General features: G+C 44.9%; 5 protein-coding genes across 5 annotated transcripts in view; 3 read left to right on the top strand and 2 right to left on the bottom strand.

Moving 5' to 3' along the window:
• Window positions 1–13,675: 13,675 nt before the first annotated feature.
• isca1 (iron-sulfur cluster assembly 1) lies at window positions 13,676–17,170 on the bottom strand. Its single transcript, XM_012841567.3, has 4 exons — window positions 16,998–17,170; window positions 15,517–15,570; window positions 15,216–15,321; window positions 13,676–15,028 (listed from the first exon to the last, which is right to left on the bottom strand). Exons 1-4 carry the CDS (start codon window positions 17,076–17,078, stop codon window positions 14,880–14,882), a joined length of 390 nt encoding a protein of 129 aa, XP_012697021.1. The 5' UTR covers window positions 17,079–17,170; the 3' UTR covers window positions 13,676–14,879.
• Window positions 17,171–17,344: 174 nt separating this feature from the next.
• tut7 (terminal uridylyl transferase 7) lies at window positions 17,345–36,632 on the bottom strand. Its single transcript, XM_031571063.2, has 30 exons — window positions 36,506–36,632; window positions 35,178–35,512; window positions 34,466–34,587; window positions 34,112–34,222; window positions 33,293–33,470; window positions 33,003–33,091; window positions 32,299–32,350; window positions 31,650–31,719; window positions 31,346–31,472; window positions 31,133–31,252; window positions 30,269–30,397; window positions 29,831–30,008; window positions 29,098–29,506; window positions 27,501–27,777; window positions 26,809–26,959; window positions 26,435–26,521; window positions 25,857–25,957; window positions 25,673–25,730; window positions 24,804–24,907; window positions 23,966–24,055; window positions 23,372–23,485; window positions 23,160–23,237; window positions 22,646–22,823; window positions 21,961–22,008; window positions 21,512–21,603; window positions 21,245–21,360; window positions 20,731–20,885; window positions 19,328–19,410; window positions 19,094–19,166; window positions 17,345–18,908 (listed from the first exon to the last, which is right to left on the bottom strand). Exons 3-30 carry the CDS (start codon window positions 34,553–34,555, stop codon window positions 18,844–18,846), a joined length of 3,423 nt encoding a protein of 1,140 aa, XP_031426923.1. The 5' UTR covers window positions 34,556–34,587; window positions 35,178–35,512; window positions 36,506–36,632; the 3' UTR covers window positions 17,345–18,843.
• Window positions 36,633–38,720: 2,088 nt separating this feature from the next.
• Window positions 38,721–42,032, top strand: kiss1rb (KISS1 receptor b). The gene is given in 5 exon segments (XM_031571062.1): window positions 38,721–38,852; window positions 39,326–39,461; window positions 39,785–40,023; window positions 40,495–40,597; window positions 40,600–42,032. Coding segments are annotated over 5 exon segments (762 nt in total). The 5' UTR covers window positions 38,721–38,822; the 3' UTR covers window positions 40,854–42,032.
• An 82-nt stretch (window positions 42,033–42,114) lies between these two features.
• psat1 (phosphoserine aminotransferase 1) lies at window positions 42,115–48,127 on the top strand. The gene is made up of 9 exons (XM_031571061.2): window positions 42,115–42,307; window positions 43,278–43,338; window positions 43,917–43,986; window positions 44,519–44,724; window positions 45,908–46,080; window positions 46,435–46,604; window positions 46,880–47,008; window positions 47,334–47,471; window positions 47,701–48,127. Exons 1-9 carry the CDS (start codon window positions 42,251–42,253, stop codon window positions 47,807–47,809), a joined length of 1,113 nt encoding a protein of 370 aa, XP_031426921.1. The 5' UTR covers window positions 42,115–42,250; the 3' UTR covers window positions 47,810–48,127.
• A 1,306-nt stretch (window positions 48,128–49,433) lies between these two features.
• Window positions 49,434–52,484, top strand: part of rasef (RAS and EF-hand domain containing) — a 21,094-nt gene continuing 18,043 nt past the window's right edge. Inside the window, exon 1 of the mRNA XM_031571060.2 lies at window positions 49,434–50,093. Coding sequence (XP_031426920.1) covers window positions 49,768–50,093 — 326 coding nt within the window. The 5' untranslated portion in view covers window positions 49,434–49,767. The remainder of the gene's footprint in view (window positions 50,094–52,484) is intronic.

Raw genomic sequence — 52,484 nt, 5'->3', positions numbered from 1 at the left:
CACACTGTAAAAGTGTGGCCCTTCAACCAGTGGCTGAATTTTTCACAAACACTCCATTTGAGCGCCAAGAATTCTAGGCAGTGGGCAGGATACCTCTTTTGTGAGCCAGTGAGGGTCTTGCTTGCGAAGGCGATCGGGCGTTGCGTTCATTTCCCCCTCTGGTATCTGGGACAGAACTGCCCCAAGGCCGTCAAGAGAAGCGTCAATGGACAGAACCAGGGGCTTAGAGAAGTCTGGATGAGTGAGGACCGCACAGTTCAGGAGCTTCTCCTTGAGGCTGGCGAAGGCGGAGTCGCAGTCAGGGGTCCAGTCTGCAGGTTTGAGCTTTCTGTAGACTCCTGGATTCTGACTGTACTTTCCGGCCTTTCCTCTCCGTTTCTGGCCAGCTGTGAGGGCGAACAGGGGTTTTGCGATGGAGGAGCAATTTGGTATGAAGTGCTGGTAATAAAATACCATCCCCAGGAACGACTTCACTCTGCGGACTGAAGGAGTGCAGCTATCATTTTCCATCAAATCCCTCTTCGACATTTTGGCGATGACCTCAACTTTTTCGGGGTCAACAGCAACACCGTCACCATCAACAATGTGTCCGAGGAACTTCACGGACCTCCGCAACAGATGGCACTTTTTCGGACTCAATTTCAGGTTGTGCTCCCGCAGCCTCTGAAAAACAACCTCCAACCTGCTGAGGGCCTGCTGTTCAGAGGGGGCAAAGATCAAGAGATCATCTAGGTAGCACAAAAGACTGCTGAAGTTTAGATCGCCAAAGATGCTTAACATCATCCTCATGAAGGACGCCGGACTGTTGCAAAGCCCCTGCGGCATTCTGTTATACTCATGCAGGCCTAGTGGTGATGTGAAGGCGGTGTATTTTTTGTCCTCCTCATGCATGGGCAGGTTATAAAAACCAGATGTGAGGTCCATGGTGCTGAAGACAGTGTTACCGCCAAGGGCAGCCAAGCAGTCAGATTGATGGGGCAAAGGATGAGCATCCTTGATGGTTCTCGCGTTCAGCCATCGAAAGTCTGTGCATATACGAAGATCGCCATTCTTCTTCCAAACCATCACGAGTGGGGAAGCATATTCACTCATTGATTTCCGTATGATTCCCTGCTCTTCCATCTCAGTGAGAGTTTGACGCAGCTTTTGATAGTGGGCTGGCGGCACTCTACGATACGGAAGACGGAAAGGACGGTCGTCAGTGAGGCGGACTCTATGCACAAAGCCATTGGCTTTCCCGCAGTCTAGATGGTGCTTTGAGAATACGTCCTGATACTTCTCCAGCAATGTCACGAGTTGAAGCTTGGTGGAAGGGCTTGCTTCACAATGGTCAATGTCAACGTCTCCCAGACCAGACTTCTGCAGCCTGTCTTTCAGATCAGTGTTGTCGTCCTGTTTCACATTGGTCCCTTTAACAGGGCCATCGTCACTCTGAGAGGAACCCTGGAACAGTGTGAAGTCTTCAGCCGCGACACAAGGAGAGACGTCTGCCAGCTTGCTGTTCTTTCTAAGGGTGAGTGGTTTGTCAGAGATGTTGGTGATTTTCATAGGGGTCCAGCCATCTCCCCACAGCGGTGTGACCACTCTCCCCACCATGATGCCCCGAGGCACACACCTGGAAGTGGTAGGCTCCACAATAACCGTGCTCCCAGGTGACTTGGGCACGTTACTTGGCAGTCTACCCCACAGTAGGTACTCTTGTTTGGGGAGGAGAGTCACCGCCTGAGTTAGTTTCACTGTCCCGACTTTTTCTGGCACATCTTCACCCCTCCATCTCGTGAGGCTTGCCATCATCTCCAAAAACTGTTCGCAGTCTGAAGACCCCTGTGTGTTGCGTGAAATAAGTGTCCAAGAATTCTTCTCATTTTTCAGCTGATGTAGAACATATTTCAGCATGTTGGTGCCTACTATGACGTCATCTTTCTGACCAGTGACCACAAGGACTGGCACCATGCACTTCACCCCATACAGACTCAGTTCCATGTCGTACATGCACTTGGGGCTCACCTGTACTCCTCCACAGCCGACAAGGATGATGCGCTGCGGGAGTTCTTGTTGTTGGGTCAGGACGCTATCTGATAGCAGCCGCTGCTCCGCCTCTTCACTTATTGTGCAAGCCATTGACCCTGTATCGAGGAGCCCTTGTAACTGAGTGCAGCCATTAACTGTCACTGGTGCGTGAAATAACTCACTGAACGCTTCTACTTTGTGAATATTCTGAACGATTACTGTACAATTATCTGACATTGTTTTACAAACATTGACGTACATCTCCTTTAACTCTTCACCTTCTCCAAGGGTTGATGCTTTAACGCTCACACATCCCCTCTCCGTATGTAAGCCATCTAGTTTAAACCTGCTCCACCTTGCTCATGTTTAGGCTGTGCTCGCGCTAACTGTGGCTGGGTGTTAATTCTTGGCCGGCGCTGTTGGCACTCTCTCTTCCAGTGGCCGGGCTTGTAACAGCCCATACAGAGGTTTGCCTGTCTACAGTGTGCAGTAGTTGAGTGTTCAGCAGACTGACAGACTCTACATCTACTCTGAACAATGGCTACTGGACTCCTATTCGGCGGCACGACTGCTGCTGTCTGGGCCTTCTGCTCCAGCACACGGTTCAGCAAGCCAATGAGAGACTGGATACATACGCTCTCGGTCTGAGAAGAGGATGGAGGCTCCATTGCCTTTGAGTAGCAGGTAAGATCTGTGGTGTTATAAGCAGTGACTGTCTCTATTGCTGATGTCTGAGCATGTGCACCAATGTTCTTTGGCCGGTAAGATTTGGCTTGAGACATTGTTCTAGCCTCTCTCTGATGTTCAATGAGGTGTTCCTGAATCTCATTCGCTGTCCACTTCTCTGCTGTTTTGCACTTTGAGACACTTGCAAGAGCGGGGTCAGGACAGTGTTTCACCAGCATCATTGTGACCTCGTGAGAGGGGTCCTCAATGTTTCGCCCCTGCCTTCTCAGACACTCATCCACGACATCGACAGCCTTATTCAAGCGTATCCAGTAGTCCATGGGACTTTCTCCGGCCAGTGGAAGAGTGTTATAAAAATCTGCTAGAGGCATCGAGGAGTAGGTTACCTCACTGAAATGTTGTTTCAGGATATCAAAGACAAGCTTGGAGTCTTCAGCTGGCCGCAGCGATGGCATGCTGCGCAGTGTGACTTTAACAATGTCTCTAGCCTTTCCCATTAATCTTGACATTATCTCCTGGGACTGTTCTCGTGAGGACACACCCCTCTTATTCAAGTAGACGCTCATAATTTCTTCCCACTCATGCACTGTGTGTTTGTCCGTTCCATCACCCCTGAAGTACGGTGGCTCTTTGACATCTGTCTTCATAACTAACTTTACTCCAGTCATGTTCAAGTCAGACTGTCCATGTCCTAAGTTCAGACTAGGTGTAGGACTGGTTTGGCTATCTGCGCTACTAACAGATCTCTTTAGCTGGCTAGCAATGTTCTCTCCTATTTCGTGAGCTAATTGTGTAATGAGGTTCCCTAGGTCTGAGGAGCTCACATCTGGATTAAACACTGGCTGACGTGGAGAATGCTCATCTGTGTGCGTGTGAGTGTATGAGAATACAGGGCGACCCACTGGACTAACACCGCTTCCCATGTCTGAGACATACCCTAACCTACGCGCGTGCGGTGCAGGGAAATGTGCATCAGTATGTACACCTGTGGACGAGAGCGCAGGTTTGCCCAGTGCACCAGCACCTCTAACCGGCGTGCTCTCATCCCTCATAAACTGGCCCCTACCTAGGCTTACCAAACCAACATCCCCCCAACTAATTGGTGTCTTAACATCCTCACCATCAGTCATTTTTGCAAAAGTTGTGATGTATAGGGCTATGGCAATAATATATGAATTACTAATAAATGCAAATATGAATAGAAAACATTAAATAAAAATCACAATGTAAAATTATACTAGCTGAGATAGAGTTACAATTTACACATTAACATTAGCCCGTGTACTTGTCAACGTCCTGAAGAGGTTCTTACTCGTCACAGCAACCAGCGGCAATCATCCTGGCGATGATCTGAAGATGTCATCCGGGTCACGGCACCAATGTAGCCGGCGTGGTCTGTACTACTGCGTTGTGTTCAGGTGCAATTATCACAGGACGCTGAAGTTCTTTTAATCCCTTTACTTTCTCTTCCAGTATGTAGAATGTAGCTCTCGTTGCCAAGCAAAACACAAGTTTGCAATCATGCGATTTAGGTTAATTATTTCATCCATTACATATATGAAACAAATGAAGATGTGCAAATCAAATTATTTTATTTCAAAGTGCCCAAGTTTTTTTTTCTAACACTGGACAGACACACACACAACCACACACTCACAATCCATGTAGAGAGTATAAAAAGTATACATACAAATTCAAAGCTTGGTTCAATCTTATTCCCAGAGTCAACATCTTAATGGCTTGGACGGAGCCTGAACTGGTGGGTTGCCACCAGCTGACCACAGACATGGATAGCGAGTGGACTTAATGGATGGAATCATCTGCAGCTGAGTTAGCTTGGTTGGAGGGACCCACAGATAGCTTAATGCGTGGATGGAGGGAGTGTTTTGGAAAGGAGATCTAAAAGTTAACAGACTGCAAATGGGGGACGAAATGAACAGCAGTGACTGTGGACACATGGACGAGTGGGTGAAGTGCGTGTGGGATGGCCTCTGGTCAGGATGGTACTGGCCGGGCCACGGCCGTTCAGTCCTGTCCCAGGATGTAGCTGTTGGCCATGGCCAGGATGGGTGCCCCAGTGGGGACCCCTGGGAAGGGTCCGGAGGAGCCGGCGATGTCTATGTGCGAGTAAGGCAGCGGCTTCTCCGAGTCCACACCATGCTGTGGGAGGCAAAGAGACGCGTTAAAAACATAAGCAGTAGAGTCCGAATTTGCATTCATGTTAGGATGGCGGTGTGTGTGTGTGTGTGTGAGAGAGAGAGAGAGAGAGAGTTGGACCTTGTCCAGTCCAGAGGCCATGATGAGGAAGGCGGACGGGGTCTGGTGGCCTCGGGGCGTGAGAGTGGACGGCAGGTTGTTGGCCTGCAGGATCTCCTCGTACTCAGACTTGCCATGGTGGAACTCGTAGTCCTCGCGGCGGATGCGGGACACCTCAAACACATCACCCGCTGTCAGGGGTCAAGGGTCGAGGGTCAAGGGTCAGAGAAGTTACAGAGCAGTCAGTCACCATCGGAACCATACCAGTTGGAATGATGCCTCAGCATGTTATTATGTATATTATAATGTGATTTTAAAATATATATGATTTTCCTACAGTACCCAATGGTAATGAGTCATCTTAATGCAAGTTTCATAAGAGGTCACCACCCTCTCACTCCTGTCAAACATCTCTGGAATGGGGCGTTCCAGATGCTGGAACATCTGACAGCTTGTGTCGTTCTGTAAGCTACAAGGCGTATTACACCCAAGCTTTGCATTCAGGTTTATAAATTAGTGCTGTCAAACGATTAAAATATTTAATCGCGATTAATCGCATTTATGTCATAGTTAACTCAAAATGAATCGCGATTAATCGCAAATTTGTATCTATTCTAAATGTCCCTTCGTTTATTTATTTTTTCCATCCTTTTATTTTTATTTTATTGCCCTTATCAACATGGAAAAGTGGATTGGCTTGGTTTAAGCAACTGTTTTATTTTATTGAAAACCAACATTGCCAAACAGGGCGGTACAAAATAAAATTATAAAGTGCACATTTCAGGTAAACAAGGACTCAGCCTATAGTGCAGTTAAACCATGGCTTAATATTTTCTTTTTTTCAAGTTTGCTGGGAACAAGGCAGTCAGGCCTCTTATTTCAGAAACAATGAACCGTAACAGTTAGTTTACCAGTAAAAAGTAAGCCTACTACTTATTTGCTTTCAGCCAGCTGCCTGTTGACATTTTCAGACAACAGTGAAGCTCGCTTCTTTTGCACAACACAACTTTTAAAAGTAAACTTTTAAAGCTTTGTATCATCCATTTCGCCGTATCGCGCTCACCATTCACTCAAACCATAACGTTAGCCTACTACACCGTTTGCAAGGCCAAAAAGAACGTTAATCTAAAAAAATAATAATAATGATAATAATTTTTAAAAAATCGCGTTAATCTCGCGATAAAAAAATTAACGGCGTTAAAATGAGTTTGCGTTAACGCCGTTAATAACGCGTTAAACTGACAGCACTATTATAAATACAAGCTTACTATTCACGGGTATTAATGATCAGGCGTCAGTCAGCCTTAAATACTAGCGGTGTCATGCAGACACAATCCTATTAGATTAGATATTGGCTTTGGAAGTCCAAGTAGGGTGAGGCTGCAGCTGGTGCTGTGACACATTGATGGAGTATACTAGACATCTTGCTACACCCAAACCCAAAGCTTGAGTGGTGGGGGTGTCAAGTGTGTGTGTGTGTGTGTGGAGAGTTCACCTTTCTGCATTTGCTGGGCGATTCCAGCACGATGGGCGGCGCCATTGTCCATGATGATCTGGGGAAGAGAGAAGATGAGAAAAAACAAGGCAGACAGAGTAGAGTTCAAACTGACCGGTTGCCCTCTGAACACCAGACAGACAGACAGACAGACACAGGAGGAGCTGCTGGGAGAAGCCAGCTATTTGTTCACAACAGCTACGAACAATGTTATGTATGCTTTTGGTGGGATTGTGTGTGTGTCAGCCTATTGGGACTAGGTGAATGGTTTAGTGTGTATCTAGCTTGCTGTGATTATTGTGTGCTGTGCCTTTTTGAGTGCTTATGAAATGTATCACCCTTTTTGTATTCACTGTGTGTATTGTGATCCTCCATTAATGTGCACCGTGTGAAATTGCATAGAACACTGTTCACCACACAGACTTCCCCTTGGGGCTCACTGATTGCTTCATTGCTTGAACCTGGACACATACCTGGACCATTAGTAACCTACCTATCGACGGGAGCGAGGGCAAGGAGGTGGGGTATATAAACAGGGAGCTGCTGGATTACTGAAGACCCGGCGGGGACAGCGACACGGAGACGAACGAACGGACGGACGGACGGACGGAAGGAAGGAAGGAAGGAAGGCAGGCAGGCAGGCAGGCAGGCAGGCAGGCAGGCAGGCAGGCATTGGGCAGCAACGGATGGAAGCAGCCCAAAACACGCTATCATCACGGAGAGCTGTATTGGAATAATCAATGCTCACAATTCCTGAGCAAAGGAACGTAAGCTTTGCCTCCTACTTTTATATGTCATTATTACTGTGTACGTGGCCTGCGGTACGTTGATCCTTTGCCTGACTATCCGAGGTCTGCTGGTGGCCATTTCCGGGTTGGGACGAAAGGATTCCAACGACAGAAGTCGGAACCAAGAGGAGCCAACGTGGCGAATATTCCAACGCTCACGATACCCAGCGTGAAGGGAAGTATTTGTTCCATCTAAACCCCATTTCGCTGTTTATTGCATTGGCTGAGTTTTAACTATTTATTTTACTGTGGTGCATGGACTGCTTGCGTCGAGAGGCTGTGACTGACGTCTTTGGGAATCCCCAGAGAAGCCCATCGTCTTGAGGGGGGCGTCGCCCATGACGACACACCAAGCCATCCACACTGGACAGATCCCAGCCTGTATTTGACTACAATTGGACCCCAGCTGTCTGTCAGCTCACTAGTGGATTTTCCTTGTGGACATTTAAATTATTGGAAGACTGCTTTTACAGATATAAATTATCTTCAAACTTTTATTCAAATAAAACTATTTTTATAATTAAATACTGTTGGTACTTCTGTGTCCTGGGCATTCGTAAATTTAAGGAGGCAGCCATACGGCTGACACCTTTATTCTGCGGTCGGTGAACCATTTTTGTGTTGATTTTGAGGTGTGCTTCGGATCATTGTCCTGCTGGAAGGTCCAACCATGGCCCATTTTAAGCTTACTGGAGGGGGCTGTTAGGTTTTCATTTAATATCTGCTGGTATGTGATGAGTCCATGATACCATGTATCCTAACAAGCCTTTGGAAGAAAAACAGCCTCACAACATCAAAGATCCGCCACCATACTTCACAGTGGGTATGAGGTGCTTTTCTGTATGGCTATCTGTCTGTCTACGCCAAACCCACCTTTGATGTATGTTGCCAAAAAGCTTTATTTTGGTCTCATCTGACCATATAACTCGGTCCCATTGAAAGTCTGACTTACATTTGGCAAACTGTAGGATTTTTAGTTTGTTGTTGATTGACAGCAGAGGCTTTTTTCTGGCAACCCTCCAAAACAACTTGTGGTGATGTAGGTGGCGTCTGATGGTAGTTTTGGAGACTTTCTGACCCCAAGACTCAACTAACCTCTGCAAGTCTCCAGCTGTGATCCTTGGAGATTTTTTTGGCCAGTCGAACTATCCTCCTCATGGTGCGTGGGGTCAATGTACATACACGTCCTCTTCCAGGCTGATTCTTAACATCTCCTGTCGCTTTAAACTTCTTAATTATTTCCATGATAGTGGAAATGGGTATTTTCAACTGTTTAGAGATTATCTTGTGTCCATTTCTTAATTTGTGCAGCTCAACAACTTTTCGTCACACATCGTCACTGTGTTCTTGGGTCTTTCCCATAGTGATGAATGACTAATGGAATTTGGCCTGTCACCTCATATTTGTACGCCAGTGGAACAGGAAGTCATGGTCACTTTAACACACAAGAACTTACTTTAACACACAAGAACAACGATAATCAAGTAACTCACAACTTTACAGCATATGTGATACAACAACGTTTTGCTCGTATTTTTCTTTGCCGATATAATCTCAGAGATATAGTTATAGTTTTTATAATCACACCCGCTCTTCATAGTGAAGAGAAATGATTGGGGTTTCTGAGTGTAATGCCAGTGCAACAGTGGTGCTGTTGGTTTATTGGATCCCTAGTTGCACGCATGAGAAGTATGTGATCTGTTCTGTCTCTGTGGTCAGAGTCTGGGACTTTATATGAATGTTTATTATTAAGGTCAGCTGTGTTTACAGCGTTGCTGTATGTTTACTGCTGTATCTGTGTTTATGATTGACAATTTATCATTTATGGAATTTATTTATTCAGCATCCAGGGTGTTGTGCTTCAGTTGCTGATGAAGCAGAATTTGTCACGGTCTCTCAAAACAGTGAGGGAAAGGACGAACTGATCAAAATTTGTGCAGAGGGGACATTGAAGAATCTCAGTAAAGTGGCACAGATAGCACTTCACACTTCACTCATGTGCCTCTCATTGCGTAACACCACTGCACTGCCTCTCATTGCGTAACACCACTGCATTGCCTCTCATTGCTGAACATCACTGCACTGCCTCTCATGTGCCTCTCATTGCGTAACACCACTGCACTGCCTCTCATTGCGTAACACCACTGCACTGCCTCTCATGTGTCATTGCGTAACACCACTGCATTGCCTCTCATGTGCTATTGCGTAACACCACTGCACTGCCTCTCATTGCGTAACACCACTGCACTGCCTCTCATGTGCCTCTCATTGCGTAACACCACTGCACTGCCTCTCGTGTTATTGCGTAACACCACTGCACTGCCTCTCATTGCGTAACACCACTACACTGCCTCTCGTGTTATTGCGTAACACCACTGCACTGCCTCTCATTGCGTAACACCACTGCACTGCCTCTCATTGCGTAACACCACTGCACTGCCTCTCATGTGCCTCTCATTGCGTAACACCACTGCACTGCCTCTCGTGTTATTGCGTAACACCACTGCACTGCCTCTCATGTGCCTCTCATTGCGTAACACCACTGCACTGCCTCTCATGTGTTATTGCGTAACACTGCACTGCCTCTCATTGCGTAACACCACTGCACTGCCTCTCATGTGCCTCTCATTGCGTAACCCTCTTATTTTCCTCCGGTCAAACTATTTTCAAACATTGATGAAACTGGTGTAATTTAAATAAGTTTGGGATTGTGTCATTAGTGTTCAAAATAGGATATTTTCTGTTCCAACCTGTTCTGTTTTGAACAGTGACATGTTATAATTGATTAATTAAGGTGGCGCTATAGATTGAATTCATGAGATGGTTTCCCTCCATGAATATCAGAATCTAAACAGTCAAAAAATAATAATAAATAAATAAGAATACATCATGTCTTCATGACTTTACACACATGTGGTTTTTTGGGACGCTGGAGGGAGACAAACTCAGCTGACATTGCAAACAGCTAACACATTGAATTCTACACAAGTCATTTTAACACTGTACCAATTTTAGCTGTACTCAAATATCTAAGTGGGTTACAAGATTAATTTAATCCCGGGTCTTAATGACCAAAGGGTCACAGGTGTTACTCTGTCTCCGGACAATAGGAGGGTAAATCAACTAATTCCCTACATTGTGTTAACCAGTCACAGTGGGGCTCAAACTCCACTCAATAATGGCAGAAATGATCTATGACCAGAGGGGCTATATTGACTCCACTCAATAATGGCAGAAATGATCTATGACCAGAGGGGCTATGTTGACTAGGCGTGAAGATGTATTATTTGACAAGGAACTATGTGAAGCACAGATACATTGAATGCAATAAATGAATGCACACACTAAGTCAATGGGAACAGAAGGAGTCATGGTGACGTATACTAACTCACAGGGAACACAGCAGGGGGGAATACCAAGTACATGGTTTAGTGACAAACCTGGGTAACTTAACTCGGTAAACCTTAAGCGGTAGAAGGAGGTGAGGTGCATTCATTAATTTGGAGAAGGAGGTGAGGTCATTCATTTGGAGAAGGAGGTGCATTCATTCATTTGGAGAAGGAGGTGAGGTCATTCATTTGGAGAAGGAGGTGAGGTCATTCATTTGGAGAAGGAGGTGAGGTCATTCATTTGGAGAAGGAGGTGAGGTCATTCATTTGGAGAAGGAGGTGTAGTAGATCTGGTTCCTGCAGACCAGTGGTGGCGAGCAGCTCATGGACGTGTCGCAGAGGCAGGTGTTGCGGAGGGCTCTGCGCTGGATGCCGTCCTCCTGTGGGGGCCTCAGGACGCTGTCGGAGCGCTGCTGGGCGCCTCGGTACAGCCTCCTCTCCAGGTCCCCCAGATCCTCAAAGTATTGCTCACACGTGCCACCTGAGGGACGTTACAATCACCAGTGTCACAGGCAATAGGCACACCCACTCGTGCCACTTGAGGGACGTTACAATCACCAGTGTCACAGACAATAGGCACACTCACTCGTGCCGTCTGAGGGACGTTACAATCACCAGTGTCACAGGCAATAGGCACACTCACTCGTGCCACTTGAGGGACGTTACAATCACCAGTGTCACAGGCAATAGGCACACTCACTCGTGCCACCTGAGGGACGTTACAATCACCAGTGTCACAGGCAATAGGCACACTCACTCGTGCCACCTGAGGGATGTTACAATCACCAGTGTCACAGGCAATAGGCGCACTTGTTGAATCTGACACTTGGCTCAGAGGCCAGTTTGATTATGGTAAACACATTGACATGACCAATCACTAACATTCACATTTTGAACGTGGACAAAGCAAATTCAAAAAACAGGTGTGCTTATTGGTCTTATGTGTGTACATCCTGCTGTGCCTTACTGTTTGCACGTGGCTCTTTCAGTGCTAGCCACAGGCTGGGCTTCCTGCCAGGGCTGCACGCCCGCAACCCTAATATCTGTGAGGACAGCACTCCCTGCTGGAACAGCGCCCTGATAGAGGATGGCGACTCTGAGCGCTGCAAGCCCCGTCGACCTGCTGCAATGTAGGACAGGAAGACAAATTCTGCGGGAGCCTTAGAAAAGGCCCCTGCTCTCTGCTTCAGGTCCGAGGTCTGGCCTCCTCTGGAGCCTCTGCTGGGGCTGGTCTGGTGGTAGTGCTGCTTAGACCGACGCTCTGCTAGTCTCTGGAGGCTGTCTGGCAGGGGGGCAAGAGGGGCACCCCTTCCCTTGGCTGGTGGTGGATCAGCTGCTTTGGAAACAGACGGTGGACAGGGGAGGACGGGGAGCTGCGAGAGGCCCCGCTGCCCTGAGGGGTCTCTCTTCTGCCCCAGGTGGGGCAACAGGTCAGCAATCTGGATTTCAGTTGGAGGTAAACACCGCAAGTTGGTGATATCAAAGAGTACATTTAGCAGAAGGTTCAACAATTCGCTCAACATATTTGAGCATCATAAACTGCAGAGACTATCTTTTCTTCTAGTCACATGGCTTTGTGTTCTCTTTGTAGTGTATTCTCTTCAACAGAAGAAAGACATTCGAACCAGAGGGGTAGCATACTGCAGCAGAAGTCAACCAGGTTCAGTCGTTTGATCTGGGTGCCTTAACATATTCAACTGATTTAGCTGGGTGTACAAGAACACAGACGTTCAAGCTCATTCACAAGCAAGACTTGATTAACATTATACCTTCAGCCCATAAAATTCTTTGCTCTTTGTGCATTTTGTCCCCTGCTCATTTTCCATGATGCTGCCCATCTTTCCCCGTCACACAGAGACATGAACCAGCAGCATATTGTCATGAGGTAGCAGTACTTCCAAATATCAACATCCGTGTTGATTTGTGTGATCACTGGTGATGAGCAGTGTTTATGACCTCTGCAGCTGTGGATGATGACTGAGCCATGTCATGAGTCAGAGCCTGAGATGCACTTCTGTGATGTCATAGTGGTGTCAGCTTTGGGGTTGTAGAGCTCAATGGGTTGTGCCAATGGAGTTGAGTAGAATACAGCTGAGCGGTCATCTCTCCATAAGAACATTAGAAAACTGCTGAATGTATTTCCTGAATCTCCAGGTACAGGACTAAGCGAAACACAGGCTCTACTTAACATGTTTTGTGTGTCTAGGAAGTCCTTACCAGTTTGGGGTTATCTTCCTCTCTTTAATCATTTTACCACAGGGTTCCTTTTTCTTTGAAATGGAGAATTAATCTACTGTCACAACGGTTGTTTTCTTACCAACCACTAGGGCTGAACGATTTGGGAAAATAATCTAATTGCGATTTTTTTACCAAAATATTGCGATTGCGATTTAATATGCGATTTTTTTTCCCCCCAACAAAACGTAATGAATTATTTAAATATGAACAACACAATATTAGATACATTTAGTGTAAAATATTCTTTCCCACATTTTACATTTTTATTTAACTGCTCATTACAGAAACAACAAATCGGTGGCTTTGCCACTGTGCATTTAAGTAATTTAAAAAAAGTAATTTTAAGTATAAACACTAGGCATGCACTTTTTAAACACTGTGTGCAAAATGTACCATCTTAAAAAAAAAAAAAATAGTAATTTTTTAATTTTTTTTTTTAAGACTATTTTTTAATCGCGAACGTTGCGGTTAGAAAATCGCGTTCTATCATATCGCGATTAAATCGCAAATGCAATTAATCGTTCAGCCCTACCAACCACCCATGTTCAGTTACTAGTCAATTCAACATAAATTTTCCAAAGAGATTAGAATCTTGATCGTACCAACATTGAGTATGGCAATTTGGCAGAAGTTACCATGCAGATTCATTGGGATGAGAAGGAGAGACTGAAGATGTCTGCCGGGCTAAGTCAAGGCAAGCCAAACAAGAACATCTTCTCATTTTCCCCACTTGATTAATTGAAAACAATTTAGGACTCTGAGCCAGACATGTAACAAACCCTGTGACAAATCTGGTGACATGAACAATCATCTTTGTTGTTGAAGGAAAGCTAAGCACTTTCCGAGTTTATTTTTGTGCGTTTCGAGTTTAAGGGCATTTTACATTCTTTCTATGTACATATATTCAGATTTTACAACCACATAACTTATGATGTGCAAACAATTTCAGACACTCAAAAAAAAAAAAATACAAGCACACGGCCTCCTGTGCTGCAGGACTTCAGATGCTGATCAGTATTAGTTTGACAACATGAAGGACCACTGATCAAAGGTCTTCATCAGATTTTGTTTGAAGTTTAGTAACGTCCCTATACAATGTTGCCACTAGCATATATACACAACATCATCTCCACCACTTTCTGGACTTTCTCTGATTCATTGGCACACTCAAACTAAACAACTTCAGTATCAACTTGCAGACCTGATCAGGAGTTGAAGAGCGTGCCCAAACGCACTGCACCAATGCTGACTAAGGAAGATGCCTACACTTCAAACAGGGATCAAGAATGTGCCTAAATCCACTGTACTTGGACCAAGTCATCCTAATCCTGAAAGGACAGGTGCTATTTTACCAGCATGCCAAAACTTTGACAAATGTAGGAGCAGTCTCCAACGCCACGGCACTGTTGCCGTGTCAGGAGCACACCCATACCAGGTACTTGTGCTGGATTAGGAACATGTTCCTCCAACCTGCACTGGGGGAATGGTGGGTTAACCAGTACCTCTAGACCAACAGCGAGTGATTGAGTTCATGCCCAAACCCATTAAACATGTGCCACACAGCACAGATAACCTGTGATGCTGAACCCATTAAACACGTGCCACACAGCACAGATAACCTGTGATGCTGAACTCTCACCTCCACCTTGGCATGTTGAACTCTAACCTCCTCGGTTCTTGGCTTTGATCCGTATGGTGGTGCCCCTCAACTCTGTACTTCTCTGGGTGGCTAACCATATGCAGATCAGATTTTGAAAATGTATGAAAGCATGATGCATGATGAGCATAGGGGTGTGTGTGTGTGTGTGTGTGTGTGTGTGTGTAGGATGCAGCACAGGGGTCACAGGTTCTTCAATCCCAGCAGTCAACTGAACACTCATCTGTTCCTCAGTCTCTCCATCTCCAGAGATCTTTAATTCCTCGCTCCAAAGCAGGGCAGTGTTTGTGTGTCTATACGCAAAAGGGGGAGAGGGGGGCTCGGGGTTGGAGGGGCGCGTGAGTGAGTGGACGCCCGTCTCAGATGTTGAAGCTCTCCCCACAGCCACACGTGCCCTTGATGTTGGGATTGTTGAACACAAACTCGCTGGTGAGCTTTGATTCTAAAAAGTCCATCTCTGTCCCCAGGAGTGTGAGTTGGGCTTTCTTCTCAATAAACACTCGAACACCTGCAGAGAGGCATAGATATCACTGAACAAACAGCCTACAAAATACACAAATAGGCTTGCTTTATATTCTCATCTTCTACCATCATGGAGGATAACTTGGGATACCTTAAGTTTTTTATTTGGTTGGCCTTATATTCCAGACAAACAGACACACACACACACAGTAATTGCTGAGGATTCCACTCACCATCCTGGATCACCTCCTCATCTGACTTGTCCTTCGCTGTTGTGTAGTCAAGTGTGTAGGTCAGGCCATTACAACCCCTTGTCCTCACACCAACCTTCATTCCAATCTACACACACAATTAAATGGTTATGATAAAGATCACTAAATTACTACATCAAAACATGAGAATCACATCCTGAATAATGGCTAATGTCTGGTTGAATACAGATACAAAATACAAATTTCATTTCACTGAAGCCCCAACTGGAGCCCTGATTGGCTGAGCTGGATGTGGGCGGGTCTTGCTGGAGTAGACACTTACATATTCTGGTTTATCATGCAGCAGTGTTCTGATCTTGTTCACAGCAGAGGGAGTCTGGGATGTGAGAGGAACACAAAGAGATAACATGTTATCATCATCATCATCATCATCATCATCATCAATTCTTTATGTTAGTATAGATTCAAGAGTTCAGTCATAATAGGACACCCTTTACAATATGCCTGCTCTCTCTGTGAATTTGTGTTCTAGGCACCGGCACTCAAAACGCTCAGGACAATTTAAGACGGAAGAAGACGAGTAAAGTCGGTAAAAGCCCTCCATGTTGATCCAATGGCCAGTAATAACACTCATTTCCTGTATTCATACACGAAACAGAGGGCGGATATGTGGGCACTGTTTATTTACACCGAGAAGAAAACATGGAAATTCCTGTTTATTCTCTCTCTCTCTCTCTCTCTCTCTCTCTCTCTCTGACTCTCTCACACACACCAATACAATATTCATGACCAAATAAAAACCTTTAAGGCCTTTAAAAGCCTAGCATCAAGACCAATATTACTGTAAATGTATGTGGATGTTAGTGTTATGATAACACTTTCCCCAGAACTCGCTCTGTGAAGTAAAATATAAAAATGTGTGTGCAATAACAGTAAGGTAAAGAAGATCAGTATGTACACAGTCATAGACAATATAGAAGTTCAATTTGGCATTAAGATGCAATTACACGGCTGGCACACGCACAGACACACAAACTAATCCTTTGTACTAATATGTTCACCAATCTGACCTGACGGGTAACACCTGGTTACATCACTTTTACCAGGACATGGCACCTACATTGTCGTAGTTAGCACTTATTGTGGCCCATACTTCCCAATAACTAATCATAGACACCGACAACCCGCTTCCTTATCAGTCACATTCAGTCACACTGCCGACAGGCAACCCTCGTGATTGTAACTTTGACGACCTTCTTTAACAGAACCTTAAAACAAGCGTTACGTCTAGGAACATAATGATAATTCAAACACCCGTGTGAAAGAAAATGTTTTACTTAGGAAAATAATAGCTAATCTAATTCTGACTTTCCACGCCTAATGCCACCTAATTCGCAGTGGCAATGATACATACAAGTTACCTCAACCTAACATTAGGTAACAAGTGTCATGTCAAAGGTGGCTAGCTTGCAAAGTGGCAAGCTAACTATCATACCTAGCTGTGCTACTAAAGGCAGATTAGACCGGATTAACACAAATGCAAGACAATAAAACTAAGACACCACTGAAGCGCATCACATTTCTGCAACAGTTGACGACTGTCGTTAACTTAAACACAATAGAGAATATTTGAAAATACAGTCAAAAACGGTATACTAGCTAGCTAGCCAACCATCAATGCATTAGCCAACGTTATATGGGCTCGCTAGCAGCTAGCTAGAGGGGTATGCTACGTCACTGACGTATCGTACAAGAAGGACCAACTCTTAAACAGATACGTTTTTGAAATTTCCACACACTCACCAAGGTTAATGCAGCTCTTGTGGGCAAAATTTTCCTTCTGCTGACCGCTCTGACCGTGGCTCGTACCATGGACGCCGACATCTTTGACTTTCTTACTTGGTTCCTCTAGAACTGTCTAAGCGTAAACAACCAAACAATCAAGCTGATAGCACAATGTAGAAGATTGCGCATGTGCAAGTACGGCACAGCCCACTGGCTGTGGACGTGAGACGCGATAGGCTGTCTACGCTACTTGACAGCTGTCTGGACCAATATCTAATGTTTAATTCTCCAGCAAAAACACCATGACGTAAGAAACAGTTGTGCAACAAAAACTTCGGAGGAAATCAGCATAAGGTCACCTTAGATCTTGGACGAAAATGTAGATGTTTTTAATATTCAATACCGACAGTTCAATAGCATCATCGAAGTTTATACAAAATAGCTGTACAAATCATAAGAGCTAATGGACAAACCTATAAACGAGCCCATTTAACAGCGCACATATTTCGTTCAGTACCATGCACCCACGTAAGGTTATGAAAGCTACGCTAGATGGTGCTGAGCGAACGGCTAATTTACTAATATAAATTCAGCATACGGACATGGACATGGATCTCGGTGCTCATGATGGCACTATAATAATACTTAGGTCATATTACCATACAATAGCATTATTTTTAAATCGCATTGCCATCGTCTCCAACAAACCGTCCATCGCGTTCATGTGGTAATGATGACTCCCCAAGACTCTAAAATTCACAGATTAAGATATTTGCTTCCCAAATACGATCCGAACAGGAAGTTCCTTAAAGAAAATGTATTTGAGTAGCAGCAAATTCAGCAGTACACGTAATAAAATCATAAACAAGAATTTAAGAAAAACTCACTTGGCAAATAAAGCTGCATGCCCAAACCCCTCTCTCAGACACATTCAGTTGTCTCTGTGCTCTGTACAATTTATCTCAAACAAGTGACACACACACACACACACACACACACACACACACAATAGCACACATTCAACATATTCTCACAACAGACCCACACTGGCCTGCTAACACACTCACAAATGCATTCTCATTCATACCTGCACAGAGCACAGGCTCCTCAGTGCAGAAGGGACACAGACAGCAGAGGTTTGACAGTGTTTATGACAAACAAAATGTCTAATTAAAAGATAAAAAACAATAAATTAAAAAAAGCTGTGGCGTTAAAGGAACATCATGCAACACCATGATTCTGTGCTTTTAAAAAACGGAAGGACATTAAAAGGTTCCTCACAGATGGTAGTAAAATGAAGGCGTCTTCGGCACAGGCCGCCTCTCTTTGACAAAGCCAAACTAAGCTAAAGTACTGGCCGTGCCTTTTTTAACACAAACATATCCGACAGCCACAGCCTGCCTTTCCTGGGGCATGAGCTCTCTGAGCCTCTAAATTCATCTGTACAGGCACACATCATCTGTAGGCTACTATTTTAGAGGGGCGTTGTGGCATTCGACTGCCATTACTGCTAGCGTGTAGCCATACATCCATAAACTTCAAGAGGACGCTTAACAACCTGTAACACTCAAATTCAGAGAAGGCCGCTGGCGTGCAGTCCACTTTGACTTTAAGAATACTTGAGTACACGTGTGTGTGTGTGTGTGTGTGTGGCACTGGTGCCTTGGCGACACGTCAGCGCCCAAGGACAAGAGCCTGTGTGCAGCTCAACACAGGACGAGAAACCAACACAAAATGGAGTGGAGAACAGAGATGGGACAGAGCAGAAAGGGCATGAAAATGGAGTGTGTGTGTGTGTGTGTGTGTGTGTGTGGGGGGGGGGGTTGAGTGGTGGGCATCAAATGAGGGAAGCTGCACTTCGCTTTCAGTCCACTGGATTCTTCTTCTGAGCTGCATGGGTCAAGGGCACGTGTCGGCTGGCCAGGTTCCCTGCGAAGAGACACACACACATACACACAACCTTAGGATGTCTATCTTTTGTGTCATTTCAGTGGTAAACTATGTTTTTAGCCTGAAACCACACCTCTGGTGTCCTTGCGTCTTTTATTAATTAGGATTATAATTATAATTATTATTATTATTATTATTATTATTATTAATAGACGGCACCGTACCTGCTTGAGGACCCGACATAACTTTCTTGGTTTTCTTTTTTTTCTTCTTCTTCCCTTCAAGCTGAGGCGAGCCCTGTGGATGAACACAGAGTTGTGTCACATAAGCTGTGTGTCTGGATCAGAACCGCTGGGCGATGGACTTCATATCAAGCAGGAACAGGACCCTCACACACTGATGTCAAGATGTTACATGTATTTCAGGCTCTGTCTTTAAACCTTCTGTTCATCCCCTACCTGCTGCTCTCGCTCTCGAATGATTCTCAGCTGATTGGTGGAGGACGGAAAGGAGTGAGAACCGCCTTCGGGTTTGACACCACCTGAAACAAACAACACCAACAGATAAACCTCTGCAAAAAGCTTAGAGGGAGTGTGTGTGCGAGTGTGTGCATGTGTGTGTGAGTGTGTGCATGTGTAACGTCATAGATACATAAAACATCTGTGTGTGTACTGTGTGTCACTTGGTGTTTTTCTTCTCACATTTAATGTGTATTCCTGGTCAGACAGACTCTCTCATACATCTATGTCATATGTAAATGCTTGTATCCAGTCTGTATGGACAGGCTTGCATGCCTGTGTGTGTGTGTGTGTGTGTGTGTGTGTGTGTGTACCTGATCTGTAGTATGGACAGGCTTTCTTTACGTGTGTGTGTGTGTGTGTGTGTGTGTGTGTGTGTGTGTGAGACAAAACAACAACAACAACACAACAAACACTCCACAACACAACAGCAAGAAAGTCCCTCCTGAACATTAAACAGGCAAGACAAAACAACACTGGACTGGACTGAGACTGCAGGGGAAGTTGGCGTGCCTTGACTTTGCTGACCACTCTGTCTCTCATACAATGTATAGGAATGCTGCTGTAGGAGAGGACATCCTCTGCTTTACTGTTAAAGCCAGACTACAGGTGTTGCCAACTAATTACAATCTAGCATTATGGTACCCTAACACTGTATAATGCACTCTAATCCCAACCAACATTTAGAATCCATTGCTCATATTGTTAATGGCTGCAATAAGTACAAAGGACTTTATACTGCACGCCATGGCCGCATTGTCGACCTCATTTCTAGTACTGTTAAGGGAGTATTCCCCCCCAATGTGTCAATGTACAAACACTCCCGTATAATGCCAGATTGGTTTAACAGCTCTGATGATGTGTTCTGCAACATCCCTAACACCCCTGATGTTGTTTTCTTGGACAAGGTTAAAAGGGAGGTAGTAGTCCTTGAGGTAGCCTGTGTCTATGACCTCTATATGGACATAGCCTTCCTTGACAAGTTGACCAAATACCAGCCCATTGTTGCTAAGATGAGAGACCTAGGCTATACATGTAAGATGGTAGTATTGATATTTGGAAGCCTGGGGCATGTCCATAAGCTTTCGGTCAGTGGGCTACGACTGGCAGGACTTAGTAAGAGACAATCAAAACAACTAGCAAAGTTCTGCTCTGTATCAGCTGCTATAGGTAGTCTTGCTGTTTGGCGTAGGAGATGTTTCTTGTACCCATGAGTCACTAAGCTGTATTCAACCTCTGAGAAATGTTTGAATCCTTTCTGTACAGAATATGATTGGTGGATTCAAATAAATTATTTAAATGTGTGTGTGGGTGTGTGTGTGTGTGTGTGTGTGTGTGTGTACCTGGTCTGTAGTATGGACAGGCTTTCTTCACATGCGTGGTGGCTCCACAGATGAAGCAGCGCTTCTGCTCTTGTTTGCGCAGACGGTCGTACTCCTTCATGTGTCTTTCTTGGTCTGTGTGCTCCCAGTCATCACCACCACGCCTGCTACGGGTCCTACACACACACACACACACACACACACACACACACACACACACACACACACACACACACACACACACACACACACACACACACACACACACACACACACACACACACACACACACACACACACACAGTTATACAGCACATCCTCATGTCATGTCAAAGTGCCTGCAACTAGCACACGTGTACGCACATGCACACAAACACTTATGCTATGCCGGTTGGGGATAGGCTACATGCTACTCCAGTCTAAAAAACATTTATCCATGTTAGGATTCATTGGTTAACAATGATAGTAAATCAAAAGTGAGATTATGTGGCTGAAGCCAGAAACATATAAATACAATAGTCCACAGGGGTAGTACTTCTTGCGGATGGGGCAGTCCTTCACGAAGTGTCCTATCTTCCCACAGATGCGGCAGCAGCGGTCGTTAGGGGCAACCTCCCCTTCGGTCAGCACCTCAGGGTCATAGAAGTACTCCTGCAGATGATAAACAAGCATACTCTGTGAAGATACTCCCCCGAGAGATCAGCTCTGGCTTCAAAATGCTAAATCAGCTCATCTTAGGAAGTAATAAGACCCTTGATTCAAGAGACGAATGTATAGAGCACAACAGGGCTGGATAACTCACCATCTTGTCTGGGTACTCAGGGGGGAAGGTGTTGACAGGCGTGCCAAAGACCCGTCGGCCATTGATGAAGGCTTTCATGATGAAGTTGATCACTGAGGAGGAGAAGGATATGAACATTCTTTCTTGCCACAAGAACCTAAATAACTGGAGCTGTAAAATCTACAATGACAACACTGCAGTTTTAGGTCCATGCGTGTGTGTGTGTGTGTGTGTGTGTGTGTGTGTGTGTATTCGTGTGTGTGTTTGTGTGTGTGTGTGTGTGTGTGTGTGTTTGTTCGTGTGTGTGTGTGTTTGTTCGTGTGTGTGTGTTTGTTCGTGTGTGTGTGTGTGTTCGTGTGTGTTTGTTCGTGTGTGTGTGTGTGTTCGTGTGTGTGTGTGTGATCGTGTGTGTGTGTGTGTTCGTGTGTGTGTGTGTGATCGTGTGTGTGTGTGTGTGTGTGTGGTCATACTTCTCCTTGACAGGCCTCCTCCCAGGTTATGGTGTAGGTCAAAAGGATCTGAGGAGAAACACAAATATACAGAGACATTACCTTCATTATTAAACACAAATATACAGAGACATTACCTTCATTATTAAACATTAAGATGAGCTCAGATTAAGAACATTACAGAGATGAGAAGAGAAACAAGGAGAGGAGGGAAAAAACAGAGGAGAAAAAAAACAAGCAAAGAAACCGGTAGACCAAGAAAAAGTTTATGTGTTCAAGTGAAGATGTTACCTTCGATGGCGATGTATTTGGAAAAGTCTACGTGTTCGAGTGAAGATGTTACCTTTGATGGTGATGTATTTAGAAAAGTCTACGAGTTTGAGTGAAGATGCTACCTTCGATGGTGATGTATTTGGAAAAGTCTACGAGTTCGAGTGAAGATGCTACCTTCGATTGAGATGTATTTGGAAAAGTCTACGAGTTCGAGTGAAGATGCTACCTTCGATTGGGATGTATTTGGAAAAGTCCACGTGTTCGAGTGAAGATTCTACCTTAGATGGTGATGTATTTGGAAAAGTCTACGAGTTCGAGTGAAGATGCTACCTTCGATGGTGATTTATTTGGAAAAGTCTACGTGTTCGAGTGAAGATGCTACCTTCGATGGTGATGTATTTGGAAAAGTCTACGAGTTCGAGTGAGTTGCTACCTTCAATGGTGATGTATTTGGAGGTCCACTGCTTCTGGAAGGGGGAGAGTGTGTCCTTCTGGCGCACGCAGATAACGTGCTCCTTGAAATCAAAATGTTCCGTGTAGAACCTCAGGAGCCCGAGCCACAGCTCACCCACACTCTCACGATTCTGCCCGTATGACGGCCAACGGCGTGGCTGCCACACACACACACACACACACACACAAACACAAAAACAAACATTAACACGGGCATTTTTCGACCCTTTTCAACTCCCGCGGTTTTCACGATATCGATTGCGACAATAACAGGTCCATCTTAATGCTTTGTAGCGTGCTTTTACTCAGTAAATTGATATGTCCGCTAGTTTTCTTTCATTTCGCATTTCGCGGTAAAATTATGTACCGAACATTTGTGCGTTCAAAGTAGCTGACCACTAGAGGAGGAATAGCTTGAGAATCACAGATCCAAGTAATATTATCAAACACTTCACCAGTGAATAAAGATGAGAATAATAATAACAATCACTCACCAGATCCTTCAGATCACTGAAGAAGTAAATATTCCATCCCTCCACAAGAACCTCAGGCTTTGTCTGGCCATCATAGATCTAGTCACATGGTCACATTCAGAATCAATTTCAATACTACAATCTGTGATCTATATATATGATATATATATCTATATGTGCATCGGTGTCCTCAGGTGTTGCTCACGAATGGCTGTGTTTGAATGAGCGCATACCTCCTGCAGCACAGGGATGACAGGCGGCTCTCTCTGCTGCAGGTAAAACAGCACCATCAGGGTGTACGCGTAGGACGAGAGACTGCCCCGCGACGCGTCCCCTATGTCACACACCTGCACGCGTACACACAACACAAAACACATAAACACACAAATAAACACACAAAAAAACACAATAGTCAGCACTTGATTAATACAGGGAGTGAGAGCTGAGGGAGTGCAAGGGGAAGAAACATGTGTGTGAGGAAGTCTGCAACTTGGTGAAGAGAGAGGGAGAGAGAGAGAGAGAGCGAGGGAGAGAGAGAGAGAGAGGGAGCGAGGGAGAGGGAAAGAGAGAGACATGTGTGTGAGGAAGTCTGCACCTTGGTGGAGAGAGAGAGAGAGAGAGAGAGAGAGAGAGAGAGAGAGAGAGAGAGAGAGAGACATGTGTGTGAGGAAGTCGGCACCTTAGTGAGAGAGAGAGAGGGATAGAGAGGGAGAGAGAGAGCGAGGGAGAGAGAGAGAGGAGAGAGCGAGGGAGAGAGAGAGAGAGAGCGAGGGAGAGAGAGAGAGAGAGAGAGAGAGAGAGAGAGACGTGTGTGAGGAAGTCTGTACCTTGGTGAAGACCTTCATGGTGTAGCAGAGCTGCCGCACGCGTGGGTCAATGGAGGCATAGGACGCCAGCAGCTCAGTGTTGTGCAGCCCCTACGAGAGAGAGATGCAGGGAGAGAGAGAGAGAGAGGGAGGGAGGAGAGAGAGGAGAGGAGAGGAGAGGGGGATGATGAAAAAGTGATGAGTAATAAAGCAGATACACAGATGATCTCCCGAAATTAATTATCATTGTCATTAATTGAAAAAGCTAAATATGTTCAAATGCAGACACAACACATATCCGTGTCAACATGGATCCTCAGGTTCAGGACCTGGCAGGACTAGAGCAGCATGTGGCACGAGTCAGAGTGACATCATGAGTCAGAGTGACATCATGAGTCAGAGTGACAGCAGTGTCATGAGTCAGAGTGACATCATGAGTCAGAGTGACATCATGAGTCAGAGTGACAGCAGTGGTATGAGTCAGAGTGACATCATGAGTCAGAGTGACATCATGAGTCAGAGCGACAGCATGAGTCAGAGTGACATCATGAGTCAGAGTGACATCATGAGTCAGAGTGACAGCAGTGGTATGAGTCAGAGTGACATCATGAGTCAGAGTGACAGCAGTGGCATGAGTCAGAGTGACATCATGAGTCAGAGTGACAGCATGAGTCAGAGTGACATCAGTGGCATGAGTCAGAGTGACATCATGAGTCAGAGTGACAGCAGTGGCATGAGTCAGAGTGACATCATGAGTCAGAGTGACAGCAGTGGCATGAGTCAGAGTGACATCATGAGTCAGAGTGACATCATGAGTCAGAGTGACATCATGAGTCAGAGAGACAGCAGTGGCACTCACCAGCCTGTTGTAGAGGCTGATGTCTCCCTCCAGGCCAGTTTTAACATGGCAGAACTTCACAATGGGCACTTTGGCTGTGATGATGGGGATAATGTTCTTCAGACCTAGCAGAGGCAAAGATTGAGAGAGAGAGAGAGAGAGAGAGAGAGAGAGAGAGAGAGAGAGAGAGAAGGAGAGAGAGAGAGATAAGGCGAGACACAGAATACAGGTAGAGAGAGACAAAAGGAGAAAGAGAGAGTAAAGGTTAATAATAATAATAATAATACTTTATTTATATAGCACCTTTCATGCAAAAGAATGCAGCTCAAAGTGCTTTAAGAGGGGGGGGGGGGGGGGGGGGGTCAACAAAAGAAGATTTCAACTGATTTTCACAAGGGAAAGTCACTGCACGGAGACCAGTTCAATACAAGGACATGTCTGATCCATGGGTCCAGTTCAACACAAGGACATGTCTGATCCATGGGTCCAGTTCAACACCAGGACCTGTCTGATCCATGGGTCCAGTTCAACACAAGGACCTGTCTGATCCATGGGTCCAGTTCAACACAAGGACCTGTCTGATCCATGGGTCCAGTTCAACACAAGGACCTGTCTGATCCATGGGTCCAGTTCAACACAAGGACCTGTCTGATCCATGGGTCCAGTTCAACACAAGGACCTGTCTGATCCATGGGTCCAGTTCAACACAAGGACCTGTCTGATCCATGGGTCCAGTTCAACACAAGGACATGTCTGATCCATAGGTCCAGTTCAACACAAGGACCTGTCTGATCCATGGGCCCAGTTCAACACAAGGACCTGTCTGATCCATGGGCCCACTGCAGCTGATTTAGAGGACAGCAAACTAGTCTAACCGACATCAGTCTTACCTGAGTGTTTGCCAAGAGCTCGAGCCAGGCTGAGGATAATGCTGATGCAGTCCAGCCCCTGAGAACAGACACACACACACACACACACACACACACCCATTGAAACGTGTGTATTGTTCTTAAGGATGGCACATAGCCGAAGGTTTGTTTATGTGTAAATGTGTGTAAATGTGTGTGTGTGTACCATAGCTGTGTCCTGGCCCTCAAGCACCATGCAGATGTCCAGGTCACTCTGCTTAAAGCCAAAGCCGTTCTTGGACGAACCGAAGAGCTTCAGACGCGCTCCTATCAAACAGACACAAACACACGACATGATACAGCTTGGATGAGCTGAAGCGCTGTGATACATTAGACACACATAACTTACAGATAGAAAAAGCAAAAGGATTGCAATGATACAAACAGCTTCATGTTAAGTATGTGAAACCTTTCGTCCCCTTTCTCCTGTTGCGTCACTCTATTCATCTTCTGTGTGAAGTGGTAAATGGACTGCATTTCTATAGCGCTGTTCTACTCATAGAGCACTCAAAGCGCTTAACAGATTAATGCCTCAGACATCTACCCATTCACACACAGACAGCAGTGGCTACTATCTAAGGTGCCAACCTGCACATCAGGAGTTCAGTGGGGTTCAGTGTCTTGCTCAAGGACGCTTCGACACTTGTTGAGGAGGAGTCGGGATCAAACTAGCAACCTTCCGATTGCTAAACAACTCCTCTACCTCTCCTGAACCACTGTGGCCCGGTGACCATCACCTCTTACCTTCTATGTGGCGTCTGATGAAGGTCTCCAGGTCCTGGAGGATGTGTTCCCTCACCTGCACCTCGAGCTCATCTGGCCCAAAATCCACTGAACGTACAACAAGAGCACACACAAGCACTCTTGAAAAGGGACTTTCAATTATGCAGCAAATGTAAACACCAATGTTTCAATGTGCCGCTAACAATGATCGATGTCCTCAATATTCGCCTCCATAAAAAACAGGACAGGCAGTACTACCTATGTGCTACTTTAACACGGTATAACCCTGAAAAACATTGTCCACAAACATTAAGAATCATACACATCGACATCTGGCTGTACCATAAGGGTCTGAAAGCCATGAAAGTGTGTGTGTGTGTGTGTGTGTTACTCACTCTGGCACTGCTCACACACTTGATCAATGACCTTGAGGAACTTTGGGGTCATGGCGGGAAGAGGCTTCATCTCCACCTTCTTAAAGTCCTCAGGACAGTCGGCCTTCAGGTGGCCATCTCGCTTACACAGGCTACACACCAGAGTGGGTTTCTACCGCACAAAAAAGCATGTGTGAGTGTGTGGTGAGCGTAAGTGTGTGTGTGTGTTGAGAGCAAGTGTGTGTGTGTGTGTGTGTGTGTGTGTGTGTTGAGAGCCAGTGTGTGTGTGTTGAGAGCAAGTGTGTGTGTGTGTGTTGAGAGCAAGTGTGTGTTGAGAGCAAGTGTGTGTGTGTGTGTTGAGCGCAAGTGTGTGTGTGTGTGTGTGTGTGTGTGTTGAGAGCAAGTGTGTGTGTGTGTGTGTGTGTGTTGAGAGCAAGTGCGTGTGTGTGTGTGTGTTGAGAGCAAGTGCGTGTGTGTGTGTGTGTGTTGAGAGCAAGTGCGTGTGTGTGTGTTGAGAGCAAGTGTGTGTGTGTGTGTGTGTGTGTGTGTTGAGAGCAAGTGTGTGTGTGTGTGTGTTGAGAGCAAGTGTGTGTGTGTGTGTGTTGAGAGCAAGTGCGTGTGTGTGTTGAGAGCAAGTGCGTGTGTGTGTGCGTGTGTGTGTGTTTGTTGAGAACAAGTGTGTGTGTGTGTTTCTGTTTGTGGCGCTCACACACCTTGCCCAAGGTAAACGCCTGCTTGGTGAAGTGGTAGCTGAGGCCATTCAACAGGGCGGATCTCTTCTCGGCGCTGCCATATTTGGACGGGGTGAGGGAGTGTGGGCGGGGCAGAGGGGTGGAGTCAGCAGGGGAGTCCTCCTCTGAGAGGGGCGTGTACTCCTCTTCCTCTTCTGGCTCCTCTTCCTCCCCCTCAGAATCGGACGGATGCTCCTCACTCAGCTCTTCAAGAACAAACTGCTCCTCTTCTTCAGCTGTCGAGTTAAATGGCTCCCACCTCCAAACACAAACACACACACACACACACACACACACACACACACACACACACACACACACACACACACACACACACACACACACACACACACACACACACACACACACACACACTACATTACAGCAATGTTATATGCTGTGCACTTGATATGGGCTACTAATCCGATGCTATTGGTATGGTATTTGTCTATGTACCACCATGTTAAATTGATGAGAACAACATTCAGATGAATTATCAAACAATTGTATATATTACCCTTTTATTGCTTTTATAAATCAATCATGGTCAACATGGTTGGCTTTTTTGACAATTTTTTTTTACAAAAAAAAAACAGATTTCTACAAAGTAGTGTCAATTAAATAAAAATATGTCATGTAAAATAAGTGATTGCATAAATATTCACCCCCTTTAAAGTGACTGACCTAATTCAACAGAGGTCCAGCCAATTGGTGCTAGTAGTGTCACAATTAGTGAAATATGGATCACCTGAGTGCAGTGAACGTGTCTCAAGTGATTGTAGAATAACGACACATGTCTGGAAGGTCCATTCTCTGGTTAATCAGTATTACTGGCTACCATTACACCATGAAGACAAAAGAACACTCCAAAGCAGCTCAGAGAAAAGGTTATTGAAAGGTATATGCTTCTCGGCAGCCGGCCCCGGAAGGCTTGTAAAGATGGAGGGTAAAATGAAAGCAGCAAAATATAGGGAAATCTGTCTGCAAAAGAACTACAGCTTGGGAGAAGATTTATTTTCCAGCAAGACAATGATTTAAAGATAAGAAGGTGAATGTTCTGGAGTGGCCGAGTCAAAGCCCAGACCTGAATCCAATAGATTGTCAAAAAAGCCAACTTATATTGACTATGATTGATTTATAAAGGCAATAAAAGGGTAGAACATCCAGTCAAAAAAATACTTTTTTTATTTCTCTATGTCTATGGTGTGTTTGCTCTAAGGGGGGTCAGGCCCTGGGCTCTGTAAAGCGCCTGGGGACAGTTTTATTGTTTTGGCACTATATAAATAAAATTGAATTGAAATTGAATTGCAGGCCATTGTAAGCGTGTGTGTGTGTGTGTGTGCGTGTGTGTGCGTGTGTGTGTGTGTGTGTGTGTGTGTGTGCGTGTGTGTGCGTGTGTGTGTGTGTGTGTGTGTGTTGGAGTGTGGATGTGTAGCCCAAGCCTGGCTCTATAGGGCACGATAAGGGTGTACTGCACCCCAAAATTAGGATTGCACCCCCTGGAGACATAAGTCTACCTCCTCACTAGTGCCGGGTGCTCTCCTAGTGACTGTTGTGGATCTGGCGCTGTTGGGCTCACCTCTTCTCCGCTCGCTGGATGGCCTCTTCCTCCTCAGAGTCCTCCTCCTCCTCACTCTCGTCTTCCTCCAAAAGGTCGGAGGATTCCTCATCATCCTCGTGCTCCTCCACCGCGCACTCTGAGTTCTTCCGTCTCCTCCTGGTGACCTCGGAGGTCACTCTGACGTTCCTGACCCCTGACTGGACGTGATTTAGACCGTGGCCGATCTTTGGTTTGGCCTCCCCGCTGGCTTTGCGAGGGGTTGAGCTCTGCTTAGGACTCGGCTGGCTCTGTGGCTTGTGATTGGCCGCCGGGCGGGTGGGACGGTTGCTGAAGTACTTGTAGGTGGTCTTGAGGCAGTGGACGAAGTAGTCGAACATGGGCTGGCTGATCATGGTACGTGCCACGTTCCTCCCCACCGCGAAGGGATCTGGAAAACCAAAAACAAAAGTTCGAGTTTAAACCCCAGCAATCCATCCCTCAGGGGGAGAACCACACCACTCCTCATGAAGGGTTCATACCACAAAACACACCTCAAATTCAAACCCTACCACACAAACTAGGCTTTGATCCAAACACAACGGAGGGTTGAAGCTAATACTCAGACTACTTGTGGGTCTAAAATAGACCACTTCCATTATGCCAGGACTTTGCCTTATTCATCTCCTGCTGTGTACACAGTTATGAACAGCTGGAGCGTTTTTCCAGGGCTCCGGCGGTGGAAGCGCTGTGGAGAGTGAGGGAGTGAACTGACCCTCGATGGCGATCCTCTTGCGGGGCCAGTCCTTGATGTCTCGCCACAGGGGGGAGCTGGTGCGCACGCTCAGCACGCGATCCTGCAGCTGGAAGTCCAGCGAGTAGAAGCGCAGGAGCTCAACCCACAGCAGGCCCACTCCTGCCTCACGGCTGCTCTCTGCAAACACCAGCGGAGCCTGCACACACACACACACACACACACACACACACGCACACACACACACACACACAAGCACACACACACACGCACACACACGCACACACACACACAGAGTCAGGAATAACAGAGAGATACTGGGGTCCTCACAATACCAAAATTATGAACTTAGCGAATACACTGCCTAAATAATCTTCAAAACTGATTAGTGTGAAACCAGACTGGGATTTAGCTGGTGTGTGTGTGTGTGTGAGAGTATGTGTGAGCTAATAGCCTTACCTTCCCGCGCTTCTGCGTGTTCTCAGATGGGACCTGTGTGTCTGTCTGGGGAGGACTGAAGACCCAGAGCACCTCCTGGTCCTCCACGGCTGTAAAAGAGAATCCTCCTAGTTGCCCAACTGAGTACTCCTACGATAGAAAGAGATGGGGGGGGGGGGGGGGGGATAAATGTAAATTATACATTTAGTGTAAAATATTATTTCCCACATTATATATTTTTATTTAACTGCTCATTACAGAATCAGAAACAACAAATCGGTGGCTTTGACACTGTGCATTTAAGTAATTGTAATTCTTACAATTACTTTGTTTAAATTACTTAAATGCACAGTGTCAAAGCCACCGATTTGTTGTTTCTGATTCTGTAATGAGCAGTTAAATAAAAATATATAATGTGGGAAATAATATTTTACACTAAATGTATAATTTACACTAAATGTAAATTATACATTTAGTGTAAAATATTATTTCCCACATTATATATTTTTATTTAACTGCTCATTACAGAATCAGAAACAACAAATCGGTGGCTTTGACACTGTGCATTTAAGTAATTTAAACAAAGTAATTGTAAGAATAAACACAAGGCATGCACTTTTTAAACACTGTGTGCAAAATTTTTAAGAAAAAGACCACGGTTAGAAAATCGCGTTCTATCATATCGCGATTAAATAGCAAATGCAATTAATCGTTCAGCCCTAATGGAAAGGTGCTGATGTGCTCGGGCAGGAGGCCAAAGTTCAGTCTGAGATAATGAGACACACACAGAGACACACACACACACACACACACACACACACACACACACACACACACACACACACAGAGACACACACACACACACACACAGCATCTAGGTCTTACTGTGCTCTCCAGGAACGCAGGCAGCAGGGTGTCTTTGCGTTGCTGCAGGAAGCAGATCACCATGAGAGCCAGGCTGTACGGGGGCAACCCCCCCTCGTCCACACAGTCCACGTGGCACACCTAACACAAACAAACACATACAAAGATTGCTCAAAAAAAGTCTCACCTCTTAGTCCCATTTGGGGTTAAAGGTCGTGGGGATCGGTGACTCACCGTAGCCCAGCGCCTGAGGCCCAGCACCAGTGGCAGCAGACGTGGCTCCCCATTGGCCAGTGCAGACAAGAACTGCGTCGTCAGACAGGCGCTGTCATTTCCTGCACTCACCCTGCACAGCAGAGCACTGAGAACACCAAAATGAGTCCGATTAGGCCAATCACAGCAAAGCAGAGCACACAGAAAACTACATCTCCCAACTTCCCATGTGTACAAAAAAAAAAAAAAAGATATTACATGAGCGCAGGTTAATGCACAGGGTGATAGACGTTTCCAGCATAACTTTCTCAGAGAGTTTACACACCTCTGCTTCTCTCGGCACACAACCACTGGCACCCGTGTGTAGAAGTCTGCCTGGACCTCCACAAACGTGGCTGCAGAATGGGCACACAAACAAACAAACAACACATTTAAACACAAACAAACAACACATTTAAACACAAACAAACGTGGCTGCAGAATGGGCACACACATGAGAAATAGGTCAAAGCACATGGAACAGAAACATGAGGGTCTTCCAAAACGCACATTTCAAAACTAATCCATAGTGTGACCTCATAATCTACAGGATCTAAATTATGACCCCCCCCCCCCCCCCCCCCCCACAGAAGTGGAGACCAGACAGACAGACAGACAGACAGACAGACAGACAGACAGACAGATAGATAGACCTGTATGTAAGATATCAGGCAAAAAGTCAGAGCTCAACTCAAATTACTCAGCTCAGTTCAGCTTTAGGAATCACCCTTGAGTGTAGGGCTACGGCTCAGGCCACGGGTAACCAAATATATATATACAAATATATATAAAAACAAATATATATATATAAATACAGATGTAAAGATTTCACTGGAAGGACTCAACCAGTAACATGGAGAACATGTATGCAGAATTCAACAAACTCACTCATGTCAGTCGTATGCAATCCCACAATCCCGTTTACAGATACTCACAGCATTTGGATAGGGTCTCCTGTACAAGCAGCAGAACATCGGGCTGGTGCATCTGTGAATACAGTCAATCACAACCTGAATCCAACAATAGCACGATGTTAACAAAACAATGAGCATCACCACAAACAACAACAAGCGCACAACCAACCTACTGCCTGTACGCAAACCAGACTAACGGAGTTCTCAAAGGCAGAATCGAAAACAGAATCGAGAGGTTCAGTATAAAACTAGTTCATGTGCTTTTTAAGAACCTAGAATAGTTCTGTTGCAGAGAATCCTTGACCTCCTCCCTGCTGGCCTGGGAGTTCTGACAGGAGGACTCGAGAACAGCTCAGTTGTGACAGAAGGACTCTAGAACAGCTCCGTTCTGACAGGAGGACTCTAGAACAGCTCCGTTCTGACAGAAGGACTCTAGAACAGCTCAGTTCTGGAGTTCTGACAGAAGGACTCTAGAACAGCTCAGTTCTGACAGAAGGACTCTAGACCAGCTCAGTTCTGACAGAAGGACTCTAGAACAGCTCAGTTCTGACAGAAGGACTCTAGACCAGCTCAGTTCTGACAGAAGGACTCTAGAACAGCTCAGTTCTGGAGATGACAGAAGGACTCTAGAACAGCTCAGTTCTGACAGAAGGACTCTAGAACAGCTCAGTTCTGGAGTTCTGACAGAAGGACTCTAGAACAGCTTGGTTCTGCCTGCTACTCACGCTGGACGAAGCCTGGATGTCAATGTTGACGTCGGAGTCTTTGAAGCCAAACCTAGAGCAGGAGGATCCATACAACCTGAGTTTACTCCCTGCAAACAGACACATAAAGTCCAAGTTACCCATCACAAAATAAAACACAACAAATATGTAGATTGATGATACTCTGTGAGTGTGTATGACCTATGCTTGTGTGTGTGTGTGTGTGTTTGTGTGACAAGCTTAATCGTGTGTGTGTGTGTGTGTGTGTGTGTGTGTGTGTGTGTGTGTGTGTGTGTGTGTGTCAAGCTTACCTGGCAGCACGTGAGCGATAACTGACTGCATCAGGGCTAACACACCATGCCGCACCTGCACGTCCTCTTCACTAAGCCCCTCCCCCACAGCCACCCCCTCCAGAGCTGAGCCAATGGCAGCAATCTGGTCTTTCCCCGGAGGCGGGATGCTCTTCAACAGGAGCTCGTCGCGCTTCTCCTACAAAAGCACATGGAGGTGAACAGGTTCATGTCAGTCTATTGAGTGGCTTATCCTGTGCAGAATTCTTGAAGTTGCGCAAGGAGTTCTTTCTTGAATGTGTTATTATGTTAAACATTCCCACCTAACAACTCTATCCAAAAGTTCTACTCCACACTGCATCACACACACATTCGGATTGCCAGCCTAACTACTAATTTCTCTGCTAATATGATCAATCTTCTGCCCATTCTATTGATAGGAACGCTATGAGTACATTTAGATCCTCAATATGTTGTCATTATATTTGTACGCTTGCATTCCTGTCTTACCCATCTTCCTTTCTACACCCTGCAAGCTGCATGTATGCCTGATGTACACCTGCCCCATGTAAGCCACTATGATGTAGGTCTGAAGTGTTTGATTGATTCTATGTAGGAATTATCTGACTGCCTCTTCCCTTGTAACTCACCCCATGCTATCCCTCTACCAGATGACACCCCCTTCCCCCCCTCTATAATTTACAGACACCCTATAAATGAATACAATTGAACTGAATGAGACCCACTGCTACTACAATGCAAAGGCAATTCTCAGGTGTGTTTGTGTGTGTATACATAACTTTGAGTCCTTTGAGTGTGTGTGTGCGCGTGTACACTCACCTTGGCCCTCCTCCTGTGCCCGCGGTCTCTCAGGTGTGTGTGTGCCCGAGACACAGAGTCTATCTTTGTGTCACACAAATGGCAGCTGAACCACACACCTTCCTCTGTTCTCTGGAAACACACACAAATCCAAGTTTAAAAAATATAGTTTTCCAAGACCTTGTGCAAAAGACTAGCACACGGTTTGGGCAGGAGACATACAAACATGAAACACAGACACATCTTAGCTGCTTAGAGCTTACTCGAAACAGAGAAATAAATACACTTCTGGAATCACACATGCAGGATACATGGACAGTGTGTGTGTGTGTGTGTGTGTGTGTGTGTGTGCGTGTGTGTCCACAGCTGTCTCACCCCCTGGGTGTCATCCTGCTGCTGGTTTCTGGTCTGTAGCAGCTCTGAGATGGAGGTGGTGGTGTGGTCAATGACCAGCACCATGTCCATGTCTCGTGCGGCTCTGTCTCTCCAGTGCTGTCCTAAAGACAGAAAACAAAAACACACAATCATCAACCCTGCACACAAAAACACACACTCATCAACCCTGCACACAAAAACACACAACATCCTGCAATACTTACTATGAACTGGCACAAGCCATTGCTTCCAACAGTACCCACAGTATTTTGATTATGGCCTTAAGTGCCCTTCTGTCATTTAGTGAAGGCACCAGTATTTAGGAAGCGGTGTTTGTGTGCAGATGCAGAGAGTAATGTTTAAGTAAATGCTGTGTGTCTATGAGACCTACGTGTGTGCATATCTATGTGTCTATGAGAGACCTGCGTGTGCGCATATCTATGTGCCTATGAGAGACCTGCGAGTGTGCATATCTATGTGTCTATGAGAGACCTGCGTGTGTGCATATCTATGTGCCTATGAGAGGCCTGCGTGTGTGCATATCTATGTGCCTATGAGAGACCTGCAAGTGTGCATATCTATGTGCCTATGAGAGACCTGCGTGTGTGCATATCTATGTGTCTGTGAGACCTGCGGGTGTGCATATCTATGTGCATGAGAGTGCTGGCATGATGTCCCTGCACACCTGAGCCACGAGCCCCATGCTTCTCACCTGAAGAGTGCCTCCTCTTACTCCTGCTATGGCCAGTGTCCTGGGGACGCTCTCGATCCCGCCAGTTATCCTCCTGCCGCCGCGGGGAACCCTGGGACAGCCCTTTCTGTTTTGGGCTTATGCCAGGGGCCCAGCCTCCTCCCCTACGGCCCCCAGGACTGAACCCCCCAGGGCTGAACCCCCCAGGGCTGAACCCCCGGGACTGAACCCCATCTCAAATCCCCCCTCCTTTCGTGGGCTCCTCCAGTTGTCCACCTCGTCTAGACCCCGTCCCTGCTGGGAACGCATGCCACGACCAAAGCCCTCCATGTGTGTCTTTTTGTTGTCTGGCGGCCCTGTAATGATAAAAAAAAAAAAACACCTAGTTAAACATGAAATATTAAGAGCTATAATAATATACCAGCTATTGCAACCACATTTAATCAGTAACATTCGACAATGTGGGATGAGAAGTGTATTGTTATTGTGTGCAATGTTATTGTATTTTTTATGGATGATATTTCGTTAGAGGGCCAACAACACAGGAAACGAGACCTCGCGTGCGTGCGTTTGTGTTTGTTTGTTTGTTTGTTTGTTTGTCCTGCAACTCTCTCAATGTATTTCGCAATCTGAAACCTGAACTATGAAAAGCATAAGCAATGTAGTACTGGCTAGCTACCAAGCTAAACATATTTCGCTGTGATGGATCCCAGCACGACTTTAAGTTGTATTCAGTAACTTCAATACTAGTTAGCTAGTTACTACAAAGAACATAGCATTTAAACCAGCTCCAACTCGGATTCATACCATTGTGTGGAGACTTGACAAAAGCGAGACACCACTTGCTAGCTAGCTAGGTTAGCATAACTGGCACACAGAGAACTAAAGCCAGTATTTGGGCTCACTGCCAGGTCTACTGTCAACCTGAGCTCTGAAAACTGACAATCTTTTGCTTTTATTTGTGAACCCCATAGCTAGTGTTTTAGTAATTGGTGGCGAATTCTTGTTGGAAGCAAACACAGGATAGCTTGCTACAATCCAGTTTCACTGGTAGCAACAAGCACAACTGTGACATAAATTGCTAACTGAAACGTGGTGTGCATTACACCAAGAGGTGTATTCTGGAGTATAAACACTCCAAATGATGGAAGTTAGTTCAGTTGGCAATTGACCCCGTAAAATATTGAACAAATTAACTGAGGGCATACACGAGGAATAGCTAGCTAGTTAGTTAGCTCCCAGCTAGCTTTTCGCAAGTAACAAGCCGTGTTGATTAGCCAGTAGCAAACTTTTAATTCATTTGACACGGCATTGAAGGCAATTTAACAATCAGAATCCGTTGATAGTACCTGAAGTCTTTACATCAGCATTATGTTGGTGGCACTCAGATGGTTTTGAGATCACTGGTCCGACCCAAAGCCCTCTACGCTTTGCCTACAACTCGATCAGAGCAGTGACGTGTAGGATTTCAACGGGATTGCGTTAGCCGACTTCCGTTTTCTATAAGAAGCAACAAAGATAAATTGACAAAGTCCGATGATCTTTGAATTGTTGATGTGTTTTAAAATACTGTTTCGTATTTTTTTTTTCACATTTCTCTGATGTGCACTATATATATGTGGGTTACTAAAAAAGTTGTACTAATAACTAATGCGCCTAAATTGTAGTAAGCTATTGATTTTATTGATTGACAGGCAACAGTCAGATTTCATCCAGGGGAAAAAATGCATGGTGTAAAGACGAATTTCTTCGAGTCATGCCGAAGGGTGTTTCCAGTTTGATACATGAAAGATGGCGTGTCGTCTTGCAGCCCATTTTAATATTTATTTAATTTTTTTTTTTTTTTAATTAAAAAGTACAGTTTAGAACATTACCAGGCAGAATGTCTTGGAGTTATCTGTTCAGTTTTTACTTATTGTCTAAAAACACTACATTAAAAAAAAAAAAAGTTTCCAGATCACTATGTCATGAAACACAGTGGCATCCAGTGGGAAATCTCATGGTGGCAATCTGCCTCAATTCTTCCAATCATCAAACCCTGTTTGGCATTTACCTTGTGCAGTAAAAAAAAAAGAAAAGGAAAACATGTATGAACACATAGATCAGCATTTGGTTTCCCACAACCCCCAGTAATTATTAGCCATACTTTGGCAAACACTTCTTGGCATAGTCATGTCTTTCTCTCTTTCTCACACGCGCACTCGCTCACTCTCTGTCACACATGTACACACACACAAGCACACATACACATACACTCACCCAGACATATACACACACTCACCCAGACCTATACACACACTCCTCCTCCATGTTCCTGTCACTAACCCTCTCCCCCAGTGCAGTCGGCTGGTGACTAGATAAGACAGAGCATCGATGGCACTTCATTGAGCAGTGAGAGACACCTGGATGAGTTTAACTGGACACACCAACTAGGTAAAACAATCCTATGCTTAACATGTGACTTTACAAAGATACTGAGAGGGTTTGTTGAACAGTCGTGTTGGGAAGAGTGATCAGTTGTTAGGGGATGAAGTGTAGACTGAAATGAGTGCATGTGCAATTGGTAACCCTTTTAAAAAATAATAGTAATAATAAATAATATCATAATAGTGGGTCAGTTGATGTGTGTAGATTAATATCATAATTACCTGGTTTGATTGTCTTGGGTAGAACCATCCAGGTAAATGTTATCATTTGTAATAACTTTATTAGTTACATTTTTGAGGTGCTGCAAAAAGGTGCTGTAATTTACTTTGAAAGTGTCCAAGCAGAGAATATGGTTGAAATTTCAGTAGCCTGCTCAATGTCAGTGACTGTTTATAATACTATGTCAATAACATTATAGACCACAGAAGATTTAATTGTGCTCAGTGCTGTGTGGATGTGTGTGTGTGTGTGTGTGTGTGTGTGTGTGTGTGTGTGTGTGTGTGTGTGTGTGTGTGTGTGTGTGTGTGGTGTGTGTGTGGTGTGTGTGTGTGTGGTGTAGCATTTATGGCTGAAAGCTTGAAGGTCATCAGTACGACTGCAGCACTGTGCGCCAGTGGAGATGAGGGCACAGGGTGTGACGACCCCCCCTTGCGCCCTCCTTTGTTGGTGGACGCCTGGTTGGTGCCCCTGCTCTTTGCTCTCATCATGCTCCTCGGACTTCTGGGTAACACCCTTGTCATCTATGTAGTCGCTAAGCAACAACAGATGAAGACGGTCACCAATATTTACATAGGTACAGCCCTCAGAGACACTAATGGATAATGTATTCCTCTCTACACTTTTGTTGCTGTGACATACAGGCTGACTTAATCATCGATACTAATTCTTGGTAGATTCTTAAAAAAATCTGATCAGTGCTCAGGAAAACAAACTCTGAACGTAGACATGATGATATCCATAGTGTTTGCAGTGTTTGGTGAAGCCCTCTCTTCTTTTAAGGCTGTTTTAGCAAGCAGAAACATATTGTTGTGGGTTGTGTAAGCCTTGTTTGATTTCACTGCAATATTTTTTACAATTGATTTCTATTTCATGCATATTTCTGGGTGCAGATTCTCATGTTTGCCCTGTTCTGTTTTGGTTGTAGTGAATCTGGCCACAACAGACATCCTCTTCCTAGTGTGTTGTGTGCCCTTCACAGCCACCCTCTACCCTCTGCCCAGCTGGGTGTTTGGAGACTTCATGTGTCGACTGGTCAGCTATCTGCAGCAGGTCAGCCCAACCTTTTCACTCCTCCACTCCAGTATGTCAAATTTACTCGCTCCTTTATCTCTTAACCAGTCCAAGCATCTGCAGTTTAGGGGATGGTTTATGGTATGGGTCATGTATGTTATGTAGACACATTATCACATGCAAACAACATGCATACATACGTGTGAGGATGGTTTATGGTATGCGTCATGCATGTTATGTAGACACATTATCACATACAAACAACATGCATACATACGTGTGAGGATGGTTTATGGTATGCGTCATGTATGTTATGTAGACACATTATCACATGCAAACAACATGCATACATACGTGTGAGGATGGTTTATGGTATGCTTCATGTCTGTTATGTAGACACATTATCACATGCAAACAACATGCATACATACGTGTGAGGATGGTTTATGGTATGTGTCATGTATGTTATGTTGACACATTATCACATACAAACATACATGCGTGTCTGACAGGTGACAGCTCAGGCGACCTGCATCACTCTGTCTGCGATGAGTGTGGATCGCTTTTATGTGACAGTGTACCCCCTGCAGTCCCTCCACCACAGGACACCACAGTTAGCTATGGCTGTCAGCATCTCTATTTGGATAGGTAAGCAAGTGTACATACACACTCCCTCTCTCTCTCTCTCTCTCTCTCACACATATGCAAATATAGAACTACTTCTAGACTTCCTACCATGATGAAATAAGAAGGGTTTATCCAGTGTTAAAGGGCTCTGTAAAGCTCTGGAGGCTCTGTAAAGCGCCTTGAGACAATACATTTTTTTGGCGCTATATAAATAAAATTGAATTGAATTGAATTGAATTGAACTGAACTGAATTGAATTGAATTGAATTGAATTGAATTTAATTAATTGAATAAAATTGAATTGAATTGTTATGTAGTGATGTAATCATCTGCTGCGGCGTCAGGTTCCCTGCTGCTGTCTGTGCCGGTGGCGGTGTACCAGCGGCTGGAGCCGGGCTACTGGTTCGGCCCGCAGACGTACTGCACCGAAGCCTTCCCATCGCCAGGCCTCCACAGGGCCTTCATCCTCTACGCCTTCCTGGCCGTCTACATGCTGCCGCTGCTAACCATCTGTTTGTGCTACGCCTGCATGCTGAAACGCATGGGCCGCCCCAGCGTGGAGCCTACTGACCACAACTACCAGGTGTTAGCAACTATCAGTTTCAAGCATCAGTCTATTTATCAGCAGCAGCAGCAACAGCCATCAGTATCATGGTCATCTTTTTTCAACCACCATGAAAATGGCTTTCATCTTTGGTGTGTGCTGTGATATGTAGCTGGAACCTTTGTAATTGTGACCCACATTTGATTAATGTGTAGAGTCTATAGATAGCAAGGAATATGTCCAATATGTGCTGGTGTCTTATTTTTGGCGTAAATGTACTGTATGTGTTCAGGGTCCAGGCACACAGAAGTGGTAAGTTTTTAAGACCCCCATATGGGGAGTTGTAAGTTCTTAAGTCCTTAAGTTCTTAAATGTGTGTGTGTGTGTCTCTCTGTGTGTGTGTGTGTGTGTGTGTGTGTCTGTCTGTGTGTGTGTCTGTCTGTGTGTGTGTGTGTGTGTGTGTGTGTGTGTGTGTGTGTGTGTGTGTATGTGTGCATATGTTTATTTCAGGTTCATGTGCAGTACGAGCACTCCGAGGCGGTGCGTTCGCGGGTCTCCCGTATGGTGGTGGTGATGGTGCTGCTCTTCACCATGTGCTGGGGGCCCATCCAAGTGCTGTGCTCCTGCAGTCTCTACACCCGGCTGCCCCCCTACGCAGCTACACCCTCTACAAGCTCAAGATCTGGGCCCACTGCATGTCTTACGCCAGCTCTGCCCTCAACCCGCTCCTCTACGCCTTCATGGGGGCCAACTTCAGACGGGCTTTCAGAGACGCCTTCCCTGCTGCGTTCAAACGAGCACGCCGGCAGACACAGCCACTCACCGACCCCACACACACTGAGCTGAACTTTCTTTCATCTGGACCCTGAGACTGTCTCTCACACTGTCCCTCTCCGCTGCAGACCAGTGGCTTCATCTATATGTCTGCTCCCCTAGATCAAAGGCGCGATTTTGTGAAATGTGGGACATGTTGAGATGTTAAATGCACACTGAACACACACTTTCTGAGACGTACTCACGGACTAAGCGTGCGAAAGACTACAGAGCCCTTCGGCAGAGTCTCTAATCAGAGGCTCACTTTTGCCGTGTGACCTTTTCTCTTTCTGTGGTGCACGTGTCTTTGTTGGCTCCCGACTGTTTCACAGAGTGCGTTTATTGGTCATGTGCTACCTCATGTAGACCATCCACTCTGTACTTAAATCACATGAACCACATCATGGTTTCTGGCGAAAGAGAGAGCTGGATTCAAACAAGCTGAAATGTCATCATCCTGTATTTCTGGCCTATCCCTGTATTTTTAAATGTTCAAATTCAAAAGAAGATTTATTTCCATTACCATAACGTTCTGCATCTATCTGGCTTATTGACATGATATTGTGGAGATGGATTGCCAGGACACATTAAGACTTGCAGTGTTGTGTAGGTGGCTTTCAAATAACAATTAATGGTTAAAATATATCAATGAATTGTTACAATGAAATGTTATGTATCCAAAGATGTCGTTTAATCTGATTATTTTTACTTACCAATGGATTGCTAATTCAATGATAAGACCTGTGATTTTAACTAAAGAAAATGTTTATATAGTTAGGACAGCTTACTAAATAACAGAATAATGTTGCTGCTCACAAAAGTGACTGTGGACTTGCTGCATACAAAAGAGGATATTGACTTGTTTTAATATTGACATGTGATAACAGTCATATAGCCCTTTAGGATATTTCAGTTCAGGTCCGGTGCAATACAATGTATTTGTGGGATGGTAGTGAAAATGTGTGCGCGCTGTGAGCGTATCCATGCGAAGAATAGGCTAGTATCCTAGTAACCACTGGTTGCTTCGAGTTTCTCCAAATGTGTTTTATCTTCATATCTCAACATCATGTAAACGTAGTCTATCCTATGATCTCATTAACAATTATTTGTTTCATGTAGCCTAACTTTTCCACACACTAATACTAGAGAATTTCTAATATGCGTAGACGGGCTCTGCTAATACTCTGAATGATCACGTTCTAGTGGCGTGAAGGCTGAAGCCAATCATATGCTGTAAAATCCCTGCTATCCAATCAAAAGTTCGATACAAAGCTTGGCTTATCCACACGACCAATCACAGAACTATAAGGAATATGTTTTGTTAGAGAGGAGTCGGAGCATGCATGAAATTCATTGAACCGAACATCGAGGATCTTAGAAAGTAGGGCACACCGGTCGGTTTGCTGGTCCAGTTGGAAGCACTTTGCCTTTGGTTAAACATAACTTGGAAATCATGGAAAACAAGCAAACTATCAACTTTGGAGCAGGACCTGCAAAACTGCCACAGTCTGTAAGTTCTCAAGTGAATAGCCTACATTATTGAATTGTTGAAATGTGATGATGCAAATAAGATGATGGTATGTATATGTATTATAAAAAAACATGAAAAGATTTGTATTTTCATTATTGGACGAAGTGACAGTTATGTACTCGTGCAGATATTTTCAAATCGAAAACTTGCTGTCTGACATGAGACCGAGATGCATCATGCGTTAGCAATATTCTGACAATCTGCATTCATGAAACAGTGTTACAGTAAGAAGCCTACTGCTGGACAGTTTAGCAATTTAGCTAAAAGTGTGTTGTATTCGCATTCATGTCGAGAGAAGTTGTATCGTTTCTTCCCATATATCTATATATGTCTTTGGGAAGAAACGATACGGTTTGGTTTCTGCCGACAACCTGGTAGTAAATTGCATCATCCCTTCATTTTCTCCCCTAAAAAAATCCCACGTCGTACTTCTGTTCTTTGAACACGAGAGGGCGCTCCATTCCTCTCTCCGCAGTGATTTCTCTGACGCAGCATAATTTCGTATTATCTCTCAGTTCAGATGTCAAATGATATTGTGGCCTATTTGGAGCGCAAATGATTAGATTCAAATTCGATATTTCGAATAGCTGCCCTCCTGATGGATTTTTTTGTTGCAAATGCCTGACGCGTAGGTGGGCCTGTCACATGGCTGCAAGTAGTTTAAATACCGTTAATTAAATAACGTTGCTACCTGTATCGCATAATTTGCCATTCAGAGTATGTATGAGCGCTACCAACTTTGAAAGTTATAAACTGAGGGCGAAGCATTGGTCCAGGATTTCATATGTGAATATGAAGTCAAGTCAAATGTATTTATAAAGCACATTTAAAAACAACTCACGTTGACCAAAGTGCTGTACAATTAAATCACAATAAAATATCAAAACTAATAGATAACAGAAACAAAACAAAAAACGTAACCCACCTCCTCACTTGTTCTATTCTGCAGGTTTTGCTTCAAGCTCAGAAGGAGTTGACAAACTACAATGGCATTGGCATCAGTGTCCTGGGTGAGTGAAGGGCGACTTCATGGGGTTTGGTTTGAGTGATTCAGTGTCCTGGGTGAGTGAAGGGCTACTTCACGGGGTTTGGTTTGAGTGATTCAGTGTCCTGGGTGAGTGAAGGGCTACTTCATGGGGTTTGGTTTGAGTGATTCAGTGTCCTGGGTGAGTGAAGGGCTACTTCATGGGGTTTGGTTTGAGTGATTCAGTGTCCTGGGTGAATGAAGGGCTACTTCATGGGGTTTGGTTTGAGTGATTCAGTGTCCTGGGTGAGTGAAGGGCTACTTCATGGGGTTTGGTTTGAGTGATTCAGTGTCCTGGGTGAGTGAAGGGCTACTTCACGGGGTTTGGTTTGAGTGATTCAGTGTCCTGGGTGAGTGAAGGGCTACTTCATGGGGGTTGGTTTGAGTGATTCAGTGTCCTGGGTGAGTGAAGGGCTACTTCATGGGGTTTGGTTTGAGTGATTCAGTGTCCTGGGTGAGTGAAGGGCTACTTCATGGGGTTTGGTTTGAGTGTTCCGGAAGCCACCGGTGCAGCTTCATTAAGGGTCCCATGCGTAGCTTGACCCACATTGTCCTGTCTTTCAGAGATGAGCCACAGATCCGCAGATTTCACCAAGATTATCAACACCACTGAGAACCTGCTGAGGGAGCTCCTGTAAGTCTGCACGGTCCTACATGTTTGTTTATACTTTACGCAGAATGTGAAGAAGGGCTTTTTGCTGCATAGAAAAGAGGATATTGTCTTGTTTTAATATTGACATGTGATAACAGTCATCAGTTCAGGTCCTCAGATCTTAGTTGATCGAATCTGAAATTGAGAAGATGTTTGCCACATGTAAGTTAGCAAGGTTCTACACTCCTCTTCTCAGAGTACAGATCCATTGCAGTGCAGTGAAATGTCATTTTATCACTGAAGATATCCTATGAATAAAATAAATCCCTGATTCTGAGCCAGAGGCAAACATGTTGTCTATACTTTACACGAGGTGAAGAAGGGCTTTTTGCTGCATACAAAAGAGGATATTGTCTTGTTTTAATATTGACATGTGATAACAGTCATAGCCCTTTAGGATATTTGACATCAGTTCAGGTCGTCAGATCTTAGTTTATCGAATCTGAAATTGAGAGGCTGTTTGCCACATGTTCTTCTCATCAGTCTTGCCTTTCCTTTCCTGTCTTGTCTTCAGGAAGATCCCAGACAACTACAAAGTGCTTTTTTTGCAAGGGGGCGGGTCTGGCCAGTTCAGTGCCGTCCCTCTCAATCTGATTGGTCTGAAGGAGGAGAAGCGGGCCGACTACATTGTGACAGGAACTTGGTCGGCTAAAGCTGCCAAGGAGGCGGAGAAATATGGCAAGGTCAACGTGGTGCACCCCAAACTGGACTCCTACACCAGTGAGTGTGTGTGTGTGTGTGTGTGTGTGTGTGGTGCACCCCAAACTGGATTCTTACACCAGTGAGTGTGTGTGTGTGTGTGTGTGTGGTGCACCCCAAACTGGACCCTTATACCAGTGTGTGTGTGTGTGTGTGTGATGCACCCCAAACTGGACTCTTATACCAGTGAGTGTGTGTGTGTGTGTGATTCACCCCAAACTGGACTCTTATACCAGTGAGTGTGTGTGGTGCACCCCAAACTGGACTCTTACACCAGTGAGTGTGTGTGTGTGTGTTTGTAAGAGAGAGACTCCAAATTTCCTGTGAAGAAACCTTTAAATGCTTGCCTGTGTGTGTGCAGTGTCCTATGTGTTTCATACAAACCTTTTAGATCAAACTCTTTCACAATATTTTCTTTGATGTGGATTTCATGCGCAAGAGGAAGTTGTCCTCCTGTCGTGTTAGTACATGTTTTAGGATAAACATTTGGACTGCTACATTTCCCATAGCCGTAGCCGACCTTATTTATGACTTTCAGGGAGTGTGTGTGTGTGAGAGAGTTCATTCTTGGCTTATGTATCACAATGCCTTGTGGCAAATATCAGTCTCAGTTTTTTTCCCCTCCTGTATGAAATGTGAATGCCACTTTCAGTGTGACTGCAATGCACACAAACACACAGGCCTAGATTACACCAGTGTGTGTGTGTGTGTGTGTGACTGCAATGCACACAAACACACAGGCCTAGATATTTGAGTAAGACTTGGTTCTGCGTGTTTAAAAAGCATACGTAACTGATAATGGTGTCTTTCTCCTATGCCCTTTCAGCCATTTAGCATGCGTGTTAACCATGTGTAGGCTCTTATCCTCGACATGTATATGCTGCTTTGCATGAAAGCCTCCGCTTAATAATCCAATTTAAATTCAGACTCTAAAAGCAGGACTCGTTTTAACAAAGCATGAGCTTGAGTCTTTTCAAGTACGTTTCCTTCAAAACATGCTGCAGTGCACACGTGTGCAGTGGGCAATCTGTCCCCCAGAGTTAAGTGCCCTCTTGACTGTTTCTCCAGAGTGCGATGGCTGGGCGATAGACACTCTTTCCCCCCAGAGTTAAGTGCTCTCTTGACTGTTTCTCCAGAGAGCGGCGGCTGGGCGATAGACACTCTTTCCCCCCAGAGTTAAGTGCCCTCTTGCCTGTTTCTCCAGAGATCCCAGAGAGCGGCGGCTGGGCGGTGGACTCAAGCGCCTCCTACCTGTACTACTGCTGCAACGAGACGGTGCACGGCGTGGAGTTCAACTTCACCCCGGACCCCAAGGGGCCAGTGTTGGTCAGCGACATGTCCTCCAACTTCCTGTCCCGCCCCGTGGACGTGTCCAAGGTGAGGGGCAAGAGTGCGGACATGATCATTCATGACTTGATGCACTTGGTTGTTCAATGGCCTCCCACGTCTTAACTTGTCATTTCATTGATTTGAAGTGCTTTTACAGAGCTGGGATATAAACAAGGATACAGACCTTTAGAATTTGATTAGGGAAAAAAAAACATAGTTTTAGTAACCATAGTAACCAAACTTCCATTTTTTTTTAAACAGAACGCCCCTCAGCTTCAGATATCTACGGCTTGTATCATATCATATTTGTTATTAGTCATCAAGTGGGGATTTTTTTTGTTGTGTTAATCATCAGCTGTTTGAGGGTTCTTATTGTACTGAAATGTGTGTGTGTGTGTCCAGTTTGGGTTGATCTTTGCCGGTGCCCAGAAGAATGTGGGGTGTGCAGGTGTCACGGTGGTGATTGTACGGGAGGACCTCCTGGGAGCGGCGCTAAAGGAGTGTCCTATCGTCCTGGACTACCAGGTTCAGGCTGGGAACAGCTCCCTCTACAACACCCCACCCTGCTTCAGGTACCCGTACCCCTCAGCAGCAGCAGCCAATCACAGCACAGGGCCACAATGTCTTCTAACCAACCTCTACTATCCCTCTATAAACTGCAGTAATGCTGTAACCCTAGCAGTGGTTCCACTAGCCCTAAACAGCAAAATCTTAGAACAACTCATGAAAATATCAGTCAGTAGTAATGTAATGCGCACACACACACACATTCACATAATCCATGATCACCCATCTCCCCAATCCCAGTATCTACATTATGGGTCTGGTTCTATCTCCCCAATCCCAGTATCTACATTATGAGTCTGGTTCTGGAGTGGATCAAGAACAACGGTGGAACTGAAGCCATGGAACGTCTCAACATACAGAAATCCTCCCTCATCTATGACATCATTAGTGCCTCCAATGGCTTCTACACGTAAGTGACACAGATATTACCCAGAGTTCTTGCAAGCTTTCAACCAGTCCTCATGGTAACACCAAGCTTTCAACATGTCTGGTTACAAAATGTCCAAGAGTACTCACGCAGTTAACCTGACTGCTGCCTGTGTGTGTGTGTGTGTGTGTGTGTGTGTGTGTGTGTTTGTGTGTGTGTGTGTGTGTGTGTGTGTGTGTGTGTGTGTGTGTGTGTGTGTGTGTGTGTGTGTTTGTGTGTGTGTTTGTGTGTGTGTGTGTGTGTGTGTGTGTGTGTGTGTGTGTTCGTGTGTGTGTGTGTGTGTGTGTGTGTGTGTGTGTGAGACTAGGTGCCCTGTGGATCCAGACTGTCGCAGTCGGATGAATGTGCCGTTCCGCGTGGGCAGCAGCCAGGGTGATGATGCATTGGAGAAGAAGTTTCTGGATGGAGCTGCCAAGCTTGGCATGATCTCTCTTAAGGGACACAGGTACCTACCACAGATAACTGTGTGTGTGTGTGTGTGTGTGTGTGTGTGTGTGTGTGTGTGTGTGTGTGTGTTCTGATTAAATGGTTGGAGCTCTATGTTTCGAGTTTCCTCTCTCTTTTTTTTTAGTTTAATTTTTTTTTTCATTCCTTTTTTTCCCCCTTATTATTATTATTATTATTTAGCTTGTTCATTCTTTCACTCTTCTTCTCTCTTCTTCTCTCTGTCACAGGTCCGTCGGAGGCGTCCGTGCGTCCTTGTACAATGCTGTGACTGTGGAGGATGCACAGGCTCTTGCCAACTACATGAGTCGCTTCCTGAAGGAGCACCAGTCCGGATAGTCGTGCATCACTGCCAATCAGACGTCTTGTTTACTAATGGCCTATGCCACTGACCAATCATGAACCAGCTTGTTTACAGTTAGAACACTAACGTAAGATGTTACTAATAGCACTCTATGCTGTTAATGCAACTTTGTAATGCGCACATTCTGTGGGAGACCTCTGTCAAGCTTTTCAATCTCAGAGGCTGCCTTGGGAGTTGTAGTTTTTTTTGGAAATAGATCTGTGTCATGTTTGTGCCTTTAATGTATATAGATAAATCTTTTTATCTGTGTATGAAGTTTTATGTCCACATTCCATTAAAAGTCTTATTGTCAATTCAGTGTCCTGAAGTCTTCTTAAGAGGATCATCAGCAGTCTTGGTTGTGTTTGACATTCAAAAGCCTCCCGGATCAAACTAAGCTAAGTTTCCAGGCATTCCTTAAGATATCTGCGTAACTACTATTACAGAAGTCTCCACACTGGGGAAACTGCAACTGCAGCTGTCAGTCTACAGCATTCACACATTGTGTCACCTCAGAAACGCCCTACTATTGTCAGAACGTGTAAAAATAAGGACCTGTGTTGTTCTCCGACTTCATATTTAAAGCAGCAATAAGGAGTTATGTTCCAAAACTAGCAAGCTACCTACCTAAAAGGCATGCAAAAACCTTACAAACACCACCAACAGCCCAGTTGATACTGATAGAAGCTTGCAACACACTAACTGGTGTCTTTTGGCAGTATAGCTGGCAATGTCATGCTGTGAAAGCTTTTCTTTCATTTTTGCAGGGTGTTCCAGCCCGGTACCCAGAACTACATAGGGCATATTCTGGATGGCTAGTGGGAGAGACACAGGTGTTTATCTGTCCTTCACATGACCATATGCTATCAAAATGAATTTGAGAATGGTACCGAAACTAGTTGCCTATAAAACCATACCTCAAAAAGTGTCAAATTGTTGCATAGTGTTACTTTAAGTGGGTTCTCTTGTGATTCCCAGCTACAGGCTAAGATGAAGTCAGATGTGTATGTTTCATAAACCTTAATGACTGAAAGGAGTTCATTATGGACTATATTATGGCAGCCTACAGGCATACACAATGATTTTAGTTTTGTACGTATTGCGATGTTAGGCCAGTGCTATTACTGTGCTCTGGTTCTCATATTCCCTTATCTCCCCCACCAAACCTGTTCGGGAAAATGATCCCTTTGGCATTAAAACCTTCGTTGTAAATGGTTATTGAGAACTGTAGGTTTCTGCCTCTGTTCGCTTCAGGTGTTTTATTTCTTCACGGGGTTTCAGGTTATATCCTGGTCTCTTGTGGCTGGATTCGTTCGGAGTGTGGCCACAAATCATTTACTTCCTCAAGCTCAGAATGCCAGCAGCAGCCGTATGGCCGAAAAGGTGTTGATGTGTCCTCGTCAATAATGATTGTGATTATAGAGATCGGTTCTGATATTTTCCAAAGCAAAGTTTTTCTGAAGAGTTATTCTACAGTTAGATTAGCGCTGGAGAGAGGGATGTCACACTATACCACCTCACAGTAATAACAACCCCAAACAAAACACCTCTTCGCTATTTTCTTTGTTTAACCGTCTGCCTGACAGTCTGTGTGAGCACATCACTGGGAAACGGACGGACCGCAGTTTCAGCGGCGTAAGGCACCTTTAGGCAGACTTCAAGTCACTGGTGTTGATGTTTGTTTTTCAGATTAGAAGTAATTCGGCCACCCAGCACTGGACCGTCACCAACCTACTGTTTGCTCAGTGCTAGTTCACCAAGTTGGAACACTGGGAGGTGTCAGCACTTAAACTCTCTCACCGGTATACAAGGTGCATTCCTCTAGAGCGCGCAAATGGATGCCACGGCCTCAGGACACCAGCTGCCAACCGGTGAAACCATTTGGTTTGTGAAATAAATGGGATTTCAGAAGAGACCAAGACGTTTTATGTCTTTTCAAACTCAATGAATACAAATGGAGTACGATAACCAACACGAACGGCTTCTCTCGCTCTTTCACGCTTATGACGTTGATAACTCCGGGCGCATTGAAAAAGACGAGTTTTTACAGATCTGCTCCGAACTTCATGTCAAGTCCACGGAAACGGAGGCAATTTTCGCAAAGCTCGACACCGACCAGGACGGTACAATCAACTTGCAGGAGTTTCTGTGCGGATTTCAGCGGGTGTCAGATTTCCTGTCCGGTGAGAGTGGAGAGAACATGGAGAGTGATGAGAGCTTTTCTCCCGCTTGGGAGGCCTTCGAGACGCGATTGGGGGACCAGGCTAAGTATATTCCCAAGTGAGTACCACTGTCTAGAGAAAGCTTTATCCTCCTGGGAACTAAGACAAAAAATGTCATCCAATTTCTCTTTTCTTTGTGATCTCCTTTAAAAAATGTCAACTACAGAGGTTGGTTCGATAGAAATCAAAGCATATGGTCGTAGATGTAGATGTAGTTTCATCATTCTTATTTAACTTTGAAAGTTCTGCGCACCTACTGATTAACAGTTATTATCCATCGAAATCAATAATAATAAATAGGGGCTAATCAATAAGAATAAATAAGATATTGACACTTTCAATAATTTCTTTTTAGGATATTTGTTATATGTCTGCCCTTACTTGAACATGGGTTATTATGGTAACCATATTGCGTCAGGTGATACGGTGTTTGGTCAAACAAGTCAACAGTGAACCATATCACTTAGAATTTAATTGACATCAACGTTAATGTAGCTCATTTTATCTTGAAGACATTAAGCTTTAATCGGTACAGTTAGTATATCACACAAAGTCACGGTGTTCCAACCACCTTCATCTCAATGGTAGTGAGTTGCTCAGGTACTTCCAAGCTAAATTCACTGGTGGTATATGACTTGCACAAGGCTAGGAGAAGGAGGATCACTGTTACATTGTTATATCATGTCAGTGGATAGATTGGGTTCTGAAGCAAAACTCAGCAGCATATATTTGCTCACCATCCTCCTATCCGAACCCACACGCAGGCAATGAAACACAGAGAACAAAATGTGTGTGTGTGTGTGTGTGTGTGTGTGTGTGTGTGTGATGTGCTATATATATGAGGTCACAGAGCCTCAGGGTTGGCATAAGACTGGCCACCATTCGAAAACACATTAACAGCAGGGCATCCATTAGTGCGGCTAATCAATGTACCCAATATCTGCCTGATATGGGTGTGTGTGTGTGAGCGTGTGTGTGTGTGTGTGTGGTGTGTGTGTGTGTGTGAGCGTGTGTGTGTGTGTGTGTGTGTGTGTGTGTGTGTGTGTGTTGTGTGTGTGTGAGCGTGTGTGTGTGTGTGTGTGTGTGTGTGTGTGAGCGTGTGTGTGTGTGTGTCTGTGTGTGTGTGTGTGTGAGCGTGTGTGTGTGTGTGTGTGTGTGTGTGTGTGTGTGTGTGTGTGTGTGTGAGCGTGTGTGTGTGTGTGTCTGTGTGTGTGTGTGTGTGTGTGTGTGAGCGTGTGTGTGTGTGTGTGTGTGTGTGTGTGTGTGTGTGTGTGTGTGTATGTCACACTGCTGCTTCTTCTCTAAATCAGTGACAACAGCCTCAAGTAAGAACTAATCACACTAGAGCACACGCCCTCATGTAGGGGAAAACAGACTACGCTGCTGGCCTCAGAAGTTGGCTGTGAGTGTGAAAGGACGACTGAAGTATGATTAGGGGTTAAAGGTCGACCTTAAGGGTTTCCCCTGCTCTAGGTGATGAAGCAAGGAGATGTGGGCTTTAATTCATTCTACAGGTTTTGAATGAAGCTTAACTAAACTGAAACTAGACTGGAGATCACACATTTGATAACTAAAGCCAGTTCAGTTCAGTAAGGGAAGTGGGCTAACCCTGAAAAGCAAAATAATGTAGAATGTGCCGATTAGTGGTATAAAATGGATATATAACATATGACTAGATTACTGAGGTTGTTGGTGCTGAAGTCCACCACAGTATTTATCAATGAAGCATAAACAAGCACCTTAAAAAAGCTTTAAAAAGATGTGTTCTTTCAGCAGTCCAAGTGGAAAGTCAGCATTGTCAATGTTGTCATGGCATTGTCTAAAAAAAAAAAAAATGATGTCATGATGTATAAATTGATTTTGCTCATTTCTAATTCACCGTATCAAAAACACTGACACGATCAGAACTGAACAGACCTCTTCTGTCTTAACGCACTTGGCCTCATTTGGTTCAATCTTGTGACATAATCTACTTCGAAGCGGAGAGGATTCTAGCATGAGCATCTATAGTTCTGATATCAAATCCAAACTCTTTGCGTTGTGTGTGAGATATTTCCAATTAAGACCCTGGATATTGAACCATAAAATCAGTGAGACGACATGACTTAATGTACCCGACACAGAAAATGTATCCATATCATTGACACTGCCTATTTGTGTATTTTTTGACAATACAAATCAAATATTGATTTTTTTATTATATTAACTTTTTGGTCACACTCATGCCTGCTGGTCCTGCCTATGGACACCTTCAGTGTAATGTCTGTCCCCCAACGGCTTGTCTCTTGTCTCTTGTCCCTTGTCTCTTGTCTCTTGTCTTTTGTCTCTTGTCCCTTGTCCCTTGTCTCTTGTCTCTTGTCCCTTGTCTCTTGTCTTTTGTCTCTCGTCTCTCGTCTCTTGTCTCTCATCTCTTGTCCCTTGTCTTTTGTCCCTCGTCTCTTGTCTCTTG

Source organism: Clupea harengus, chromosome 7 (assembly GCF_900700415.2).
Source record: "Clupea harengus chromosome 7, Ch_v2.0.2, whole genome shotgun sequence".
Lineage (NCBI taxonomy): Eukaryota > Metazoa > Chordata > Actinopteri > Clupeiformes > Clupeidae > Clupea > Clupea harengus.
Note: the sequence above shows the minus strand (reverse complement) of the source record. Positions and strands in the feature narration are given on the sequence as shown.

Bases quoted from the DNA above. Each gene is read 5' to 3' on its own strand.
- isca1 (XM_012841567.3), bottom strand. From the start codon at position 17,078: ATGTCGGCGTCCATGGTACGAGCCACGGTCAGAGCGGTCAGCAGAAGG. The intron at 15,322-15,516 runs GTAAGTGTCTAC...TTGTGTGTGTAG, and splicing joins TGCATGATAAACCAGAATAT to ATTGGAATGAAGGTTGGTGT. The intron at 15,029-15,215 runs GTGAGTGGAATC...GCCTCTCTGCAG, and splicing joins TGAGGAGGTGATCCAGGATG to GTGTTCGAGTGTTTATTGAG.
- tut7 (XM_031571063.2), bottom strand. From the start codon at position 34,555: ATGGACATGGTGCTGGTCATTGACCACACCACCACCTCCATCTCAGAG. The intron at 30,398-31,132 runs GTAAGACCTAGA...TTTCTATCGTAG, and splicing joins CTGCGTTCCTGGAGAGCACA to GAGTACTCAGTTGGGCAACT. The intron at 25,958-26,434 runs GTAAGAGGTGAT...TCTGTTTGATAG, and splicing joins CATCAGACGCCACATAGAAG to GAGCGCGTCTGAAGCTCTTC.
- psat1 (XM_031571061.2), top strand. From the start codon at position 42,251: ATGGAAAACAAGCAAACTATCAACTTTGGAGCAGGACCTGCAAAACTG. The intron at 44,725-45,907 runs GTGAGTGTGTGT...CTGTTTCTCCAG, and splicing joins CAAACTGGACTCCTACACCA to AGATCCCAGAGAGCGGCGGC. The intron at 46,605-46,879 runs GTACCCGTACCC...CCCCAATCCCAG, and splicing joins AACACCCCACCCTGCTTCAG to TATCTACATTATGAGTCTGG.